The sequence below is a fragment of the Peromyscus eremicus genome, chromosome 5, assembly GCF_949786415.1.
Source record: "Peromyscus eremicus chromosome 5, PerEre_H2_v1, whole genome shotgun sequence".
Classification (NCBI taxonomy): Eukaryota; Metazoa; Chordata; class Mammalia; order Rodentia; family Cricetidae; genus Peromyscus; species Peromyscus eremicus.
The window spans coordinates 9,471,123-9,542,756 of NC_081420.1; the positions used below are offsets into that span (position 1 = coordinate 9,471,123).

A 71,634-nucleotide genomic window follows, 5' to 3' on the forward strand; every position below is an offset into this window, starting at 1 on the left:
GTCCTGCAACTCTCTGTAGACCAGGCTGGCCTTGAACTCAATAGATCCACCTGCCTCCCAAGTTCTGAATTAAAGGCCTGTGCCACTACCTCCTGGCTCAATTTAAAGAAAAGAAACCTGGGATTTCTGGAGTGTCATGGTGAGAGTTAGCAAAAGGGTTGTGGAGGCTCATCAAGCATGGTAGCTGAGCTCAGAGGGTGTGGAAGGGGTTCTAACAGGACCAGGGGCATGGCTCAGCAGGTAGAGAGGTGCTTGCTGCCAACCTTGACAATTCAATCCCTAGGATCCACATGGTGGAAGGAGAGAACTGACTCCATGTTAGCCCTTGAGTCTCAAAATAAATGAAAATCTATGTTTTTGTTGTTTTTAAGCACACAGTTCCAAATGTGCTGCAAATGTCAGAGCCAGGCACTACCTGCCAATAAGCAAAGCCCCACTTTACCCCAACCCCTTATTCATACTTGGGTGAGTTTTTGTTGTTTTTACAAGTCTAGGAAGAGACCTCAGACCTCCACGCACACTGGGCCAGTAGTCTGCTATTGAGCTGTACTCCAGCCCACCCAGGCAAACCTTCACTGAGCAAACTACACATTGCTGAAAACATGATCCGGGTATTTAGCAAACACCTGCTGTACAACACTTAGCAGTTCACTCAGTCATGCTAAAATGCTACAGCCAGGCCAGGCATGGTGGTGCATGCCTTTAATACCAGCACTTGTTCATCTGAGTTCAAGGCCAGGGCTACATAGCCAGTTCCAGGTCAGCCAGGGCTACACAGGGAGACCCTGTCTCAAGAAATAAAACGCTACAGCCAGTCCACTTTATAGCTGAAACCTTGGCCTAAAGAACAGAAGTCACATGACCAGAATCACTGCCAAAGCCAGGACTTTAAACCACTTGTGTCTGGCACTGGAGTTTAAATTGTTATATCTTCTGACCTTAGGTGAATAAACTCTTGCAGACTGTCTGGGCAGAGGTTAAGTTTATACTTACTTTGTACTTTAAAAAGATGGAGCTGGCTGGGCGGTGGTGGTGCACGCCTTTAATCCCAGCACTCGGGAGGCAGTGGTAGGTGGATCTCGGTAAGTTCGAGGCCAGCCTGGTCTACAGAGTAAGAGCTAGGACAGGCACCAAAGCTACACAGAGAAACCCTGTCTCGAAAAAAAATGGAAAAAAAAAAAAAGGTGCTGTTCTATACACATGTGATGCAGATAGATATAAATGCAGGCGAAACACCCATACACATAAAAATAAAGGTTAAAAAAAATGAAGCTCTTCTCCCCCATTGTTGGAGACCCAAAAGAGTGGGCTGAGAGTGACAAGGATCCATGGAATTCTTGTATGAGTTCTCTGTACCAGGAAAGGGCAGGGAAGAGAAAGGCTGGGGCTTGGATGGAAACAGGCACCAAAGTCATCCCTGGATGTGACTCCCCCAAGTTCTTTGCTAGATATTTCTGTGAGAACAGCTCTGCTTACAGGAACAGACAGCTACTCTTTCGTGACAATGCTCCTTCAAAATACATTCCTGTGGGACAGGGAGCAAACACTAAATTTTCATTTACTCTTTCAAACTTCTCCCAAGGCAAGCCGATCGTTAGCTTCGTTTACAGTTGGAGAAACTACAGCTTCCTGAAGTCACAAAGCTGATCAATGACAGCTGAACCTGATCCCATGTCAGTCCCCTCTTCCTACACAAAGCTAGTTAGCTGTTTCTCACAGGGATACAGTGTATCTGTGCGAGGTCTATTTTAACTCCAGGATTCTCCCTGGATTCTTCTCCACATTGCCTTTCCCTTTCCCTTCACATGGGAAAGTTTCTAGACAGAAAGACCCACAGCTGGTTGTATAATTTTTTTTGTTATAAAACGTTTAATGTTAACCTACAATACAATGTAAACCTTTATGAAAAAAATTTGAAGTACACTAGATTTCTTCAGGAAATTGTTAACTACTCAAGGGGAAGCACAGGATGGGGCACTGCATCCTTTGTGGATGGATATTCCGTTGCTGTGTTCTTCTCAAGTCAGAACCTCCCCCAGACAAACAGAAAACCCAACCAGCTGTAAGGTGGCGGTCCCTGTTCAGCACCCGGTGACACCCTGACTTTGTGTTCTGGGGGATACTGCTCTTTCTCAGTCCATTTCTGCAACTCTTTTGTTGGCCTTGGCACCATTAGCAATTTTCATAATAGCTGATCAGTTGGAGACTCTAGTTTTAAAGAGACAGGAACTCTCTTGCCGTCTCTTCTCTATTACCTCATGTGGAAGCAAGCAAGGAGAAAAAACAAAAACAAACCTATATGCTGCAGACAACTCAGCAGAGGAAGACCAGACAGGACCCACTGAGGCTGCAAAACTTCAACTCACTCAGGCACCACTGCCTGGTCATCCCCACGGCCATTCAGCTGAGACTACTTCCATGGGGAGCAAGGGACAGAACTTGAAATAAGTGCTTCTATCATCCATGACTTGCCCAGAAGCAATTTAGACACCAGCAAAGGCTCGCAGGTCTCAGGGAGTCACAGACTGTACTGGCATGAGGGACACTATGTCAAATTCCTATTTCACCTAGGAAGGGGGAACTGCCACCCAGACAGCAGAACTAGGGGCAGCAAGAAAATGGAACTGTTCTACAGCTACTATAGAGCCTGGTGTGGTGGTGCACACCCATGTCTGCGCCACATGAGAGCGGGAAGCAGGAGGGTACGAGCTCAAGGCCAGTCTGGGCCACCAAAGCTGAGGAAAAAGCTAAGGGGGGGGGGATGACAACAGTTGAGCAGGCACTTCACATAAAGCCTCCAGTCCACGAACAGGCTGTCCTCAGAGGTCCCCTGCTTTTATTCCGCCCTCTAGTATCTTTTCGTAGCTCTCAAAAGGTGAGAAGCATAAAATGCACACATTACAGAATGAGATTAAGGGGGAGAAATCAGAACTTCCTCAAGTAGGTGTGAGCAAGACTTCCACAGTACACCTGCCTGTGTGCCAGGCAGACAGACTACACTGGGAGAGGCTCCAGGTGAAAAAGTCCCGCTGCGTAGCTGTCATTGAGAAGACTCCACCTCAGGGCCATCTAGGCCCATCAGGTGTGGTTTGGCATCAGCTGTGGTTTCTCACCCGCCCTGGCAGCCAGTCAGTAGAGCTAACATTTCCTAAGGTAGAATTTCGAGCCCTGCACTAAGGCCACAGGACAGACGTTCTCAGGTTTTCCAAAGGACTCCATGAGGCATCCTCACCACGCTTATTTTAACAGTGGAAAGCTACAGAGAGCAGAGCACACTGTTACAGAGAACAGTGGCTTTAGTTAAGAGGGGCTTCTGGAGGTGACCAACACAAGCTATGCTTTCTCGACTGGAATGCCTTGCCTCATGGTATACTAATGACTACAGTCAATTCAAAGGGTGGCAGGGTGAAGCCTGTATCAGTCTAGCTAGTCCACACTTTGGAAAACTTGTCAGTGCACACCATTGTGTGTTAATGCATGGCCTAACCACGTACCCACTACCATGAACTCAACCACAGATGAGACATTTAGAGGAAAAAGCTCCCATTGCTTCACCACGGCAAAGGAGAAAGGCTAAGAGCTGCCTCTGCTAAGTGGCCTCATCAGAAAGTGAAATGTGCCTTCCAACAACTTACACAGGCTGGGAATCTCATTTCCCCTTGTTTCGAGACAGGGTCTCACTATGTAGCTCTGGCTGGCCTGAAAATCAGAGATCTGACTTCCTCTGTCTCCCAGTGCTGGGACTTGAAGTGTGTACCACCACGCCAGCTATGGTTCCATGTTTAAAACATCATTACCACACTTGCACTCAAACAGGACGGGTACCCGCAGGTGGAACGGTGGGCCCAAGGGTGGGTCCCACTAGTCCTTTGGGAAGGCACCAAGCTTGACAAGTTAGGAAAGCTGGGAAGAGTAGCATGTGCAGAGAAGAACCAGAGCCCTTCACCACCACCTGGTACAAATGCCAAGGAAAAGCTGCAGTTGTGTGTGAAGGTGAGCACACACCCCACACACAGGTGTAAACTGTACACACACAGCCTTTGTGGGTCACGAACCCGGAATTCCTCTCACTGCTCCAAATGGTATACACAAGTGGCAGAACTGTACCCAAACAAATGACCTCTCTGGGAATACGAGAGGGGCAATGGCAGACATAAGCGCAAATTAGCCCAGGGCACCTTTATTACACTACCTTGGGCTAAGGAACCCACGGCATTGGCTCTTTATCAAATAAATTTAAGGAAAAAAAAAATACACCTAAGTCAGCCTCATTCCTTTGGTCATTATCGTTACAAAACAAACAGAAACAAAGTTATTCGTAAACTGCAGGCAGTCTGCTCGTCTGTTCCATACTGGCTTCCCCTCTTCCTCAGGAGATGCTGCTGTAGCTGGTTGACGGAGGTTTCCATTTGTATTTTCTAGAAAAGCAAGAATGAATGAGAGAAAGTGGGAATGTCTCCTTCCCCACTTGGACAATGGATGGGTTGGAGGAGAAGTCTCTTCACTGGAAGGTGTGTGGTAGAGGCTGTGGGAAGGTAAGTCTGCCGAGCAGGTGTGTTCATTGCTGGCCTTGCACACGCACACAGGCTGTGACTCTTGCAGGCAGCATGGTTTCTGATCCTTCCTTAGGATGCAGCAGTTTTCTTCAAAAAAATATTGTATTATAATAATAATAATATGAATTTATCTCTTGTTCTCTCTTTTTGTTTTTCCATTTCTTTTAGGGATTGGGGTGGGAGGGAGGAGGCATAAAACTGTCATTCGTCTGTCAGGTCCTGAACAAAGAGAACCTCTGTGTGGCTGAGTCCCGCCTCCTGCAGTGTGGGGGGGTTGGGCCATTCCTCTGAAGGGACACAGGGCAAGACCCGTCTTGGGAAATTGGCTTCAATCTGGAACTTCTCAGGGCTTTCCTTCAAGGAGAATAAGAAGTCATGGATGACCTGTAGATGCCACACAGAAAACAATACAGTGAGGAGACACACTGTGAAGTCAGATGTCCCCAACCTTCCCCAGGATGACCCAGTAGTAGTCATATTACAATGGAATTGAATGTATGTTTAGTTCACTGGGAAAAAAACTGTGTTTGCTCTTTTTAAGAATTCACAAGGAGCCAGGCAGTAGTGACATACGACTTTAATCCCAGCACTTGGGAGGCAGAGCCAGGCAGATCTCTTGAGTTTGAAGCCAGCCTGGTCTACATAGTGATTTCCAGGACAGCCAGAGCTATGTAGAGACCCTGGCTCAAAAAAATTCACACAAGCCTATCACTAGCCCTCTGAATTATGTTTCATCTTTGAGAATCTGTCTTTAAGTAAAGATAAACCATTTTAAAGTTTATTCATTTGTTTGAGAATCTCACAATGTAGACCAGGTTGATCTTAAATTCAGAGATCGACTTGCCTCTTCTGCTACTTCTAGTGCTGAGACCACAGGCATGTACCAGCATGGGGCAATTACACCCAGCAAAGTAAACAATATGTACTCAGAAATAACCACAGTTACAGAAAAGCTACAAGTGTAGTATACAAAATATATTTCTCTTTGAGGTAGTCTTAAGAGGTCTGTCAACCTGGTGTCCGATTACCCCAGAAGACATTATTTTGTTACACTTTAAATGACTTCAAAATCAGAAAATTTAATTGACATATTACAAAAATTTATACACTCATCCTTCAATACCATGGAGGATAATAGTTTCAGGATCCTTTAAATTGTTTAAAGTACTTATACCTATTTAACTGATAATATTAAACAAGTTACTGTTTTGGGGATTTTGTTTGTTTGTTTGTTTGATTGAACTAAGGTTATCAGGTTTGGTGGCAAGCACCTTTAAGCACTAAGCTACCTCACTGGCCCTTATTTTTGAGTTTTAGGTAGCCCAGGCTGGTTGTGAACTTGGTATATAGACAAGGCTGGCCTTGAACTCCTGATCCTTCTGTTTCCACTTCCCAAAGTAGCAATTACAGCTATGTGCCACCACTCCAAGCATTCTTTTCTTTCTGTGATGAAAATGAGCTGAGTAGCAGCTGGATCTCCTTTACATTTGAAAGGAAGTCAACTGCTTAAAAATTATGTGTATATGGTTGTCAGGGGATGGGGGGTGGTACTGGGTGGGTATGTACACATGAGAGCAAGGCCCATGGAGGCCATGGAAGCTTGAGTTACAGGTGGTTGTGAACCACCTCAAGTGGGTGCTGAGAACCAAACTCAGGTTCTCCGGATGAGCAGGAAGTGCTTTTAATAACTTAGCAGCTCCAGCTGCTGCTTTCTGGACCACCCATAGGATCTAGGGATGGTTTCTCCCTGTGGTTTAGCCTTTTTTTTTTTTTTCCTTCAAGACAGGGTCTCATTGTGCTGTCTGTGACTGGCTGAAAATTCAGTAAGTAGACCAGGTTGAACTCAAAATCAGAGACTGGCCTGCCTCTGTGGAGGCACATTTATGTTACCTAATTAAAAATTCCAGGGCTTAGCGGAATTAAAAGAACTGGCTGCTCTTCTGAGATCTTTAGTTCAATTCCCAGCACCTACATGGTGGCTCACAACCATCTGACTGTAGTCTCATGTAATTCTCATGGAATCTCATACCCTCTTCTGGTGTACAGATAAAACATTAATCCCAGCACTAGGGAGGCAAAGGCAAGCAGATCTCTCTGAGTTCAAGGCCTGCCTGGTCTACAGAGTGAGTTCCAGGACAGCCAAAGCTACAAACGAAACCCTGTCTCGAAAAACAAACACACACACATACATATACATAAAATACATAAATCTTATTTAAAAAAAAAAATTCAGGGCTGGAGATGTAGCTCAATGTTGGAATGCTTGCCTAGCATCTGGGAGACCCTTAATTCCATCCCCAGCACTAAAAATAAAACCCAAAGAATCAGAGTGTGAATGCTCTACTCTCAATATAAGTAAACACATAAATGGAGCTATCTGCTTCTCTTCCAAGCCACCGCCTCGTTTTCATTCTGTTTAGTCCTCTGAGTCTTATTTTCTGTACTGACCACAAGTGTGTCTAGTTCAGAACACAACGTATTTTCAGTTTAAAGTTAGGGGTAGGGGGAGCCACATCAAAGGGCTCAGCAGGTAAGGGTCCTTTCTGCCAAACCACAAGACCCCATCCCAAGGACCCACACCCAGGACACTGGACTCCCATGACTTGTCCTCTGGACCTCCATATGCACACCATGGTACACATACACAAACACACATCTACAGCCTAAATCTACATATATCATCTGGCTCCTTATCGTCAGTGATCCTTACTGTTAGAGACTGTGAAAAATGGAATCGTCTCTCTACTCTGGAATCATTGGGTAACTTGAAAATGATCTTGACACTTTCAGGGTCATCTGGGGATGGCTCAGGAGGCAGGCATTCCAACTTTCTTTCTTTTTCCTCCTGTAAGTTCTAGAAAGACACAAAACAAAGGTAAGGATTTGGCTTAAACAGGGAAACAAGAAACCAGGATACAATGGTCATGTAGGTTGTGCACCAGGAAGAAAAATGAATGAACAATTACTATAAGGAAACTCTCCTGAGGGCTGGCAGGATAGCTCATCAGGTAAAAGTACTGGGGCCCTGAAGGTACAAGCCTAAAGAAGACCCGAGTTCCATCCTCAGAAACCGTGTTGAGGGTGGAAGGAGAGAGAGAGTCCCCAAATTGTCTTCTGACCTTCACAGAAGCCCTGTGGCATTGTGTGCCAGCACTCACACATCACATATACACATCGACAAAATCTCATTGACTGACTGACTGTTTGATTGAGGCAGGGTCTCATTATGTAACCCTGGCTGGCCTAGAACTTGATGTGTAGATCAGGTTGGCCTCAAATTGACAGAGATCCATCTGCCTCTGCTTTCCGAGCGATGAGACTGAAGGCGTGCACCACTACACCTGGCTGGATAAAATTATAAAACAACCACGCCCAAAAAACCTACTTGGCAAGAAATGAGGAACAACTTGACTGTACGACCTGTATTGCTGACTATGTTTAGGCATTTGATTATTTAGAGGAAAAAGGATCCTGGCTGTAAGCAAGTGGCAATACACAGTGAAACAACACCGTGAGCAAAATGCCAGTCTGCTGACACTGACACCGAGAACAAATGAGGTGACCCACAAGTCACCCACAATCCCAACACAACTCCGGCCTCACACACAGAGCCCTGAGTGACAAGGTCTCGGCATGCTGGGAAGGACAAGGACAGAGACAGGGCTCACCTGCCGCCTTCTCTCCTCCGCCAGCTTCTGCTGCTGCACCTCCTCCTCCTTCCGGCGCTTCCTCTCTCGTTCCTCTCTCTTCTTCCTTTCTTTCTCCTGGTCTGCCCTGAGGGAAGCCAGGTAGGCTTCATCCTGTTGTTGTCTCAGCACTTGGGTCTGGTTCCTTTCTTCCCTGAGGACAGATCAAAACCACACCAACAACCCCAACTTCACAAAGCTGTTCTCTAACCTGTCTTCCTCCTCCCTCTCCCTCTTCGCTCTGGGGATAGAACCCAGGGCCAGCGGTGTGCTAGGCAAGTACATTTCTTGACTGTGTTTTTCCCGCTTCCCTTGTCTTGAAGGTTGGCCCCTCGCTTGAGATCTTCCTGCTTCAGCCTCTCAAGTACTGAGATTAGAGACATGCCCACCACGCCCAGCTCCTGGTTTTTATTTTATTTAAAAAGATTTTTTTCTGAGACAGTGTCCTGGTTGCTGCTACTTATTTACTTGTCAATTTGACTCAAGCTGAGTTACCCGAGAAGAGTGAAACACACCTGGGAGAATGCCTGGCTTAAAGGCATTTCTTAATTAGTGATTGAGGGAGAGGGCCCAGTGCATTATGGGTGGGGCCACCTCTGGGCTAGTGGTTCTGGGTTCCATAAGAAAGCAGGCTGAGCAAGCGGTGGCAGCACTTGTCCACGGCCTCTGCATCAGTTCCTGCCTCCAGGTTCCTGACCTGTTTTGAGTTCCTACTCTGACTTCCTTGGATGATGAACTGTGATGTGGAACTATAAGCAAAATAAATCCTTTCCTCTCCATCTTGCCTTTAGTCATGATGTTTCATCACAATGATGGAAACCCGGGCTAAGACACAGGATCTTACACACCTCAGGGAGTTCTCAAAACTCACTATGTATTCAAGGATGACCTTAAACTTCTGACGCCTTTCCCAAGGGTTAGGATTCCAGGCAGGATCGAACTTGAGGTTGTGCATGCCAGGGAGACACTCTACTAGCTCAGCTACATTCCCAGTCTATCTTCTCTCTTTTTTTTTGGTTTTTCGAGACAGGGTTTCTCTGTGTAGCTTTGCGCCTTTCCTGGAACTCACTCTGTAGACCAGGCTGGCCTCGAACTCACAGAGATCCGCCTGGCTCTGCCTCTCGAGTGCTGGGATTAAAGGCGTGCGCCACCACCGCCCGGCTCTATCTTCTCTTACACTGAAGATTTGGTGACAAGGTAAACATACTGCTCCGCAAAGGCATTTCTGAAGCAGAGCAGAGTCTGAAAGAGCCACATCTTTCCTCAGTGGCCAGCCTCATGTGGGATTTGGTCAGGATCAGAATCTGAGTGTCAGACAGTAGCCAGTACCTTTACCTGCTGAGCTACTACTTCACTGGCTCTCCACTTACTGTTCGACAATTTCATGATTTACACCATGACCTTCATTCATCTTCCAACTTCCATTCCCCTCTCATCCCCTCCCTTTCCACTGACCTTCTCAACAAGTCCTCTCGACTGTCTTTCTGTATGTGGCCACTGAGTTCAGTTTCTTGCCAGAGGGTAGTTGGGAGGTTATTTATGGAAGCATGGGCGACTTATCAGTGCTACCCCCAACAACCACTGATGCACAGACCCTCAGGGAGGGCTGCGGCCTGAGGCCCACCCAGGATGACGTGCTGACGGGTGGTTACACAGCTGCAGTGAGTTGAGGAGTACAACGGCTGTGCTGTGTCCAGACGACATCTCCTCACGCCCTGGCTTTGACTTCCTTTCTGCTCCTACTTCCCGGGAATTCCCTGAGCCCTGAAGGGCATGGTTACAGCTCTTCCACTTGAGAGCCAAGCACGTCATCATCACTGTTCTCCACACTTTGGCCAGTTTCAGGCTTCTGCATGTTTTCTCCTACATGTATTTATTTGCACATGGTACAGGGATGGAGTGAGCACCCCACAGCACAATGTGGCGGTCAGAGGACACTGGGGTCAGCGCTTTCCTTCCACCATGCGGGTCCTGAGGACTCAGACTTAAAAACAAGTGCCACCTGGCTGGCCCTCAATCTTGAAAAAAAAAAATTTATTCTTATTTTTTAAATTGTGTGTGTTGGCCGGGTGGTTGTGGCGCACACCTTTAATTACAGCACTTGGGAAGCAGAGGCAGGCAGATCTCTGTGAGTTCAAGGCTAGTGTGGTCTACAGAGCTAGTTCCAGAACAGCCAGGCCTACACAAAGAAACCCTGTCTAGAAGAAAAACAAAACAAAATTGTGTGTGTGTGAACGTGTACAAAGGTGCCCTTTAAAGAGTAAAGCTGTAGTTATGAGCTGACTGTCTTAATTTCTGGGACTTGAAATAGGGTCCTCTATAAGAGAAGTGCATGGTCTTAACTGCTGAGCCATCTCTCCAGGCCCTCTTTGTGTGTGTGTGTGTGTTTAAAGACAGGGTTTCCTGTGTGTATCTTTGGGTGTCCCAGAACTCAATCTGTAGACCAGGCTAGCCCTGAACTCACAGAGATCCGCCTGCCTCTGCCTCCCGAGTGCTGGGATTAAAGACGTGCGCCACTGCCACCACCACCTGGCTTACCTTATTTCTTAAGACAAGGTCTCTCAATGAATCTGAAGCTTGCTCACTGGCTAGACCTCAAGGATCCTCCTATTTCCAGTCTGATCAGCATTGGGACTGCAGCTGTACCTAGCTTTTCACGTGAGTGCTGAGAATCTGAACTTAAGTTCCAGTACTTGCAAAGACAGCACTTTATGGATAGTCAACTCCTCAGTACCTTCTGATGGTTGTTTATGCCTTTATCATGCTCATGCAATGAAGTCTGCACTAGAGCCTGGAAGGACATAATTTAAACACTGCCTGAGAGCTGAAACAAGTGAAGCTAAGTGCTTCCAGAGTTTGCTGAACTGCTTGAGTAAATTAATCCAAGTGCAAGCTGTGGGAGCCTTGATATATGGTTCTAAAAGTACATGCCAAACAATGCAGGAGTTGCAACTGGCATGCGTCTACAGTGAGAGATGCTTGGGCTCGACAGGAGGGTGGGAAGTGAACTGATTAAGCAGACACCCAGCTGTAGTCCACCACTGCGGAACCACTTACACAGCTGGTACCAGAAGTGATGTTCTGAGTATGGCAAGGGAAGCAGACAGAGGTGTGCACAAGTGTCTACAAAATTAAAAGTACCCTAGAATTATGACTGATTTCCAGTTTCTTTGACTTTCCCATTTCAAATTTTCTATAATTATTGTACATAATTCACGTAATGGGGGAGGAGTTATAACCAGTCCACCTTTTTTACATTAAGTTCTTTCTATAATGTTCAGCATTCTAAGATATTCTTCAACATGAAGCAAAGGCTTTTTTTTTTTTTTTTTTTTTTTTTTTTTGGTTTTTCGAGACAGGGTTTCTCTGTGTAGCTTTGCGCCTTTCCTGGGACTCACTTGGTAGCCCAGGCTGGCCTCGAACTCACAGAGATCCGCCTGGCTCTGCCTCCCGAGTGCTGGGATTAAAGGCGTGCGACACCACCGCCCGGCGAAGCAAAGGCTTTTAAAGTGCCTAGGACAAGGGAAAGAAGTTTGTGGAGCCCGAGGTCAGCCCTTCAAACACATCTGTCTCTTTTTAGAAAGGAACTCCCTGGTACCTTTCCAGGCGTTCTGATACCAGGTAAGTCTGGTTTGCATCCATAATAAATGTCAGCTGGTTGATGAGGTCATCAGGTTGAATGAGGCCTTCTAGCCGTCCCACCACAGTCATTCGGCGATCTTTCAACATAATCATAGCCAGGAATGGATAGGTATTCTCTCGTAAAGCCTGTGAGACTGATAGACCCAAGAGATCAAGGGTAAGACTTGGGGAAGAAACAGATCAACCTTCTGACTTTACATACTGAGTGACAGAATGCTTTAATCTTGGCTGGGAAAAAAGAAAGGTGTCATTTCTTCTCTGCCTATTTTTTTTTTTTCTACTGGCTTCTTTCTTTTTCTTTTTTATAATAACTGCTAAAAATACACTTAAAGATTTATTTCTTTTTTATGTATATCAATGTTTTGTCTCCATATATTTATGTGCACCACATGCACAAATAAATGGTACTTGTGAAGGCTGGAAGAAGGTGTCAGATCCCCTGGAATTGGAGTTACAGGCAGTTGTGAGCTGCCATCTGGGTGCTGGAAATTGAACCAGGTCCTCTGGAAGAGCAGCCAGTGCTCTTAACCACTGAGCCATCTCTCCAGCTCCTCTACTGTTTTTGGTTTTTTTTCCCTACAGGCATGTGCAGAGATCAGAGGATAGCTTTCTGGAGTTGGTTCTCTCCTTCCTCCATGTAGGATGAACAAACTCAGCTTGTCAAGCTTGGTGGCAAGTGCCTTTTCCAACTGAGTCATCTAACTAGCCCTGCCTGGCTTCCTCACCTTTTCTGTCACATTTGTATTCCTAAACTGAGGTGAGTGATTAGAACAGGACAACCCTTTCTGATGAGTTGGTGTTATCACGCTGGGAAAGGTTGCAAGGTTCTAAGACCATGTCTATTGAATGGAAGAAGGCTCTACAAAGAACCAGCTACTGCTTAAGTTATAATTTCTCCAAATATCAACGAAGGGTCAAAGCCAAAAGGAGACAAGGCTGCAGTTCTCAGCTGCATGCTGTTGGTCATGATTTCTTTTTTTAAATTTTTTTGGTTTTTTGAGACAGAGTTTCTCTGTGTAACAGCCCTGGAACTCATTCTGTAGAACAGGCTGGCCTCGAGTCAGAGATCCACCTGCCTCTGTCTCCCAAGTGCTGGGATTAAAGGCATGCACCACTACCACAGGGCTATTGTCATGATTTCTACACACTACATATGCTCTGTCTTTTCCTCCTCATCTAATTGCTGCCGTACCTCATTTTCCTAATCTTTTTTTCTTCCCTTAACAGGGCCAGTTTTTCTGCTGCAAATAAAGTAAGAAAGTTGGTCTGTAAATAACCAAAATTTTACTATAATACAATTGCATCTATGTCCTTATGTTATGAAAGAAGAAATTTTATAACTTTCTACAAAAAGTATCCTTTGTGCCATTTATCTACTAGCTCTACAGAGCCATAATAGAATGGCAAAACACAGACTGCAGGACATGCCAAATGGTCACAAAACATTCAGGAGTAAAGATTAAGAGCTAAGATGCACCGGGTGGTGGTGGCGCACGCCTTTAATCCCAGCACTCAGGAGGCAGAGCCAGACGGATCTCTGTGAGTTTGAGGCCAGCCTTGTCTACAAAGCGAGTTCCAGGAAAGGTGCAAAGCTACACAGAGAAACCCTGTCTCGGAAAAAAAAAAAAAAAAAAAAAAAAGAACTAAGATGCAAGGCTGGGTGGCGGTGGCGGTGGCGGTGGCGGTGGCGGTGGTGCACGCCTTTCATCCCAGCACTTGGGAGGCAGAGCCAAGCGGATCTCTGTGAGTTCGAGGCCCACCTGAGCTACAGAGTCAGATCCAGGACAGGCACCAAAAACTACACAGAGAAACCCTGTCTCAAAAACAAAACAAAACAAAACAAAACAAAAAAAATGGGCCTTAAAGTCTGTCAATCCCGATCATGCTTCAAAACGTGCTGACTGTACACTCTTGGATCTGTCTTATGTTAGCCTCTGAAATTGTTTCATAAAATCAAAGAAACAATACAACCTTCATCTCTCAGGACTACTGACCAAATTAAGTGATATAAATAAAAACTACAACTAGTATTATGTTTACCACAAAACAATCACCCAAGAAACGGCATGGCATATTTTTCCAGACTTTCCCAAGGATATTCTGATACGCTCAATGAGGCAAGAGAAACACCACTTACCCCTGTACCCCTCAGGTTTGTTTGTGGAACAAGCCCAAAAGAGCATCCTGCTGTTTATTAGTGTGACAACTTCAGGTGCACAGAGAGTGTTGCTATGGAACAGGATGAAAACAACATAAGAACAGCTTGCCAACTATAAAGTGTCAGAAAAGAAAGAAAATGACTCATTTACTTACCGACAGAACTCATCGGAGTCCTGGTGGTCATCTCCATGAAGATAAACCAAAAGGAATCGAAGTTCCCGCTTGGCATCGTTAAGTGCCTGAGAGAGACAAGGTCACCGCTCACTATTAAGATCCTGAACTTCTATTTAGGCTAATGGTCCAAAGGATATAACTATGTATTATCAACAACAGCAACCAGGAAGAAGGGGGAGGGATGAGGGGGAAGGAAAGCAGGAAGTTAAGCACTTCTGAGGCTTCTACCTTTACACCCACCCTGGCACTTTTCTCCCTATAACAAGTTCAAGCCGACAAGCTTTGATGAAAAAGGTTTTAGTGTTGTTAGAATTTACACTGCATCAGGCACGTCAGAGTAGACAAGGTAACACAAACAAGTCAGAGAAAGTCAGCTGCCCATGGTTTAAAGACAAAAACAGGAGACTGTGACTGTGTGAAAGCTACTTTGCAACTCTGAAGTTCTTGTTAATAAAAAAAAATAGCTACAAAAATCAGTTGGATCCAGTAGGAACCAGGAATGAAGGATCAGGGCACCCAAAGGCATTCTAAAGAGCACAGGGTTCAGAAGATCTTCTAAGACAAAGCAAGTGTCCACGAATCGTGTATCACACACAGTATATTCCTGAGTAACTTCCACTCTAATGGTAGTCTACCCTCAAAATCATACAAAGAAGTGCTTCTCTCCCTCATCCCTGTTATCTGCAGCCCTGAGCAGGGTGTCTGAATTCTGTACAGCAGGCATGTAATGTTTACTGAGGGGGATAGCAGCAGCCACCAAGAAGACCAACTGTGAGAAAAAGCAGATGTGGGGGGAAAAGCAGAAGCAAGGTGAACCCCTGCCTTCTCCCAGCAAGAATCAGAAATCCTGGACACTCCTGAATAGAATCATCTTTTAACTATGTCCATGGTGTTGATTATTTTTCTCTGACAAGCTATATATGCCTGTCACCCAGTTTTCCCCCTGAAAGGTGACAACTGAAAGGTTTTTGTGGCTTAGTTTGAGTGAAATAAGCCACCTTGAACCTATGGTCTAAATTCTATTCAATTCTATAAAGGATAAAAACAAATTCAGGTTTTGCCTTCAAGGTACAGTCTGATAACAGAGCAAACACATGAACACAAATCACTATAAGGAGGAATGTAAAATTGCTATAAATTTAAAAATAGAGGAATAGGAAACAAAAGGGAAGGTCAGGACTTTAGAAAGCAAGGTAGGGCAAGACAGGGAACAAGTGGACTGGTTAGGGAGGATGGCATGAGCTGGTCTGAAGGATGGGCAAGATGCCCGTCAGTCACAGTGTTAGAAGGACATTCCAGGTGAAAGGAACAGCAATAAGCAAGGCACTGAGGTAGGGAAGTGTTCAGGGAAGGGTGTGATTGGAACCCAGGGCATGAGAAAACAAGTTATGCAAAAAAGACATCAGAGAAGATTGGGATTAGATCAAGGAGGGCCTAGATTAGATAAAAGGTTTGGTCCTGTCTTTAAAAAAAAAAAAATTCTCCTATAACCAATGAAGAGCTATTTAAGTCTTTTGAGTATAAGAGCAACATGATCAGAGCTAAACTACACTTCCCTTTGAGGACAGAATCATATTGTTAAGTTGGCATCTATTTGGTTTGTGGCACTGACCTGGCTGTACGTTCCCTGGTAGAAGACAGGGTGTGCCCTCCCATATTTCTCTTCAAAAGAGTGCATAAATGAAACAATGTCCCCAACAGGGTCAGTGACCCGGCTGCGAGGGTCAGGCCGTATAAAACGAAGAGCAAACCTGGGGAGGAAGGAATAAATATCACATGAATTGGCTTCCTGTAGTGCATATGGAGTGGGCCAGTTTGTACAGACTTTTACAACAGAGCCAGAGGCATGGTAGCAAAGGAAGTGAATGGTCAGTGAGTGGGCCATCAAATCGGAGTGTAGAGCCTGGCTCAAAAGCCACAGGGCTGTCAAGTGTTCCACTATCTGCTCAAGAAGAATGCACACCACTAGGACTACAACATTCCAATGCTGGCCTAACCCTTCTTGAGTGCTTTCTGCAGAAAAACAGGGCTAGAAGGACTGGGTAAGGAAGATCACAATCCTAGACACTGTCTACCATAGCAGCCACTAACTACTTATGGCTATAAATTTAAATACATTAAATTAAATACAGTTAAAATTCAGTGCCTCAGTCACACCTGTCATGTTTCAAGTGCTCAACAGACACACGTGGTTAGTGATTTCCACACTGAACAACGGAGACAAGGAATGTGTCTTAGTCAAAGAGTACACAGGACAAACACTGCTCTAGAGCAGACACCTCCTTCTGCATCCTCCGTCTTACAGCTTCCTCTCCTTTATGTCCTTCTGGGATTCTGATTGTTTTTAACTCATACTCTCAAGTTACTCAAGTTATCAATAGGAACTTCAAACCTGAACTTAGTCACAACTTACTTGTTCTTCAGAGGGGCAGGTAACTTTGCTTCATTGTGTTTGCACTGATGGCATCCATAAAACTGACCCAGGTGTGGGGTACTGTTAGCGACTTTAGAGTCAAGGATGCATTGCCTAATGAGCCCATACATCTATTCCCAAAGAGCCTATCCTATCACACTGCACCTTACCCCTTCTTTATGCTTTGGGTTTCCATAGAAGGCAGTGGGGTAGAGGATGAAGTAGGACATTTCACATTAAGTTGCCTGGGTGACACCACTGCATTAAAATTAGTAAAACATGCCATGCATATTTTCCAAAGGAAAGCAAACAATATTTACTTGAATTTTTTAGCATAGGAAAAGATAACTACACTCTGATACTTTCTTTACCAATTCTTGAGCCTATTAGTACTTCAACAAATTCTCCACATGTATGCAATGATATTTAGTTTTTCCTAAGTCATTAAACCAAATTCATCAATACAAACATTCCAAGAAAATTAAAGATATAAAATGTCATTACTTCTATATATAGGGAAGAAGTTACGAGTGTTTCAGAAGGCCAGTACTTTGACTATTTTTCTGAAAAGATTATTTAGGGTTATCTCTTTTTAAGTGTCCAAATTCTAGGAAGTGGTAAAGGCTTTAAGTCTACTGTTTCTCACTACACTGTATTTCCACAGCCAACTTAATTTAAGAACTATGTGTCGACTCAGTTTTCATTGTGATTTTGAAAGATTTTATGGTTCCACATGCCCATTCCTGAATAAAAGAGATGGGAAAACTACAAAGCAAGTAGCCACTAAGAAGTCTGCACTAGCCAGGTGGTGGTGGCGCACGCCTTTAATCACAGCACTCGGGAGGCAGAGGCAGGCGGACCTCTGAGCTTGAGGCCAGCCTGGTCTACACAGAGAGTTCTAGAACAGCTAGGGCTATGGGTGGGTGGGGTGTTCTTTGCTACAGTAAGGATGCCATTAAACAAGAGACCAAGGGGAAAGAATTATCCAATCCCTGAACTTCTGCAGTGGCTGGGTCCTTACTTCCAGCCTCTGCTATTCAGAGCAGAGCAAAAGCTACCCTGAATTTGGAAGGGGCACTGTGTACACACTGTACTTCCAGCTCCATCTGCTGGCCTGCACATCACACTCATTCATTCATACTCTCCCCATCCCTTTCCAAACTCAAAATCCTCTTGCCTCATTCTCAATAGGATTATAGGTGCGTGCTACCACACCTAGCCTCCAATGAACATTTCAGTCTCCGACAAAGCCTGGGTGTAACTCCAGACCATATTCTGTGCTAAGCCTGATCTGCCAGAAGTCAGGTCACACTCAACATTTCCTAGCTCTGGACACACACTATAGCTTCCCATGGTAAGTTCTTTGAATGGTACACAAAGAAAGCTTGATGGTGAAGGTATGAAACAAATGGGTACATATACAAAAGGGTTCCAGTGTTGGCAACCTAAGCATTGCCAGGGCAGAGTGAAATGTACAAAACACTGCCTAGAAAGATGCCAACAATCTATGGCAAAGTGGGTTGTTTCAGAACAAGAAAATCTTCTGGGACTGTAGTGAGGTAGAGAAGAAGTGGTTTAGGGTAAAAGTTCCTGGAGTATGAAGTTAGGAGATGGACAATGGTGGTTAGAAAGGAAAGAGCACGGTGATTAACTTGGGAATGTAGTGGTGACAAACGTGGTGGGGGAGGGAAAGATCAAAAAACACAGGCAGATTAATTTGACTCCTACAAACAACAGCCAGGACCAATTTAAAGCCATTTATAACACCTTCCACTATGTAACAATTTAAAACATTTTTTTTACTATACAAAAAGAGAGTGCAGGAAGAATATTTAATCTGGTAACAAACTGGCTAGTAACAAATGATTGAGCATCAAGCTTACTTTAGTCTAAGTTTCAGAGCCCACCCTGCTGCTGGTAGTACATAAACACAGAGGTACATACCTAAATATATCAAGTATCGTGTAATAGGTAAACCGGAATGGAAGCATTATCAAGTAATAACCCCATCCAAGCAGCCCCTGAAATTCCAAAAACAAAGTTAGAGACCTCATTCTCTTAATGTCCAACACTTCAGAAGATGGGTAGTTTGTATTTCCATGCCCCTGACCCCACTATGGTGACTCTTCTTTCTATAATATACAGTGTCCTCTTCCTGGCAATCTCAGCCTTAGATGCTACTGCTTTTGGTATTATTTCATCTAAGACTATTACTTTTTTCCACAGGATTTTTATCTTTAATCTCCATAACATTCTCCAGCAACTACTTATTATATTCATCGTCAACTTCAAGTTTCTCCCCACGTAATAAATATTCATTCTTTCCATTTTATATTTAAACATCAACATATGGCACACAGAAATATCAAGAGAGATGATTATTATTACTTTGGACACCTGTATAAGTCTATTATCATAAGGATAAATCCTTATAGCTACTAATCTTTGTAATAACATTAATTAACCTTATCTTATTGCTGTCATATACAAACAGGGCTTATTGTCACACCGTGTCAACATGTCCTGTGTATCATCAGGGGGAGCTCTAAAGCTGAATGGGGACCAGGGTCTCAATCACAAAGTGAGCCAGTTCAAGCTGAGGAAACGGGTATATAGAGAACTATTCCTTGAGTTATGTATTGCTGCAGGAATTTGGAGTTTCTTGTTTGTTTGTTTGTTTGAGACAGGCTGTCTCTATAGTCCTGGCTGTCCCAGAACTCAGTATGTAGCCCAGGCTGGCCTGCTTGAGGCAGCTGAATGCTAGTATTTCAAGCAGGTGCCTTTACTTGGCAAGCCTGTACTCATCTACTTAGTCTTTCTTCCCTTTATCTATGGCTTTTTTTTTCTACAGTTCAGTTATCCTCAGACAACTGAGGTCTGAAAATAATAAGTGGAAAATTCAAAAACTAAATAATTTGTAAGTGTTAAACTGCAAATTGAGTAGTGTGGTAAAATAGTGTGCCATGCTGTTCACTTCCCACTCAGGAAGAATCTCTTCATCCAGCATTCCATACATGACACCTGCCTATTAGAATCTTAGTAGCCATCCTGGTTAGCAGATGTGTCAAGGTGTTGCTTGTGTTCAAGTAATCCTTATTTTACTTAAAAAAAAAAAAAACCAAAAAAAAAAAAACAAAAAAAAAAAACGGCCCCTGTGCTGGGCGGTGGTGGTGCATGCCTTTAATCCCAGCAGAGGCAGAGGCAGGCAGATCTCTGTGAGTTTAAGACCAGCCTGAGCTACACAGTGAGTTCCAGGAAAGGTGTAACACTATACAGAGAAACCCTGTCTTGGAAAAAAACAAAAAACAAAAAAAGAAAAAAACAAGGCCCCTGCTAGACATGGTGGTGCATGGTTTTAATGCCTGTTCTGGAGAGGCAGAGGCAGGTGGATCTTTGTGAGTTTGAGGCAACCTGCTGTACACAGCAAGTTCAAGGGTAGGTAAGGCTACATAAGAGACCTGGTCTCAAGACAACAACAACAAAACTAAATAATTAGCTGGAACTGATATGGCAAAGGGAAATCACAAAATGACCCATTTAAGTGAACAGGTAAGACTTAAGCCAGGAAACCATATGGTGAGGTTGCTAATATCTACAATAACAACCAATCTTTTGTTCATAAAATTGTGAAGGAGGAGAAATCTGTGCTGGTTTTGCTGCTGCCCCTTCAACAGCAAAAGTGATAGTAAATGCTTGGTGAAGATGGAAAAAGCATTAAATAAAAAGGCTTAGCAGTACAGAGTCTCGGGTTTCTACCCTGGAAGTGTATCCTCTACAGAAAAGGGTAATTAAGCTCCACATTTATCTGGGGACATGGCTGCACTACGTTGCCCAGGCTATCCTCAAAACTTGTGATCCTCCTGCCTCAGCACTTTGTTTGCCTGCTTTTTTTAATTCTAATTTTAATTTTATGTGTATGGGTGTTTTGCCAACATGATGTCTGTGTATTATGTGTGTGCCTGGGAGTTGTGGAGGCTGGAAGAGGGCACTGGATCCCCTTGTGACTGGAGCTACAGATAAGTGTGAGCCACCATGTGGGTGCTGGGAACCCAACCTAGGTCCTCTGGAAGAGCAGCCAAGTACTCCTGACTGCTGAGTCATCTCTGTAGCCACGCCTCTTCTCCGTGGCAGTGTCTCATAAACAGAGCTGGGCTGTCCTTGAACTAGAGCTCCTCCCCCCTCAGCCTCCCCAGGGCTAGGATCACAGGCATGCACCACCGTCTAAAGCCATTTTGCAACATTAAAGTACTCCATACACATAAACAAAAAAAGGTATGATAATGGAGTACTTTTAATTGTTCTAGGATTTACTGAAGTGCTTAAAAAGTTTTTTTTTTTGTTTTTCTTTTTAAATTCTAAATGGATGTTCAAGGGATGAGTATCATCACTCAAGGATAAGATAAGCTCCAGAAAGTTCTTTGGAGTTCATGATCAGTTATCTATCTAATTTCCTTAAACAGATCATGAGAAATCAGACTGTAAATAGGAAAGCTAAGACAAAAGGATCCAGAGTTCGTTCGATGATAACCTGGACTACATACTGAGATCCTGCCTCGAAAAGAGAGGAAGTGGATCAACAGGCAGAGGGGTCTGCTCTCCCTGTGACCCACATGGTGGAAGGAGATAACTGACTATGCAGGCTGTCCTCTGACTACATGCACACATATACAAATTAACAAAATGTGATACAACAATGTTTATAAAGGAAAGAAAGGGGGAGGGGGGAGGCAGAGGCAGTGAAGGAAAGGAAGGAAGGGAATGAATGGGGAGGAGGAGAGGAGGAGGAAGGGAGCAGTAAATTAGTTCTTTCTGGACCTCTACACACCCTAGGAGCAGTCAAATGGTGCATTCTGAAGTGCACCACCTCTATGCCACCAGTCCTTCAAAACAGCGGCACAGAATTCCCAAAGACTCTAAGCATTTCCTTAAAAGTAGCTGAAGTCAAGTAAACTCAAGTCACAAAAAACTTATCAGATTGCAATTTAATGGTAGAAAGTTGCCAGGTACGGTAGGTTGTTCATGCAACCATTCCAGAACTCAAAGGCTGAGGTATGAAGAATGTCCAAGGTTTGAGGCAGCCTGTCCTACACAGTGAGTTCTAATTCAGCCAAGGCTGTGGTGAGTTGACAACTAGTCTGGGTTATTTAGTGAGCTCCTGTCCAGCCCAGGTTATATGATGATTTCCGGTCCAGCCTAGGCTAGACTGAGTTGACAGCCAATCTGGGCTACAGTGTAAAATCATGTCTCCAAACAAAACAACACACACACACACACACACACACACACACACACACACACACACACATACACACACACAGAAAGGGGGGCTGAAGAGATGGCTCGGTGGTAAGAGCACTTACTGCTCTTACAAAGGACCCAGGTTTGGTTCCCAGCACCCACATGGTGGCTCACAATGGCCCATTTCCAGTCCCCAGGGATGCAGTGCCTCTTCAGGCTTTCATGGGCTCCTGCAGGCATGTGGGCACAGACATATGCTCGAAGCAGCTCTATTCAGCCTACAGCAGACATTTCAAAAGCAAGTTGCTCAAGACAAGGTACAGAAAATATTTTCTCAGTAAAGAACAGAAAAATAGTTCCTATAGCAATTCATTAAAAGATCCAGGGAAACTGATAAACCCATTAAGTCTTCCAAGGGCCCATACCTAACAAGTTTATACTGCCAACACTTCTTTTGCTCTATCGCACGAAGATAACAAAACCAAATGGGTGAAATCGTTAAAAAGGGGGATATTCTAGCTACAAAACTTGCCCTTGGTTGTGGTCTTGAGACAACATAGCTGTAGATCCTGTGATCAGCTGTATTAACCTGTAGGGGTCGGGACGGAGGTGGATTGAAAACACTCGGTACACCCTCTTGCTCATTCAGTCTGTCCTGGACTGCAGCCTGAGAAGGAAAACAGAACGCAGAACTTCAGTGATGCTCAAATCCACCCAAGAGGAAATTACTGTTTGGTGTCTCAAAACTACACAAAGGTCACTTGATGAGTACATGTCAAGGGACCTTTATCCTGCTATGCTATGGGGCAATGAGAAATCTTACACGGTGGAATCGGCAACTTGTCCTGAAGCCACATTTATACAGTAAGCACATTATTACTAATATGTGTTATTCAGAATGGCTAAAGTACAACGTGCTTTACCACACAACCCCAGGAAAGGCAGTCCACAGAATACAGTAGGACAGCACCTCCAGGGTTGTGCAGTGGGCGGGACTGACCATCAGTATCTGACAGGCAGTTTTGGAAAGAGAATATAGTCTGAATACAGCCCCACAGCACGGAAAGAGACTAACTTACGAGTCGTAGATTCTTTCTCTTTGTTCTTTAAAATTCAACTATTTATTTCACATCCCGGCCACAGCCTGCCTCTCCCCATTCTCCCCTCCCAGTCTGTACCACCCCCCCCCACTCCCCCCACCCCCGCTTCAGTCTCTCTCCAGGAAAGGGTGGCTCTTCCATGAGTACCAACAAAACACAAGCCTTAGATTCTTTATGTGCAAAATTGAAGGAAACTTAATGCTTAGAATTAATCTGAAAAAATTTTAAATTTATTTAACTTTATTTTTTGTACATTGGTGTAACTCCACTGGAACTGGAGTTACAGACAGTTGTAAGCTTTCATGTGGGTGCTGGGAACTGAACCTGGGTCCTCTGGAAGAACAGCCAGTGTGCTATTAACAGCTGAGCCATCTCTCCAGCCCTGAAATTTATTTTTATTTTATTTTATTTTTTTAGTAAAGAAACAGATTTGTTTAAAAAAAAAAAGTGAGAAATTCTTCAAAGTAGGAGGAATTTGAAGGGAAGGTCAACTTAATCTGAATATTCAGGGCTTGGGATGTAGCTCAGTTGATGAGCGCTAGCATGTATGAGGCATAAACCATCGCTTTAGTCCCAGAACTCAGGAGGTGGAGAAGGGAGGATCAAAAGTTGGTGGTCATTTTGAGCTATATAGGGAGTCTGAGTCAAGCCTTGGCTAGAGATTCTATCTCAAAAACAAAACAAAACAAAACAAATTCACCAAGAAAAAAAATCTGAATATTCAGGTTTAAAAAAACAAAAACGCCGGGCGGTGGTGGCACACGCCTTTAATCCCAGCACTCGGGAGGCTGAGGCAGGCGGATCTCTGTGAGTTCGAGGCCAGCCTGGTCTCCAAAGTGAGTTCCAGGAAAGGCGCAAAGCTACACAGAGAAACCTTGTCTCGAGAAAAAAAAAAAAACAAAAAACAACCCTTCATTCTCTAAATTCTGTCTCTGAAAATAAGTTTTCTGTCTCAGTTTTGTGACAAAATTGGCCATACCCAAAGAGATGTCTGGCTTCTCCTCAATGACCTATTCTACCTGATGGGAGTACCTCTTTTGTTATTATTACTGGGATTGCTCCACCTAATAAATAATCTGAGGGGAAAATGTGGTAATGTCAGAAAGACCAGTCATATGATTTAGGGTGGGGACTTTGGATAACTGGGTATCTGTCAACTTGGAGATTGCATTCTACCATATGGGCAGCCAATCAAATCAATTATGCCTAGATAATGAAGACCAACAACAACAACCTGAAAAACCAAAACCCACTCTGGACACTTCACTAAGGTGTATGTCTCTGGGGGTTGGGGATTTAGCTCAGTGGTAGAGCGCTTGCTAGTCAAGCGCTAGGCCCTGGGTTCGGTCACTAGCTCCAGAAAAAAAAAAAAAAAAGTATATGTCTCTGGCTGTCAGTAGCTTATGCATACTGTCACCCATCTGTATAAGCAAGGTAATGCATCCTGACTCCACAGAAGATGGATATACAAATTTCCTATGTGGGAAGCCTTTGAAATCCTGTTCGAAGTCTCTTAGCTGGTTTTTAACCTACATTAGTATCCTATCAAAAACTATTATCAGGACTATGGAACAGTTTTCAGTGTGTTTCTATTGAACTAAGTGAATTCAGTGTGTTTCTAGTGAATTAAGCCTGAGGATCATTTTGGAATTCCATTGAACTCACAGTTGGTGTCCTCTTTGGGAGGGCTATGTCTTCTAAACTTGAGAAGAGAACTTAACCTTTATGGTTTGATTAATTCCAGGCAGTCAAATCATACTCAGTGGGCAAAGAATAATCTTTCAGGTCTGGCAAGCTGGCTCAGTGGGTATCTTAATTAGCTTTTTGTCAACTTGGCAGAAGCTAGGTTCATCTGGGAAGAGAGAACCTCTACAGAGAAGATGCCTCCATGAGACTGGCTTATAGGCAAGTTTGTGTTGCATTTTCTTGACTAATGATTGATATGAGTGGGCCCAACTCACTGTGGGTGATGCCACCCCGGGGCAGGTGGTCCTGGATAATACAGGACAGCAGGCTGAGCAAGTATGAGGAGCAAGCCAGTAAGCAGTACTCCTTCACAGACTCTATTTCAGCTTCTGCCTTTAGTTCTTGGTCTGATGTCCCTCAGTGATGGACTGTGATGTGGCATTGACTGTAAGCTGAAATAAACTTTGATCATGGTCTTTTTATCACAGCAGTAAAAACTAACTAAGCCAACAGGTAGAAGAGCTTGCTGCCAAGCTTTACCTTCTGAGGTTGGTCCCCAGGTTTCTCTACAAAGTGTAAGAATTTTGTGTTTAAACTTTCATAGGCATATTTTGTTTCTGTAACTGGAAAAAGACAAGACAATACCATTGGGAAATAAACCTTTCCAGTCACATTTAAGTTATGCAAAGTAATCTCATCAAATATGAAGGAATAAAAAACATGGATGTAGCCAGGCAGTGAGAGCACACACCTTTAATCCCAGCAACCGGGAGGCAGAGGCAGGTGAATCTCTGTGAGTTTGAGGCCAGCCTGATCTACAGAGTGAGTTCCAGGACAGGCTCCAAAGCTACATAGAGAAGCCCTATCTCGAAAAACCAAAACAAAAACAAAACAAAAAGATATAAATCTTTAGCTCACAAAATATTCAATCTTTGGTAAACACATACCTGTCAACAGCAATTTACCCCAAGAAAGAAGGAAATGGGGAGCAAGAGAGGACATGCAAGCAACTCACAGATAAGCTGTTTTTTCCACATCTGATGAGCAGAAATTTGAAACTGTATTACATAAAACACTTCAGGGTTAGGAGATGAAAGGGAGGCACAGGACTGCCCTACCTTCTTCTTCCTCCTTCTGAGACAGGCTTTGCTATGTACTTCAAACAGGGCTTCAACTCCCGATCTTCTTCCTTAGCTTCCCAAGTGTTGACATGTAGGTGTTACCATGCCTAGTTCACCCCTCCCCCAAGTATATTTGTTTTTGTTTGGAATATTTAATTTAAAATATACTCATAGATTTATGATGTCAAGAGAAAATTATTAGAGACCCAGACACCTAAATGAAGTAAAATGAAAGACTAATATGAAAAGGATAAACTGAATTACGCCATAGAAAAAAAATAAAACTTTTAATTTTGTGTACACACACACTCATGCCGGAGGTCAGGTGATGACCTCTGTGTATTTCCACAGGTGCCTTCCACTCTCTTTGAGAGAGGATCTCTTTCAGCCAGCATATATAAGCTGCTAATATGCTAGAAGTGGTCAGCAGATATCCATTAAGAATCTACCCTTTTCTTTGCCAAGGTTTCTCTGTGTAGCCCTGGCCATCCTGAAACATGTTCAGGTAGACCAGGCTGGCCTTGAATCCACAGAGATCTGTCTGCCTCTGCCTCCTCTGCCTCTGCACCATCACAGCCTAGTATCAAGAATTTAAACATAAAGGTGGGGGTGGGGTGGTGCATGCCTTTACTCCCAGCACTCAGGAAGCAGAGGCAGGCAGATCTCTGAATTCTAGGTCAGCCTGGTCTACAGGGCGAGTTCTAAGACAGCCAGGGCTACAAAAACAAAACAAAACGCTGTCTCAAAAAAAAAAAAAAAATCTATATAAGTTTTATGCTCAGAGCAATTAACGAACCCAAAATGAGAATTCTGTTGTCCTGGGGTTTCCATGCTAGTCACATTCTAGCAGAACTACTTCAAAGCAGCTAACACTGCAGTGTAATGACCACCACAGGCATGGTGGTGAGAACACCTGTTCCTAGGAAGGGATAAGGACAGAGGCACTACATGAATGGGATTCTTTATTTTCAGAGTTTCTATACCTCTACGCGTGGATTTTAAACACAAAGAAGCTATAATTCTGATATAACATAATGGGAGAAGGCGCTGTAGCAGTGGGACTTTGCTGTGAGTGTGGTAGGTGGGTGCCCGTACCTCCATATTCCAGTTATGCTGCTCCAAAGCAAGGCGACACTGCTCCATGGATTCTATGCCAGTCAGATCCTGAAAGGAAGGGGAAACACAAGGTCACTATGGGACTGGGGCTGAGTTGGCTGAGTGCTTGTCTAGTTTAGCATGCACAGAGCCCTAGGTTCCATCGCCTGCACTGCATAAACCAGGTATGGCAACACCTGCAGGGATTAGCAACTGGGGTGTAGGAAGAAGGGTCACTGTTGGCCATTTAGTCCTGTGCTTGCCTCGCACATACAAGGACCTGAGGTTAACTCCTAGAGCCTATGCAAACCTGGACTACGGAGCACACGCAACTGGCTTTCTAGGTTCCTTTCTCACTACCTCCTTCGGGTGTCCAATCCACATCAAACCTAACAGTTCATATGCATATCACATGCCTGAAAATCATTCAACACAGTACAAAAGCCACATCCCTCCCTCCACTCAGAGACCTTTCATTCAACAAATGCTTACTTCAGGGTACTATACGAAGATGAGTTAAGGCACTCTCTACTGTCAAGAAATTCCTAACCGCTGGCAACCACAGAGACAGTGATTTATCTCAACCAGACTGTTAAGTCAAAACAAAGTTTCTTGTCTTGATTGTGTACTCTGTATCCAAGGACAAGATTTTACTTCTAGAATTTAGTTTCCTTTATGTACAATGTTTACTCTGGATCAGATAATCTCTCCAGACTTTTTTCTAACAATTATTTTTGTATGAGTGTTTTGCCTGTATTTTGTGCAATCCATGTGCACCTGTGCCCTTGGAGGCCAGCAAAGGGTGAAGGATCCCCTAGAACTGGAACTATCATGTGAGTGCTGGGAATCTAACTTGGGTCCTCTGGGAAAGCAGACAGTGTTTTTAACCTCTGAGTCACCTCTCCAGTCCCCTTTCCAAAGGTAACAAACAAAACTCCAAATTTTCATTTCTTCCCTTTTTAACCTTCACTTTTTAAGACAAATCTCAATGGACCTGACACGCACTGACTTCGAGGCTCTAGTGCTGCGGTTACAGGAGTGTGCCATCACCCTCTGGCTTTTAACGTGGAGTCGAGTCTGAACTCAGACCCTCCTGCGTATGCAGCAGGCACTATAACCAACTGAGTCGTCTCTTCATCACAATCTGAAATACTACAAACCAGTGTTACTGGTCTAGGAAGCCTGAGCTATCGAACAAGAGCCTCCCCCCCCCACCCCCCCCCCACAATCTTAAAACACATATTTTTTCCTTGGGCAGAAGCAATGGTTCAATGGTTAAGAAGTATGTTTTCTGTTTTCTTTTTGCCAGGTGGTGGTGGCTCACACCTTTTTTTTTTTTTTTTTTTTTTTTTTTTGGTTTTTTGAGACAGGGTTTCTCTGTGAAGCTTTGCGCCTTTCCTGGAACTCACTTGGTAGTCCAGGCTGGCTTCGAACTCACAGAGATCCGCCTGGCTCTGCCTCCTGAGTGCTGGGATTAAAGGCGTGCGCCCGGCAATGTGGCTCACACCTTTAATCCCAGCACTCGGGAGGCAGAGTTAGGCAGATCCCTGTGAGTTTGAGGCCAGCCTGATCTACAGAGCAAGATCCAGGACAGGTACCAAAGCTACACAGAGAAACCTTGCCTTGGAAAAAAAACAAAAACAAAAGAAGAAAACAAAACAAAACAAAAGTATGTACTGCTCTTGCTGAGGATCTCAGTTCAGTCCCAGCACCCGCAAAAGTAGCAATCCTCTGTAACTACAGCTTTTAGGGAGATTCAATTCCTCTGTCCTCTGTGGACACCTACGCTCATGTGCATCTACACATAATTAAAAACAAAAATAATCTTTAAAAAGTATACATACAAGCCAGGCATAGTAGTGCACACCTTTAATCCCAGCACTCTGGAGGCAGAGGCAAGCAGATCTCTGTGAGTTTAAGGCCAGTTTGGTCTACAAAGTGAAATCTGCTTCAAATAATAATAATAATAATGATAATAATAACAATAAATTGTATTATATATATTGTGTGTACACACTAATGAAAAATTTTTTTTCTCTTTGAGACAGGGTTTCTCTGTGTAGTCCTGGCTGTCCTGGAACTCAGAGATCTGCCTGTCTCTGCCTTCCAAGTGCTGGGATTAAAGGCATATGCAACCATGCCAGGCTCAAATGAGATATTTCAAAAAATATGTCATTATAGTTAACTGTGATGAATATACTAATTAAGACTGTTAAACAGGAAACACTGAGCGTAGGGAACACGGGAATTTTATGTATTATCAGTGTAATTTCGTGTAAATTTAAATGTATTCTAAAATGAAAAATTATTTTAAAAGTAAAAGGCAGGCAATGTAGGTCAGTGGTAGAGTACTACCTTAGCATGCACAAGACCCTGGATCATCCTAGGATGAGCTTTCAAGCTGGCAAACAGAAGCAGGCAGCAGGGTCATCTAAGGACAGTGTTTCTCAGTATTACCCACCTCTAAGAATCCTTTTTGAGGGGCTGAAGAGATGGTTCAGAGGTTAAGAGCATTGGCTGTTTTTCCAGAAGACCCGGGTTCAATTCCCAGCACCCATATGTCTGTAACTCCAGTTCCAGGGGATCTGACACCCTCACACATACATGCATGCAGGCAAAACACCAACACACATAAATGCTGTGGGATGGTCTGTATGTCAAATGTGTTGCTGATTGGTCAATAAATAAATCACTGATTAGCCAGTGGCCAGGCAGGAAGTATAGGTGGGACTAACAGAGAGGAGAATTGAGAGAACAGGAAGCTGGGTGAGAGAGACACTGCCAGCCACCATCAGGACAAGGAAGATGTAAAGTACCGGTAAGCCACAAGCCACGTGGCAAGGTATAGATTTATAGAAATGGATTAATTTAAGCTGTAAGAACAGTTAGCAAGAAGCCTGCCACAGCCATACAGTTTGTAACCAATATAAGTCTCTGTGTTTACTTGGTCGGGTCTGAGCGGCTGTGGGTCTGGCAGGTGAGAGAGATTTGTCCTGAGGTGGGCCAGGCAGGAAAACTCCAGCTACACATAAAAAAAAAAAAAAAAAAAAAGGAAGCACTTTTCGTCTTATGCTGGGGAATGAACTCAAGAAACAAGGCCGCACCACTGAACCTCACTCCCAACACTTAAGAAGACTTAAAATCATCTACATATGCCTAGACCTCCCACTCTAAGCAGTTTAATCAGATTCTCTGAAGGTAGTACAGTGGTGCACACCTTTGATCTCAGCACTTGAGAGGCAAAGGCAGGTGGATTTCTGTGAATTCAATGCCAGGCTGGTCTACAGAGCAAGTTCCAGGACACAGACCTGCTTCAGGGAGGAAAAACAAACAAACAAACCAAACCAAACAACAACAAAACAGTATTCAGTATTCTCTCTGGACAAATCCAGGGCCAGTCTAGGCTACTGGGAGAATTCCAGGACAACTTTAGCTACACTGTGAGATCTGGTCACAAACATCCTCATCATCAGCTCTTAACCTGTGGGTTAAGAGGACCCCTTTGGGGGTCGAATGATCCTTTCACAAAGAGTTGCCTAAGACCATCAGAAAACACAATATTTACATTGTAATTCCTAACAGTAGCAAAATCACAGTTATGAAGTAGCAACAAAAACAACTTTATGGTTGGGGATTCCCACAACACGAAGAACCATATTAAAGGGCTGCAGGATTAGGAAGGTTGAGAACCAGACCTTGAGCATTTTCATTTTTTTCCCCTTAGGAATATGCACATTTTAAAACCTTGAAAGACACTGCCAAAGCCAGTATAAAGCTGTCATAAAAACGACCTCAGTTACACTGTCCAAGCTGGTTGCCAGTGTAAGTCAAAAGCTACCTTATTCCCATCTAGTGTCAACATGTATTTTCTAATGCCAGAGGGGAGGGGAGTTTCCCAGAACAGACTCCACTGGCTTTAATACCCCATGTGCTTTCTCAGCAGAAATATGTTTAGCTATCATGCAACTTAAGGAAGGAGGGATACATTGTGTCTCACGGCTTGACGGTGCAGTCCACCATGGCAGGGAAGTGCAGGGGGCAGGACTGTCAAGCAGCTGGTCACATGGCACTCACTACCAGGAAGCGGAGAGGGTGAGCACTTACGCTCACCTATCCTCCTCTTTATCCATCCCAGTACCCCAGCTCAGGAAATGGTGCTGCTCACTTTCAGGGCAGGCTTTCCCATCTCAATTAACCTAATCTAGATAAATCCTCACAGACAAGCCCAGAAATCTGTTTCCACGGTGATTCTAAATCTCATCAAGTTGACAGTCAAAAAGAAGTAAAACAGAAATAAGTAACGTTAGACTCAATAACCTCAGAGATTTTCAGTTCTTTTCACAGTAAATTTATTTGAAGTCAACAGATCATAATTTTGTCTTTAAAAAAAAGATTTTTGCTTCTGTGCATGTTTATCTGTATATATATGCTATTTGTGTGATGAACAGAAGAGGTGTCCGATTCCCTGGAAGGCGGTTACAAATGGCTGTGAGCTTCCTAACATGGGTGCTAGGAACCAAACTCAGGTTTTCTGGAAGAGAAGCAAGTGCCCTTAACCATTGAACCATTCCTCCAGCCCAGCCTATCCTTTTTTTTTTTTTTTAAATCAATTTCTTTTAGAGTGTTAGGGGGTTGAATCCAGGGTCTCACATAGGCTCAGCATATCTTTAGCCCTGCTTGCCAGTGTCACGCCTTATCATACACTAGGGAATGAGTGACTTCGCCTGGTGGCGGCGGCAGTGGGGGCAGGGGGCAGAGGCAGGCAGATCTCTGAGTTCCAGGCCAGCCAGGACTAGAGACAGAGAAACCCTGTCACAAACAAACAAACAAACAAACAAACGCCAGGCAATGGTGGTGCACACTTTTGATCCCAGCACTTAAGAGGCAGAATCTCTGAGTTTGAGGCCAGCCTGATCTACAGAGCGAGTTCCAGGGCAGCCAGGGTTACAAAGAGAAACCCTGTCTCAAAAAACAAAAAACAAAAAACAAACAAAAAACCCCAAAACCAAACAAAACCAAAAAATAACTAAGAAAAAAAAAAAAAGAAAATTAATGACTCTTATTCTACCCTGACAGCTTTTCCCCCCATTCTCATTCTCTCTCTGCTTACATGTAGGCAGGTGTGTGTGTGTGTGTGTGTGTGTGTGTGTGTGTGTGTGTATACACATGTGCGCGTGCATGCCTGTGGGGGCCATAGAATGATCCTAGGTATTTTCCTTAGAGGCCACTCAATTTGTTTGTTTGGTTTTGGTTTTTTGAAATGGAGTGCTAGGATTAAAGGCATGCACCACCACTGCCAGACTTCTTCCTCGTTTCTTACGCATCATCCTTATTAGTTTTGTTTCTACTGTGTCAGAAACTATTTTGGCTATCTTCAAAATGTTGAGTGATTCTATGAGAAAAATATTACCATCAGGTCACGCCCACCATGAGTTAAGATCTGCGTATGAAGTCAGTGAACTGGTTTGCTTACATGCAGACTTACTGACATCAGATGGGACTTGAGACAACACAGAAAGAACAGGAGCAATCGGAACAAAGGCTAAATTCACCTAAGGCTCCTTTTCCCTCTAATCTCTTGCCATAAGGCAAATGTTGAAAACTGTTGCCACACACCCTCAGGCAGGCCCATCTGAGTCTGTCTTATTCCTCCACTTCTCGGACAGAATTCCCTGCCATGAATTGACCTCCCGATGATTTAGGAGCTGCATTCAGATACAGTAATTTACACAAAAGTATAAGTGATGACAACATCAGAGAAAGATGGGCAATATTTATTGTTGGGAACCAAAATATCCTGGAGTTCCAATCCATCTCAAGTACTATGTAGAGGGATATTAGGAGAGTGTGTGAAGTACTTTCCTCCATCTAACCCTGTTCTAACTTCCATCTACTCAGAAGTTAAAGGGATGCTGATCACTTGAAAAATAAGTACTGAATTATTATGATTGCTGATCTAGCTCTTAGGAGAGTATAACTCAGGGAGGAAATCACAACAGGCTGGGTGTGTAACAATTTAACCAGGTGTCATAATGAACTATTTGGATATGGATTGGGAAACCAGGGTATACTCACCTGCCTTTCCTAAGTGTCTCACTTTCCACATCTCAAGTGTTTGTAATAACACACTCGGTAGACACCTAAGTGCTCTATGCTCCAATTGGCTTGCTGAGGTTTATATTTTAAGTTATTCCCAGAGTAAAACTTGGCAAACAAAACAAACAAACAACAACAACAATTAAAAAAAAAAAAACAACAACCCTGTAACCTTTGTTTTCTCCTTCCCACCAGACAGGGAGGGCAGGTTTGCTAACTCAGGAGAAAAATGGAATTTAAAGTCCATTCAGAAAGTGATGACTACCAGGCTTTGAGCTCCAACTCAAGCTCTTAGAGACCTTCACTGTTTACACTTAATTCTCATCAGTTCCCACCCTAAACACCTACACTGAGTAATAAGCAACTGTGTGTGTAAAACCCTCATTTTTAACAACAAGAAAGCCGCCAGGCGGTGGTGACGCACACCTTTAATCCCAGCACTCAAGAGGCAGAGACAGGCTGAACTCTGTGAGTTCGAGGCCAGGCTGGTCTACAGAGTGAGTTTCAGGAAAGCCAAGTCTGTTTTTCACAGAGAAACCCTGTCTCAAAAACAAAAACAAACAAACAAACAAACAAAAAAGGAAAGCTAAGTATCCAAAGGTTACACTGCCTGGCCAGTAACAACTTCCAAAGTCCAGGTTCTCTTAAGCAGCAATGCCTCCTATTATTTGATACTCATGTTTGAAAACAAGCTCCCAATTCTTAACTCAGAAAATTTGAATGTTTATTGAAAATACGATAATTTGGCTGGATGGTGGTGCATGCCTTTAATCTCAGCACAGGCAGAGGGAGGTGGATCTCTGAGTTCAAGGCCAGCTTGTTCTATAGAACAAGCCAGGGCTACAAAAGAAACCAACCTTGAAGAAAAAGAAAAAAAAAAAGAGATAAAGAAAGAGGAGAGAGAGAAAAAAAAACAAAAGAAAAAATTTTTTCTTCTTTATGCCCATATCAACAAATATGTTTATATAATTTTACTCAAACACCAAATGGTTTGCAATCAACTAAGACTAGAAAATGTGGGGCTGGACAGTTGGCTCAGCAATTAAGAACACCTGTTCTTAGCCGGGCAGTGGTGGCGCACGTCTTTAATCCTAGCACTTGGGAGGCAGAGGCAGGTGGATCTTCATGAGTTCAAGGACAGCCTGGGCTACAGAGTGAGTTCCAGGACAGGTGCAAAGCTACATGGTGGATGACAACAACCAGAACTTCCGTTCCAGAGGATTCAATGCCTTCTTCTGATCTATGTAGGCACAAGGCACACATATGGCTCACACAAACATTCAGTCAAAACATTCATACACATAAAACAGGTTTAAAACTATTAAGGAGAAAACGCTGCAAGCTTACAGCTTCTCTCTCCAGGTGACTTTGGCTGGCCTGGAGCTCCCTTTGTAAACCAGACTGGCCTCAAACTCACAGAGACTAGCCCATCTTGGCTTCAGAAATAAAGTATTTTAAAACGCTTTGAAATTTGAAAGGTCCTGTTTTTAAAAAGAAAGAAAATTTAACCTACAACTTTACATAGGGGAAAATCCACCACTGCCACCGCAACCACCGCACTTCTTTGGTTTTGTTTTAGTTTTTTTTTTTTTTCAGAGACAGGGTTTCTCTGTGTAGCTCTGGCTGTCCTGGAACTTGCTCTGTAGACCAGGCTGGCCTTGAACTCAGAGATCCACCTGCCTCTGTCTCCTCAGTGTTGGAACTAAAGGCTTTTGCCACTACAGTCCAGCTGAAAAATCTTTTTTAAGAACACTATTAGCTAGTCATGATGGCACACACCTTTAATCTCAGAGCTCAGGAGACAGGCAGGCAGATTTTTTTGAATTCTAGACCAGCTATGGTAATACAGTGAGACTGTATCTCAAAATAAAAAATAAAAAAAATAAAAAGCCAAAACAAAACAAAACAAAAAACCACCATTAACAGTCCTTGAAGTTTTTGTTTGTTTGTTTGTTTGTTTGTTTCTTTTTCTAAGAATCAGATTGGAAATCACTGGTTAGGCCTTTAGATGTTAAGTCAAATGCCAAATGTCAATCAAGAGACAACTATATGTATTCTAGTGGTTTCTTAAATATTTTGTATTTCATTGTATCCAAATGTTTCACAGACAAATATTTAAATCTACTTAAAAATGTTACATGAGGGGGTTGAAGAGATGGCTCAGCAGTTGAGAGCACAGTCTGCTCTTCCAGAGGACCCAGGTTCAATTCCCAGCACCTACATGGCAGCTCACACCTGTCTGTAACTCCAGTTCCAGGGCTTCTGACACCCTCACATAGACATACATGCAGGCAAAACATCAATAAGCATAAAATAAAAACAATACTAAATGAATACTAGGAGTATTGCTCATTAGAGTGTTTACTTAGCATGTATACCTTGCTTACACGCTCACACACATGCATGCACGCATGTTTCCAGAAATAAATCCACACCACTCTTAAAACTAGGTGGAATAAGTTGAACTCATTGAGAAAGCTGGGGACGCTGGAGTCCTCCACTCTTCCCGTCACTTCACCACTCACTAGACTGGTAATCGTAGGCATCCTTTTTAGGTTCAGAGTTTTAGATCATCTCAGCAGTTCAACAATGACGACAAGGTGTATCATAAAGGCATTTGTTAAGTGTTGGGAGATGAACCTGAACTTGCTTAAAATGTCAAGCACTACAGTAAACTTTGGGGAAAGTCAAATGAAATCATGTTTCCCTTAACTCCTACTCTGGTGTCCTTTCATTGGAGGTAGTTCACCAAAATGAAGAGCAAAAGCACTGTGACCTTGGCCACAGTCCTCTAAAGGTGAGTCTTTTTGTTTTTTGTTTTTTGAGACAGGGTTTCTCTGTGTACTTTTAGTGCCTGTCCTGGATCTCGCTTTGTAGACCAGGCTGGCCTCGAACTCACAGAGATCTGCCTGGCTCTGCCTCCCGAGTGCTGGGATTAAAGGTATGCACTGCCGCCACCCAGCCTTAAATATGAGTCTTCTGCTCAGAATCAAAAGTATTCCCAGAGCCAGCTTTCCCTACTTTCAACCTCCCCTTCTGCAAAAATATGCTTCTATACGGTTCAAAATAAGCTTTTAAATTTTAAGCGGGAGCAAAAACAAAAAACAAAAACAAACAAACAAACAAAAACAATTTGGGGAAAAATTTAATCTTTATTTTTTAAGTATACAGGCGTTTTGCCTGCACGCTTGCCTGTGCACCATGTCTATGCAGTGCCCACAAAGGCAGTAAGAGGGTTTCAAATCTCTAGGGACTACGGTTACAGATGGTTGTAAGGTACCTTATGGGAGCTGGAAATTAAACCCAGGTCCTCTGGAAGGCACCAGTGTTCTTAACCACTAAGCTATCTCTCCAGATCCAAAACATTAACATTTAATAATGAATACTTTCAATCCTAAAATTGGGTTTAATGCTATACATGTGAAAAAGATCAGGTACACATTTGTGTTATTTACCTTCTTGTTGCTGTGACCAAACACCAGACAAAAACTAGGGAGGAGTTTAATGTTGCTAACAGTTTGAGGGGACACAGTCCATCATGGCAAAGAAGTCACACTGCATTTGCAGTCAAGAGAGAGACCAACTGATGCGTAGCTGGCTTCCTCTCTCTTTTCATTCAGACTGGGACCCATTCTATGAGCCTTTCCTTCTCAGAAACAGCCTCATAGACACACCTTGGAGGTTTGTTTCCTAGGTGATCCCAAATCTAGTCAAACTCCTAATAAACAGTAAGACCTACAAGTTCATCCAAACACATCACTTTAAATAATAACATTCCACTTAAGTCCCTACAGTTTCACGTTCACCTCTAATGCAAAATACACTCAGGAGGCTGGAGAGATGGCTCAACAGTTAAAAGCACTTACTGCTCTTGCAGAGGACCTGAGCTCCATTACCAGCATACACATAGCAGCTCTCAATCATCTGTAACTCTAGTTTCCAGAGGAGCCAATGCCCTCTTTGGTCCTCCAAGGGCACCAGGTACACACATGGTATACAGACATACATGCAGGCAAAATACCCATATAACTAAAATATTTTTTTAAATTACATAATGAATTTAACTCAGCTGTAAAAGCCTTCCAACTCAGCTGGGAGTGGTGGCGCACACCTTTAATCCCAGCATTCAGGAGGCAGACACATGTGAATCTCTGTGAGTCTTGAGGTTACCCTGATCTACAAAGTGAATTGGAGGAAAGCCAGGGCTTTTACACAGAGAAACTCTGTCTTGAAAAACAAAAACAACCCAAAACAAACAAACAAAAAACAACAAACAAAAAATCCTTCAAATCTTAACAGTTTTAACACTGTTCAAAAAACAAGAATCCAAATTCTATTGTGAGACACCAGGCAATCTCTCTCTCTTTTTTAAAATTTATTTATTTTTATATTGTGTGCATTGGTGTTTTGCCTGCACATATGTCTGTGTGAGGGTGTCAGGTCCCCTAGAACTGGAGTTACAGATAGTTGTGAGCTGCCATGTGGGTGCTGGGAATTGAACCTGGGTCTTCTGGAAGAGCAGTCAGTGCTCTTACATCACTGAGCCATCTCTCCAGTCCCCAGACAATCTCTTAACTGTGAGTCACCACACACTAAAAAAAAGAAAAGTTGTATTTCCAATATACAATGGCACAAAAAAAAAAAAAAAAATTCATTCATTCAAAAAGGGAAAATGGAGTCACAAGAAAAAATTATTAGACCAAAGCAAGATCCAAACAAATCCTGCATCTCTGTGTCTAGGATCTGGGTCTCTTGGTCTGGGCTCCAATGGGTCTGGACATACCCACCTCTCTAGTTCTGCAGCTGCAACACACACGGCCCCTCATTTGGGCCTGGCCCCTCATTGAGAGGCCCCACTCTTCCTGCAGCTTTCCTTGGCAGATGTCCCACAGTACTGCCATCTCCAACATCCTGAGGCCTCACTGAAACTTAGGATCCATCTTCAAAACTGACTACGTCTTAAGGAGCCCAGCCCTTGAACTTGCTTAGCACAAGAGGCTGGCCTTGAACTCATCTTCTTACCTTCACCTCCCAAGTACTGAGATTACGGGGGTGTTTCTTTCATGTTCTCTTATCCTTCCACGGTATGCCATAGAGTAACGAAATGCACAGGCTCTTGACAGTACAGATCTTTCAAACTTGGACTTCTCAGCCCCTAGGACTGGAAGAAACAAATCTTTGTTCCTTATAAATTACCCATCTTGGGTGTTCTGTCATAGGAGAACAAAATGTACCAATACGAGGTGGATTCTCAGCCTCTAGAACGGCAACATCCTTCACTTCCCTGGTCTAACTGAAACTTTCCTTTTCCCTGAGGACACCCCCTCCTTGGAGCCTTCCTCCCACATTTTCTCTACCCTGTGGATGTGGAAATGAGACAACTGTCATCTTTGTTATCCTCTCCTTACGAGTCCACCTTCAGGAAGAGGTGATAAGGAACTTTACTAGTAGGAGCACTTGCCCGACACAGCGGGAAGCCCCTGGTTCGTTCCCTGGTAGGAGGAAAAAAACACCACCCAAAGCACCAAAACCCAAACCTGCCACATAGTTATTTCTAACAACCCTACTGTCAGCAGTTTAAAACAAATTAACAGGAGCCAAAAAGGTGATGCCAGTGACAGGAGAGTTCGGGAACAGAGCTAGACTTCCAGGTCAAACCTCAATTAACCAACAACAGAACTTATTTGTTTATTTGGAACCTTGGTCAAAGTAAATTCAATAATGTTCAAACAATATCAGATTACACTTTTGTTTTTTGAGACAAGGTTTCTCTATGTCGTTTTGGTGCCTGTCCTGGATCTCACTCTATAGACTAGGCTGGCCTCGAACTCACAGAGATCCGCCTGGCTCGGTCTCCTGAGTGCTGGGATTAAAGGCGTGCGCCACCACCACCCGGCCACTTTTAAATCTCAAGGTGTAATCAGATGTGAGGCACTGGGCTAACCCCTAACCCTGCGGCCCCCACAAAAAAGAAAAACTATACCAAACATGTACATGTAAACATTTTTGGCTCATTATTTCTTTAACAATACAACTATTTCGGTAACACTTATTATTATATTATAAAGCATACAGGAAGATGTATTTAGATTATATACAAATGCAAACATTTTATATAAGGAATCTGAGCATCTTTAGAATTTGGTACCAGTGGGAACTCTTGAAACCAATTCACATCAGATACTAATGGTCACCTGCCTATAACTCCTCCACTCACCTCTGGACAGATAAGCTATTCATTTCTGGGGTGAAATCACAGTTCTCATCACACAATAACTACAAAGCCCTTCACAATCTAGAAACTTTTACCCAAGAGAGAAATTCCCTTAAGTGAAAGCCCTTCCTCTAAACTCCCGAACTTCTCCAGCATGCTAAACACCCAATGACCGTCATGTTTCATTTGCTGACTTCAGCCTGTCTCTCCCTACTAGAATGGGAGTTTCATCAGTGTAAGACCTGTGCTGAGTATACTACTGTATCCAGTGCCTACAACCAGAGCTGAGTTTACTGAGAATGGGATAAGTCTCTATGTACAAGGATATACACTGCAGCATTATTTGTGGTAACCAAACCAAACCAAACAAAAAAAGAAAGAAAAAAGAAAGAAAACATATTTGTCCAAAAACGTCATGGTGGTACACACTGCACTGGGAGGTAGTGGCAGGTGGCTCCTCGTAAGTCCAGGCCAGCCTGGTATACATAGCAAGATCCAGGTCAGCCACTTACTCTGTAACATGGGGAGACATTGTCTCAAGTTGATTAATTAATTAAAAATAATGCTTAACATTTGGATATTTAATATTTGCCAATACTTCAGCTATATTAACATTTAAACAGCAAAGCAACCTTGTGAGATGGATAATATTATTAGTCCACAAAGAAACTATGCCACAGAGACAAATTAAATGATAACTTGCCCAGAGCTGAAAGTTAGTAACTGGAGAAGGCAGAATTCGAATCCAGGCAGCCTTATTCCAGAATCAGTCTTCACAAGCAAGCATTTACACACTGCTGCCTTTCACAGTACACACATGTCCCTGTAAGAGAAAGACATTCTTTTGCCCAATGAGAATGGGAACTATAACCAGTCAATTAACTGAAAGCCCACTGAAGGAATTAAGCATCCCATACATTGTTGTACTTCATCTTAACAAGCACACACATCCAGGCAGCAATCTTCTGATGAACAGGAACAAGCCCACTGGAATGCTTGGATTTTTCTAGCAAAAGCACATTGTATTTATTTTAAGGAGAATGCAACCTTAAACACCTGCCAATCAAGAAGTGTATAATCCCTTATCTCAGGCACTTTCTTCAAGTCATTTAGTTAGCTTATCTAAGACTAACTGAACACCAATTTTCCCCAATAACTTATCCCCTTAGAACCTTTCCAAAGCATTTAAGCTAATTTCATAGAAGCAAAACAGTTTTTGTAAGTATTTTACTCGTTCATATAATATTTAATTAAATTTCTATGACAAACATCAGTACACAGTGGTTCAGAGCAAATATAAATGTTGACTCTTGTCAACAGCACAATTCAAGGAATGGGCTACATGTATTTCAGTGGGCTAAGGTTCCTGCCACATAAGCCTGATGTTTAACCCTGAAACCCACGTAAGGGTAGGAGAAAAAGTTATCCTGTGATCTCCATTACATATCACGGCATAAATAACAATAATGAAGGCTACAAAGAGAAATAAGGGAGCACATTTGAAAAACCACACTTGAGCTTGGGAGACAGTGTCACAGTTGAAGCACTGCCGCCCAAGTGAGGTCTGGATCCTCAAAACCCATGTAAATGCCAGGTGGACACAGAGGCCACTTGTAATCCTAGCCCCGGAAAGCATAGATGAGGACTCCCAGAGCAAGCAAGCTAGCAAGACCAGCCTCATGGTTTTACTGAGAGACCTGCAACAATGGTAAGGTAGAAGAGCAACTGACCATGATTCCCAGTATCAGTCTCAGACCTCTACACGCACACCCACACACATGTACAAAAGTAAAAGTGCCCAGACACATACACGCACACAAATAGAAGAAAAAATAAATAAATAAACAAAGCCCACCAGGGGCTAGAGAGGTGGCTTAGCTGTTAGGAGCACTTGTTCTTGCAGAAAACCTGGACTTGATTCGAAGCATCCACAACTATCTATCACTCCAGTTCCAAGACACACGAATCAGACATGCATGTGAGCAAAACACTCAAACACATAAAGAGAAATTTAAAAAGATCTAAAAAACATTCTTAAAAAATAGATAAAAACTAGATCTTAGAAAATAGAGGCTATCTCTTATACTCAGTGACGTGAAGATTAAGGTAAGAGGTCTTCTAAATTAAGCATTTGTACATATAGAAGGAAAAAGTACATAAAGATACACAACAATCCCAATGTTTATTTGATGACATATTGTCTAGGATAGTCTATACATTGTTTGGTAGGGTTTTTTTTTGTTGTTTGTTTGTTTTTTAAAGTAACAATAAGTCAAGTTTGGAAGGCAGAGGCAGACAGATGGCTCCAAGTTCAAGGTCAGCTTGAGTACCAGACAGGGCTATATAATGAGACCCAGTCTCAAAAACAAAAAGTTTATGCCTTTAATCCCAGCACTCAGGGAGACAGAGGCAGGTGGATCTTTCTGAGTTTGAGGCCAGACTGGTCTATAGAGTGAGTTCCAGGACAGACAGGGCAACACAGAGAAACTCTGTCTTGAAAAACGAAAACCTAAATAAAACAAAACAAAAAACAAACCAACCGAACAAGTCAAATGTGGTGGTGGTGCATGCCTAGAATATCAGCTCTGCCTGCAGGACAATTTTGAGTTCAAAGATCATCTGGACTATATTGTGAGACCTGCCCCAAAAGGAAGAAAACAGAGAGGTAAGAGTGAGGTAAAGGTGGGTTAAACAAAACTAAGGATGCATGAAAAACCCTTATGGAAACTCACTAGTTTGTAAGCAAACTAAAAAAATAAAATTAAAGGGGGAGGGGAACAGAAGAGATGGTTCCTCTCTTGCAGAGACCCAAAATTCAGTTCCCAGCAACACCTCAGGCAGCTCACAACAGAGGCGCCAGATCCCTGGAACTGGAGCTGCAGGCAGTTTTTTGTTGCCCATCATAACTAGGTGGTAAGATCCTACTGTTGAATCCACAGCACACTTTGATTAAAGGACACAGAGAAATAAAACTGGAACTTGGTTAGAAAACACCCTCCTTACTGGCTAGCGTCCACAGTGCCAGAAGATGCTATGCAGGTCACTGGGGGGTGGTCTTAACTCAGTGCTGAACTTTATGTGCTAAAATACTAATTTGCCAGGCCAGGTATGACCACTGATGCAATAGAGGCTTGATTGTTTAAAGGTAACCAACTACTTCCTAACTAGATTTGAGACCTACTCCACAGGAGTAAAGTCATGCCTGGTACTATAAGACTGGTCAAAGCCCGGTTCCGATCATTGGCTCTAGCAGGGAATTTAGTATTGTTGTTCTGCTGAACGGCATGCTGTCCTAAATGTTTATGTTTATATCCATAGATTAGTGCAACTCTCAGCCTTGGCCGGGAAGCTTCTTTCTGAAATGGGCAGCAGTTAATACAGAGACCCATAACTGTCAAAGGGCTGAGAATAATTGACTATTGAGTGCTCAACTCTAAACAGGACATTCCTATCAACTCCTTTCCTCCCACCAAGCTCAGGGGACACTGCAGAAGGAACAGTAAGACTGTGAAGAGCTGAAGAGTGCTGTCCTCTAGATAGGACACGGCCCTTTCACTCATGAACTCACTTCAAGACCACCTGCACAAAATCAAGCTCAGACAGGCTAACAGTACAGCAGGCAGCAATAATAAACTTAGTCGATTACCAAAAAGACATCAAGGTGGGAAGGGAATGTGTTGGGAGATGTCTGGTTGAGGAGAGGAGAGAAGTGGGGATGAATATAATCAAGATACATTGTATAGACCAGGCAAGGTGGCCCACACCTTTAATGCCAGCACTCAGGAGGCAGAGGCACCAGGATCTGAGTTTGAGGCCAGCCTGGTCTACATAGTACCAGGACAGCCAGTGCTACATAGAGAACCTGTCTCAAAACAAACAAACAAACAAACAAACAAACAAAGAAAAATCTAACCCAGTCATATGTCACAAAAAGAAACATAAGAAATCTCAGATTTCCTGAAATGCTTTAACTTTTACTAATTCATTTATTTAAGCTCTTTGAGACCTCACCTTGAATGGTAACCTAAAATTCACTATGTAGTCCAGGCTGGCCCTGAACCTATAGTAATCCTCTTTTTTTTTCCTTTTGGCTTTTTGAGACAGGGTTTTTCTGTGTATCCCTGACTGTCCTGGAACCAGCTCTGTAGACCAGGCTGGCTTTAGAGATTCGCTTGCCTCTGCCTCCCCAGTGCTGGGACTGAAGGTGTGTGCCACCACTGCCCAGCCTGTAGAAATCCTCTTAGCCTCTCAAGTACTAGCACTGGGATTACAGGTGTGAACCACCATGCCTGCTCAATGGTGATCCGTGAGATGTGGACACACTGAGAACTAGCCGTCAGCAGTGCCACCCTGTTCTATTCTGATACCCGTGGAGATACTAAGCACACGACCCCTATTGCTAGAGAAGCAAACCCCAAACCCAGTGTTGTTACTCCCTGGTTAAAAACACTCTCATGACTGCCTCCACCACAGACTTGAGCACAGCACTGCTAGGTCTTCAAAGTTTGGCTCTCGGTCGGTCCCGACACAGCCACACTTGCCCATCTCCATGTGAGAAGCCCGTTTTCTCAGCTTGGAACATCCTCCTGCCCACCATCTGCTGAAATTCTATTCCTCCTTCAAAACTGAAAGGCATTGCACTAAGAGCTCGACCGTTCAGTCCAGAGCTAGAGCCTCTGGAATTCCACTACTTGAGCAAATAAATCAACAAACCTGTTTCTTTACCAGATAATGATAGAAGGCAGAACACCATTTGTATTTATGAGGTAACTGTGTGGATTAAGCATAACGGTTATACATCACCATAAGGCACAGTAGGTAACAAATATTAACTTCTAAGCCATTCTTCCTTCCCCCTTCAACATCAGTAAGTTTACTCTTCCCTAAACTCCAATAGCAAAGACAAAGACATACAGACACACACAGACACACGCCCCAGGGAGCTTTCTAGGCACTCCTATGATTCATGTTATGTACCCTGGCTTCAACATCAGGATATGAACATGATACTTATGAATGTGGATTTCTAGATATATGCAAGGCACTGTTTTGCATTATCTGACCTCTCATACCTGTTTTCTTCAGTAATAGAATGGCAGTTAACCCTTTACAGTCTTCTAAATTAGTTTAAGGTTATAATGCTTGACATTTGTAAATGTCAAGCAATATTTAGCAGCAGTCTGAGATGATAAATCTGATCCACACTTGCTTACAGAACACAAAAATACAAAATGCATTTTCTTAATAAATTCAATTTCATAAATCCTGACATGACCTTAATTCATCTTACTACACTACTATTAAGCTGCTAGCCACCTCTCTTCTGACGATGTCACTGAAGACCAGGAGTTCCTTAAGCACTTTGTCTCACAAACATTGCCATATATTCACACATGTATTTCTAAGTCACCACAATTTACAACTCATACCTCATTTCACAAGTGGCTTACCCTAAGAGTTGTAAAGTGTAGTCTGTGCAAGTTAAATAAAACCCTGAAAGTAGTGGTCTACAAAGAACTGAAGGCTGTCTCTTCTTTATTTCTAATCTGGTATCATTAATTTCTCTATTATAAACTCCACTCAAATAGCAACTAAGTCTATGATAGTATTTTACCATTTATACACGCCCAGCACACTGCTTAAACACACACACACACACACACACTAAACATCACAGCAGTTACTGCCCACTCTTAACTATACACTCTTAACACAGACCATATAGCAGAGACACCAAAAGCCCACCAAAGGCCCAGAGAAGACTGTGCTTATGTGACACCACCATTTATTAGCTGTGTGCCCTAAGCAATCTGTTTGTTCCTTTTGTTTGGAAAAGGCTGGCCTCAAACTCGGAATCCCCCTGCTTCCACCTCCTGTACCCGGAGATTACAGTCTCGGGCCACACCCACTGGTGCTACTTCTTAATAATCCTCATCCATGTATGAGACAGGGATTGTCACAGTACAAACGCCATAGGGCTGTGTGTTAAACAAGGTACCATGCTAAACGTTAGTGACGTTCTCACAACATCACAAATATTTAGTGGGCGGTAGTCTAACAAGCAGTGTCTGTCACTAAGATTTTTCATTTAAAAAAAAAAAAAACTACTCAAAATGAATAGTTAGCACATTTCCTCTAAGGAAACGAGTTCTATTAACTTTAGTTCTACCTGAAGTTAAATGTTCATTGATAGCAGCAACTGTTCAGGCACATTTTACTGTTTACAAAGTCTTTTTAATACCTTGTAACATCCATAAACTGTAGTTTACCTCCAAAACATCCTCAAGGGAACAGACATTTTGAAGTCATGCATTTAAGAACTAAGGCAATTGGCTAATAATGCCATGGTTACCACCACGGTGGCCTCCTCCACCTCGGTTAAGTGTTTAGAGCCCACCCCCACCCCCGCCCCTTTATTTTGTTTAACATCCACTAATAGGAGGCCGAGTCCTGCAAGTTGCCACCCTCCTCAAGCATAGTCAGCAGTTCAGGAGAAAGCCGAAGGTAACAAATCCAGTCAGACGCCATCGATGGTACTTAATGTTGCATTATTTTCCGCATGTGGCGTCCGCCCACATTTCTAGGGCAGGTGCCAGGTCTGTGTGTAGGTGCGTCCTTCCCTACTACAGCCCTCAACACAAGACTAGTGACAAGAGCCCCTCAGCAAACGTCTGTGAGCAGCACGGGATGGTGGTCGCGGTCAGGACCCGCGAGCCGACTCTGCGATGGGGACTTAGTCTCTCTAGCACATCAACAGTCGATGGGCGGAGAGGGTCTGGCGGGTTAACCAGGCTGGCAAGGATTGCGGACCCGCGCCGCTAAGGGAAACTAAGGCAGCTGACGCACAGTGGTCGAGCCCGGCTGGCAGCAGTGGCTGGAAGGCTGGGCACCGACAGAGGTTGGGGGCCGGGGAAATCCGGGCAGTTGGCGTCGGGGGGAGGGGGCCGCCTGCCGGTCTGAAAAGGGGCCCAACCCCAACCTGAGGAAGATTTTGCGCTCCTCTAGGGCCCCACTCCCCATCCCGCGGCGGCCTCTGCTGCACCGAGAACTCGCTGCTACCTGAAACTGCAGCAGCTTCTCGGTCTGCTCCTGAGTTAGATCCTGCTCCTCAGGCGCCGCCATTTTGCCGCCGCCTCTACGCTCCTGACCCGTCCGCACCGTCACCCGCCGGAAGTGACCTCAGGTGCAACCACATCCGGTCCGAACCGCCGCCGGTACTCAACTGCGTCTGCGCGCGCTAACTCACATACCCCGGTTCCGAATCTCGCCGCCAGAGAGCGACATTCTCGAGTCTATGCCGAACAATTCCGGAAACTGCCGAGGTAGTGAAGCTGTCAAAGATCGAAGATTGCTGAAAAGATGTCAGAGCTCAAAGGGTCCCAATAGAATTCCAGTAGCTGCGAAAAGTCCCGCAGTCTGGCTGCTGCTTAAACATTTTCCAACCATTTCCGATATTCTTGAAGATTTCTCAGGAAACTATTGTTTTGACGAAATAGCACCAGTTTGATGCTTAATCCTTTTTCTAAAGCAGGCTGCCTTGGAAGGGGAAACTGGGGAGGCTTTGCTTCCACTTGTTAGGAGTGCTTGTAATCGGGTTAATGGTGCTCCCGGACCCTCAGAGCTCTCTCTGCACCCGGGTGGCAGCCTCAAGCCCAGGATCTAGACCACTCGCCCTTCATGCCTTTGACAGACCAAAGGTAGATTCTTGGTCTGGGTCCAGGAGACTTGACTTTAAGTGTATTTGACACCTTGCAAATGACAGACATCCTGGAGCAACCACCTGGACTCTGTGTTACTTTTTGTTAAATGCGATTAATTTACAGCCTCCTTAGGCCTCCCCTTCCTTTCCCTGGGCCAAAGAGGCACGCTCTCATAACTCCAGCATTTGAGAGGCTAAGGCAGGAGGATCTTGAATTCAAGGCCAGCCTGGGCTACATAATGAGACCCTGTATCAAAACAACAAAGCCAACCAAACAACACCCCCCCCCATTCCCATTTTTTCTAATCTTTAGACTTCTAGAGTAACACCGTTCAATAAAAATATGTGGACCACCCGTGGAATTTAAAATAGTAGTCACACTAGGGAGAAGTGAAATTCTGCTGATGGGAATGTAAATTATTAACCCATTCACTATGGAAATCAGTATAGACAGAAATCAGTATAGCCGGGTGGTGGTGGCGAATGCCTTTAATCCCAGCACTTGGGAAGCAGAGCAAGGGGAATCTCTGTGAGTTCCAGGCCCACCTGGTCTACAGGGCGAGATCCAGGACAGGCATCAAAACTACATAGAGAAACCCTGTCTCCGGAAAAAAAAAAAAAAGAGGGGGGTAATCAGTATAAAGATTCCCCTCAAAATTAAAATTAGAACTACTACCTAGGGGGCTGGAGAGATGGCTCAACAGTTAAGAGCACTGGCTGTTCTTCCAGAGGTCCTGAGTTCAATTCCCAGCAACCACATGGTGGCTCACAACCATCTGTAATGAGATCTGGTGCCCTCTTCTGGCCTGCATGTATACATGCAGGCAGAACACTGTATACATAATAAATAAATAAACTTAAAAAAAAAAAACTACTACATAATCTAGCCACACCAGTTCTGATATAAACCTTCAGGAATCAAAGTTAGTTTACTATAGAAATACCCATATTCTGGCTGGGCAGTGGTGGCACACGCTTTTCCATCACCCGGGAGACAGAGGCAAATGGATCTCAGTAAGTTAGAGGGCTGCCTGGTCTACAGAGAGAGTTCCAGGACGGCTAAGACTGTAACACAGGGAAACCCTGTCTCAAAAAAACGAAAAAAAATTCCCATATTCACATATTTACTGATGCACAATAAATTATGGAATCATCCTAAGTGCGTGCTAATAGATGAATGGATAAAGAAAATTCTATATATAGCTGGGCATGGTGGCTAACACCTTTAATCCTAATATTCTATTGGCATTGGCAGGTGGAACCCTGAGTTCCAGGCCTACCTGGTCTACAGAGCAAGTTTCAGGACAGCCAGAGATGCACAGAGAAACCCTGTATGAAGAAAACAAAGCAAAATTTTGTATATGTACAGTGGAATTTTATTCAGCTATAAAGAAGAATGCGCTTACGTTGTTTGCAGGGAGATGGATGTGACTAGAGACCATCATGTTAAGTGAAGTAAGCCATGTTCACAAAGTATCCTGTGATTTCTGTCATATGTAGAATCTAAAACTGAAAGAAAAAGGAGGATTAGCAGGGATGATGGGCAAAATGGGGTGAGGAAAGGGTTAAGAAAGGATAATGAGATAATCAAAGTATACTTAACATACATATGTGGAAATACAGCTCAATTGGTTAACTGTCTGCCAGGCTAGCACCAGGGCCTGAGTTCAGATCCCTAACACTCACATAAAGTCAAGCCCTGCCATCCAGTGGTAGTGGCTTATGCCCTTATTCCCAGCACTTGGGAGACAGAGGCAACAATCTCTGTGAGTTCAAGGCCAGTATGGTCTACAGAGTGAGTTCTAGGACAGACAGAGCTACACAAAGAAACCCTGTCTCAAGAAGAAGCAGAAGGAGGAGGAGGAAGAAAAGAAAGAAAGAAAGAAGTCAGGCCCTGCAGTGTTGATCTCTAATACCAGTTCTGAAGGACAGAAGACAGGCAGATCCCTGGAACTCATTGTCCAAACAGCCTAGCCAAATTGTCCCAAATTTGGGACATAGCCCAGCCAGCCTGGCCCAAAAAAGTGAGGAAGGGCTGCAGAGATGGCTCAGTAGTTGAGGGCATGTGCTGCTCTTGCAGAGGACCTGCATTTGGTCCCCAGCGTCTACACCAGACAACTCATAAACTCCAAAAGTCCAGTTTCAGGGGATCTGATGCCCTCTGGCCTGCTGCTTGGGGATACATCTCCCTGCCACGATGAACTCTTATCCCTCGGAACCATAAGTCAGTTCACACTCTTTCTTCTGTAAGTTGCCTTGGGCATGGTATTTTACCACCGCAATGAGAAAGTAACCAATATACATTTGTTAATTATGTTCTTCTATAGATATTAGGAATTCATCCAAGAAATACTTACTCAATGTTTGCTTTGAGGACAGATGTCATCAAAGATAAATGGCACATAGCTATTGTCCTCAAAAAACACACAGATAAATAGAAAATTAAATGATTTCATCAACTCTCTGGAAGTATTTGTGCGTGTGTGTGTGTGTGTGTGTGTGTGTGTGTCTGTGTGTGTGTGAAGTGTTATTATGTCCTGGATCCCAGTCTTTTTTTTTTTATTTTTCAAGACAGGGTTTCTCTGTATAGCCCGGGCTGTCCTGGAGCTTACTCTGTAGACCAGGCTGGTCTCAAATTCACTGAGATCTGCCTGCCCTTGCCTCCCAGGTGCTCGAATTAAAGGCGTACACCACCACTGCCCGGCCTGGGTCCTAGTCTTATGCCTATACCATGCCAAGACTTGTGACTAACAATTATCTCAGAGAATTTAATTTGTATTTGTTTCTCTAGTAATAAGGTTTGCCAATGTCTTGTAATTTTTTAAAATTTATTTTGTTTTATGTGTATGGGTGCTGTGGGATGTTCTGTATGTCAAATGTGTTGCTCTGATTGCTTAATAAATAAAACACTAATTGGCCAGTAGCCAGGCAGGAGGAAGTATAGGCAGGACAAGGAGAAGAATTCTGGGAAGTGGAAGGCTGAGTCAGAGACAAGCAGCATGTGAAGATGCCGGTAAGCCACGAGCCACGTGGCAAGGTATAGATTTACAGAAATGGGTTAATTTACGATATAAGAACAGTTAACAAGAAGCCATTAGGCCAAACAGTTTAAATAATATAAGCATCTGTGTGTTTATTTTATAAGTGGGCTGTCAGACTGCCGGGGCTTGGCGGGACCCGGAGAGAAAACAATCCAGCTACATATGGGTGTTTTGCCTGCATGTATGTGGGTGCATCACTTTCATGTCTGGTGCCCTCAGAGGCCAGAAGAGTGTATCAGATACCCTGGAATTGAGGTACAAAAGGTTGCGTGCCCATACCTGCATGCTGGGAATCAAACCTAGGTCCTCTGGAAGACCAGACAGTACTCTTAACTGCTGAGCCATCTCTCCAGCCTTCCTTTTTTTAGTTTTATTTCTTAAATTTGTCCTATCAATTTTTTACTTATTTATTTTATCTGTATAGGTGTTTTGCCTGTATAAATGTTTGTGCACTATATTCATACCTGGTGTTCTTAGAAGTCAGAAGAGGGCATTGGATTCTCTGGAACTGGAGTAATAGATGGTTGTAAATCATCATATTGGTGCTGAGAATTAAAGCTAGATGCTCTACAATACAGGTTTTCTTTCTTTTTTCTTTCTTTCTTTCTCTCCCCCTCTGTCTCTGTCTCTGCCTCTGTCTGTCTCTCTCACTGTCTGTCTCTCTGTCTGTCTCTCTCTCGTTCCTTTTTTTTGCCAAGGTTTCTCTGTGAGACAGTCCTGGAACTTGCTTTTCAGGCTGGCCTCAAACTTACTGAGAACTGCCTGCCTCTGCCTCCCAAGTGCTGGGATTAAAGGCGTACACCACTGCCTGGTGCAATACACATTCTTAACTGCTGAGCCACCTCTTCAACCTCTTTTATTTGGTTCCTGATGAAGAACAAATTCTGTCCCACAAAGACATGGAAATCCAAGATAAATCCCCATTTTTTGAGTAGCTAGAACATGTGATATTTTCTATCAGTTGAGAACACAGCAATTTGATTACTGCATACAGTACATGGTGAAATGTGTGGTGGTTTGAATAACAATGGTCCCCATAGGCTCATAGAGAATGGCACTATTAGGAGGTGTGGCATTGTTGGAGTAGGTGTGGCTGGAGGAAGTGTGTCACTGTGGGAACAGGCTTTGAGATCTCAGAAGCTCAAGTCAGTCTTTTCCCTGCTACCTGTAGATCAAGATGTAGAACTCTCAGCTCCTTCTCCAGTACCTGTCTGCCTGCATGATGTCATGTTTCTCGCCATGATGATAATGGGCTAAACCTCTGAACTGTAAGACAGCCCTAATTAAATGTTTTCCTTTATAAGAGTTGCTGTGGTCATGGTGTGTCTTCAGAGCAATAAAAACCCTAACTAAGACACCATGTTGGCAATAGTTTTTAATCAGCTATATGTTGAAGATCCTTAGGCTTCTGAGAAGGCTATCAGGACAGATAGAATAAGCTAGGCTTGGAGGCTGAGTTCTACTTTGTGTAAGTCACAAAATATATCTCCTGCTTTTCAAGAAGATTTGAGTACAAATACTGATGTCAGTAGGTGTGGCGGTGAATGCCTTTAATCCCAGGACTCCAGAGGCAGAGGCAGGAGGATCTTTGTGAGTTTGAAGCCAGCCTGATCTATACAGTGAGTTCCAGAAGAGCCAGTGCTATGTAGAGATACTCTGTCTCAAAAAACCATACACACAGCACTTGGGGAAGGAGCTGTCTCGACCAGCACGACCCGAACATTCTGCATGAGGCCAACCCAGGGCCCAGCTGCCAATCCTACGAAACCAAACAACTTGGAGGTGTTGGTGAGATTGCCCTACTGAACAACCCGCTCAGCTGAGATCCATTCGGGATTGGTTTCAGAAGCCTACAGTCTTCAGTCTGAGGAAACAAGATCAGCTGAGGAGTTGGCGAGCAAGCAAAACGCGACCTGAGAACACAAAAGAAGGCTGTCCAGCCACCCAACCAGATCACCAGAATCATAAGCGCAACCTAAACTGACAGGGCACAGGTAAGCCCCCATCTCCGGGCCGCAGACCAGGTCTCTAGTCCCTAGGCCGTAGCCATCGGAGTCCTAGGGACCAGACAGCTACCTTTCCCTGCTTCCCCACCAAAAAACAAAAAATAAACAAACAAACAAAAAAACCCAACCCCTACGAACCCAACAACCACTGGAGCCATAAGCCCACCCTGCACCAATTGGGAACAACTGCTCCCTGAGACAGAACCCACAAACACTGATTGGATGAAGCTGCTCCCGGAGAAGCAGAGCCTAACAGCACCAATTTGACAAGAACTACTAGTGGACTAAGACTATCAATTAGAACAAGAGAGGCACCTTCAGACACAGACACAGCCTACACCGAGTGGAGGAAGTGACGAGTAGATGCCAGTGCAAAAATACAGGCAACAACATAAAGACCTATATGACAACATCAGAACCTAGTGATTCTACACCTGCAAGACCTGAACATACCAAGGCAGAAGAAGCAGAAGAAATCAATCATAAAAATGACTTTAAGAAGATGATAGAGGCCCTTAAAGAGGAAATGAAAAACTCCCTTAAAGAGGAAATAAAAAATCCCATAAAGAAATGGAAGAAAAAACAAAAAAAAAAAAAACTGGAAGAAATCAAAGAAAGCCAAGAAAAAGTAATTAAACAGATGAAGGAAACAGTTCAAGATTTGAAAATTAAAATCCAGACAATAAAGACACAGACTGAGGGAATGCTGGAAATAGAAATTCTGACTAAACGGACAGGAACTACAGATGCAAGCATAACCAACTGAATGCAAGAGATGGAACAGAGAATCTCTGACGTTGAAGACACAATAGAGAAAATAGATTCGTCAGTCAAAGAAAACACTAAAGCCAAAAAAGTGGTGACACAAAACGTCCAAGAAACTTGGGACACCATGAAAAGACCAATCCTAAGAATAATAGGGATAGAAGGAGAAGAATACCAACACAAAGGCACAAAAAATATATTCAACAAAATCATAGAAGAAAACTTTCCTAACCTAAAGAAAGAAATACCTATGAAGAAACAAGAAGCTTACAGAACACCAAATAGGTTGGATCCAAAAAAAAAGTCCCCTCACCACATAATAATCAAAACACTAAACACACAGAACAAAGAAAAAATATTAAGAGCCACAAAGGAAATAGACCAAGTAACACATAAAGGCAGACCCACCAGAATAACACCAGAATTCTCAATAAAGATTATGAAAGCCAGAAGGTCCTGGACAAATGTTATGCAGACACTAAGAGACCACGGATGCCAACCCAGACTATTATACCCAGCAAAACTCTCAATTACCATAGACGGAGTAAACAAAATATTCCATGATAAAACCAGATTTAAATAATACCTATCAACAGAAAGCACTAAAAGGAAAAATCCAACCTAAGGAGGTTAAACACACCCATGAAAACTCAGGCAATAGATAATCCCACACCAACAAATACCAAAAAAGGACAACACAACACTACCACAAAAAAAATAATAACGGGAATTAAAAATCACTGGTCATTAATATCCATCAAAATCAATGGTCTCAACTCATCTATAAAAAGACACAGGTTAACAGAATGGATACAAAAACAGGATCCATCCTCTGCTGCATACAAGAAACACACCTGAACTTCAAAGACAAACACTACCTCAGAGTAAAGGGCTGGGAAAAGGCTTTCCAATCAAATGGAGTTAAGAAGCAAGCTTGTGTAGCTATCTTAATATCTAATAAAATAGACTTCAAACTAAAATAAACTGAAAGAGATTGGGATGGACATTACATATTTATCACAGGAAAAATCCACCAAGATGAAGTCTCAATTCTAAACATTTATGCCCCAAATACAAAGGCACCCACATTTATAAAAGAAACATTACTAAAGCTTAAATCACACATCAAACCCCACACACTAGTAGTGGGAGGTTTCAACACACCACTCTCACCAAAAGACAGATCTACCAGACTGAAACTTAACAAAGAAATAAAGGACCTAACAGATATTATGACTCAAGTGGACTTAATAGATATCTACAGAACATTCCACCCTAACACTCCATGGAACCTTCTCGAAAATTAACCACATGCTCGGTCACAAAGCAAATCTCAACAGATACAAAAACTTTGGAATAACCTCCTGTATCTTATCAGACCACCATGCCTTAAAGTTAGAATTCAACAACAACAAAAACTATAGAAAGCCTACAATCTCATGGAAACTGCACAAAAAAAATAGTCAACAAAATCATAGAAGAAAACTTTCCTAACCTAAAGAAATGCCCACCTGAAACACCAATGGGTCAAGGAAGAAAAAAAGAAAGAAATTAAAGATTTCCTAGAATTCAATGAATATAAAAGCACAACATACCCAAACTTATGGGACCCTATGAAAGCAGTGCTAAGAGGAAAATTCATAGCACTAAATGCACACATAAAGAAGATGGAGAAATCTCATACCAATGACTTAACAGCACAACTGAAAGCTCTAGAACAAAAAGAAACAAACTCACCCAGGAGGAATAGATGCCAGGAAATAATCAAATTGAGGGCTGAAATCAATGAAATAGAAACAAATAAAACAATACAAAGAATCAATGAAACAAAGAGTTGGTTCTTTGAGAAAATCAACAAGATAGACAAACCCCTAGCCAAATTAACCAAAAGGCAAAGAGAGAGCACCCAAATTAACAAAATCAGAAATGAAAAGGGAGACATAACAACAGACAACAAGGAAATCCAGAGAATCATCAGGTCATACTTCAAAAACCTGTACTCCACAAAATTGGAAAATCTGGAAGAAATGGACAATTTTCTGGATAGATACCACATACCAAAGTTAAATCAAGACCAGATAAACTATTTAAATAGACCAATAACCCCTAAAGAAATAGAAACAGTCATTAAAAAGTCTCCCAACCAAAAAAAGCCCAGGACCAGATGGTTTCAGTGCAGAATTCTACCAGATTTTCAAAGAACCAATTCCAATACTCTTCAAATTGTTCCACACAATAGAAACAGAAGGAACATTACCACACTCTTTGTATGAGGCTACAGTTACCCTGATACCCAAACCACACAAACATGCAACAAAGAAAGAGGATTACAGACCAATCTCCCTCATGAATATTGATGCAGAAATACTCAACAAAATATTGGCAAACCGAATCCAAGAATACATCAAAAAAATTATCCACTATGACAAAATAGGTTTCATCCCAGGGATGCAAGTATGGTTCAACATATGAAAATCTGTCAATGTAATACACCATATAAACAAACTGAAAGAAAAAAACCACATGATCATCTCATTAGATGCTGAAAAAGCCTTTGACAAAATCCAACACCCCTTCATGATAAAGGTCTTAGAGAGATCAGGAATACAAGGAACATTCCTGAACATAATAAAGGCAATTTACAGCAAACCAACAGCCACCATCAAATTAAATGCAGAGAAACTCAAAGCGATTGCACTAAAATCAAGAACAAGACAAGGCTGTCCACTTTCTCCATATTTATTCAATATAGTACTAGAAGTTCTAGCTAGAGCAATAAGACAACAAAAGGAGATCAAGGGGATACAAATTGGAAAGGAAGAAGTCAAACTTTCACTATTTGCAGATGATATGATAGTATACATAAGTGACCCCAAAAATTCTACCAGGGAACTCCTACAGCTGATAAACTCCTTCAGTAAAGTGGCAGGATACAAGATCAACTCAAAAAAATCAGTAGTCCTCCTATACACAAATGATAAAAGGGCTGAGAAAGAAATCAGATAAACATCACCCTTCACAATAGCCACAAATAATATAAAATACCTTGGGATAACACTAACTAAACAAGTGATGGACCTTTTTGATAAGAACTTTAAATCTCTAAAGAAAGAAATTGAAGAAGATATCAGAAAAATGGAAGGATCTCCCATGCTCATGGATAGGTAGGATTAATATAGTAAAAATGGCAATCTTACTAAAAGCAATCTACAGATTCAATGCAATCCCTATCAAAATCCCAACACAATTCTTCACAGACTTGGAAAGAAAAATACTCAACTTCATATGGAAAAACAAAATCCCAGGATAGCTAAAAGAATCCTGTATAATAAAGCAACCTCTGGAGGCATCACCATCCCTGAGCTCAAGCTCTACTATAGAGCTATAGTAATAAAAACAGGTTGGCACTGGCATAAAAACAGACATTCAGACCAATGGAATCAAATTGAAGACCCTGACATTAATCCACAGACATGTGAACACCTGATTTTGACAAAGAAGCCAAAACTATACAATGGAAAAGAAGAAAGTATCTTCAACAAATGGTGCTGGCATAACTGGATGTCAACATGTAAAAGATTACAGATAGATCCATATCTGTCACCGTGCACAAAACTCAAGTCCAAGTGGATCAAAGACCTCAACATAAATCCAGTTACACTGAACTTGATAGAAGAGAAAGTAGGAAGTACTCTTGAATGCATTGGCACAGGAGATCACTTCCTAAATATAACACCAGTAGCGCAGACACTGAGAACAACAATTAATAAATGGGATCTCTTGAAACTGAGCTTTTGTAGGGCAAAAAAACATGGTCAATAAGACAAAAAAGACAACCTACAGAATGGGAAAAGATCTTCACCAACCCCACATCTGGCAGAGGACTGATCTCCAAAGTATATAAAGAACCCAAGAAACTAGACATCAAAATACTGAACAATCCAATTAAAAAAATGGGCTAAAGAGCTAAACAGAGAATTCTCAAAAGAAGAATTTCAAATGTCTGAAAGACATTTAAGGAAATGCTCAACATCCTCAGTCATCAGAGAAATGCAAATCCAAACAACTCTGAGATACCACCTTACACATATCAGAATGGCTATGATCAAAAACACTAATGATAGTCTATGTTGGAGAGGACGCGGAACAAGGAACATTCCTCCACTGTTGGTGGGAATGCAAACTTGTACAACCACTGTAGAAATCAGTATGGTGGTTTCTCAGAAAATTGGGAATCGATCTACCTCAAGACCCAGCCATACCACTCTTGGGCATATACCCAAGGAATGCTCTATCATACCACAAAGAAACATGCTCAGCTATGTTCATGGCAGCACTATTTGTAATAGCCAGAACCTGGAAACAACCTAGATGCCCATCAACTGAAGAATGGGTTGATAAAATGTGGTACATATATACAATGGAATACTACTCAGCAGAGAAATACAATGACAGCATGAAATTTGCAGGCAAATGGATGGAACTAGAAAATATCATCCTGAGTGAGGTAACCAAATCCATAAGGACAAACGTGGTATGTACTCAATCATAAGGTATATCATACTAGATATAAAGTAAAGGACAATCAGACTGCAACCCACAGGGGGAATCCTAGGATGACTGTGGCTTATAATAAGTTTTGGTTTTACTCGATCACTGGGCAAGCTTCACTGAAACATTTCACTATTAGGAGAAGAATTTGTACTGTATCAAGCTGATAATAAATTTTTTTTAAAAAAACATATACAGAGAGAGAGAGAGAGAGAGAGAGAGAGAGAGAGAGAGCACTGTTGATATAATCATCAGTTGACTGTGACTACAGCCAGTTAGTTATTTCCTCTGAACCTCAGTTTGTTCACCTTTACCTGTAAGTATTGTTAGGATCCTGTACATGCGCAGCTCGGGGTCTTGTGTCTTATGTTATCAGGGGGCACTGTGACTACATGGTCATGCAATCTGCACCTTAAAAAAGCCGAACGCAGACCCCACCCCCTCTCTCTGCTCTGCTCTGTTCCCTCCTCCCAGGCCTGGCTCCCCTCTCTCTCCCCCGCCCCCGACCCCTTTTCCCTCCTAATAAAGCTCTCAAAACTACCACTGGGTTCTGTCGTAACCATGACCTTTCCACGTGGTAACCAGCGCCACAGCCAGCGCCATTTATCCTTTATTGGTGCCATGGACTCGGATAGGAAATTCCAGGGCTGAACGTTGTCAGAAACCTAACCAAGGACCTGCGACTACCCTGCCCGCTAAGTTTTTTTCACACCACTGCCACCACGTCTCCCACCACCACACTTGAGTCCCCTGCAGTTTCCTGCGGCTGAAGCCTGAGCTATATTACTTGCGCCGGACCCCTGAGGAGGTCCTCAGCTGTGTACCATGACACATTCTATCTTGATGAAGTATGGGTTGCTGCCCGGCTCCTAGGGGGGGTCTTCCAGTACATATGCCCCAGTCCTTACCCTTATTGTGAGGATGGATCAGGTAACCTGTGCTGTTAATGCCGATTCGAAGACTGCCTATTCTCAAGGACACTTGAGATAGGAGCCTGGGATCTCTTTCGGTGCTGCAGCCATGGGACATAGGGGCAGATACCAGTAAATCTGGCCACATAACGGCTTCACGGGAATTATCTAACTTCTGACAGTGAACAGGCAAATGAAAAGAGTTACCTTATCCCTAAGCGTTCTACCGAAGCTCTGAACCTCACCCCCATCCCCCTCTCCATTTCTGGTTCTTTCTCTGCCATGTGTAACCACTTCTGCCTATCTGACTTCTGCTTTCTGCTCTCTGGCATTGGGCGGGCTTTAATTCCCCTTAACTCCTCCCACTGATTCTTAAGCTGCAGTGAGAGGCACAGACAGGTCTGGAAGCAGTCTAGGATACATGCAAATAAATTTACGATCAGTTCACACCCTGCCTCCTGGCGGGTCTTCCTAAAACTGTCCTCAAGCCAGCAGATATTAAAAAAAAAATCAAGACACGGAGTAAAATCTGTCTCTTGTCCCCAAGACCTCCTTGACATAGGGCTAAAACTTAAGCATCTGGAGAGTAAGACTCCTGACCCCACAGGCAATGAGAAGGCAGAACAGAAAGTCAATAAAAAGACAGACACACACAGGAAGTAGGTCTCTTTCTGAGGGGAAGGATGACAGCTGCAGTGAAGGGTAAGAAAGGTTTTTTAGCATCAGCTCTTAGCTACTGCTCTGACTTCTTGGGCTTTTAACTCTGCATTTGGTTCTGTGTTTCTTATTTAATAAGACTATTACATCTACAGGCTCATTCGCAGGAAACCCAGAATGCAGCATGGAAGTCATTCATTTCTTTCCTTCTGGACACCGGAACCACTAACCCAGTCCTGGGATTTTTGGGGTCTCACCTCTCCTCGTTTCCCTATTGTTGGGGTAGGGAGGACAGCTTTACCCACTTCACCAGATTTAATTTTACTTTCAGAGTTACTTAATGGGAAAAGATTTTCCAGCTAAGATAGGAGCTTTCATTTCATTGCTCCCTCCATGTGCCTCACTCCAGACCTGTCAGGACTGCTTCTCTTCCTCATGCACACAGACAGAGCCCTGATCTCCGCCTTGTCCCTAATTCCAAAGAAATAAGTCCTCATGTACTACAAGCTTTTCTCTTCCCAGTTCCCTCTTCTAATTAACTGCTCAGCTAATGGCTGCTTCAGACCACCACAGAACTGGAGTCCAGGGATCATCAAGTAAGGAACTGTAACAGCTAAAAGGTATTTATACCCCCAGACCCAAAAGTGTCTGGGTTCTACAAAAACAGACTTTAATATAACCATCCATTACTGTTAAATGCTTTCAACAATTGATCACCTGTGTCACCTGGATGCTAAACTCATAAAGGAAACAGGTGCCTTAAATGATCTGTCTCTGATAAAGCTTAAAACCATGTTGCAATCTCTCTGTCTCTCTCATTAACACTAACCAATATAAGCAGAGTACTAAACGCTACAATGGTCACCAATTTTCTTATGGCTGCTTCTTAACACATTTAAAATTTTTCCCAAGCTCCAGATACCAGCTTAAATCCATCTGGACAGGTTGGAGCTACTTCAGGCGTTTTCTGTCTCACCAGCATCCTGTCAGACACAAAAGCAGCCAGAGTGCCAAGCCAAGAGGGATGGATGGCTCCAGGGCAGCAGGACAGCCCACCCTCCCAGGATACCTGTCTACCTCGGAAGGCCCCCCCATTCTCCCTAAGAGCCAACCAACGCCCACCAAGTCAGCTGGAAGCAGTTTTTCCAGGAGAAACGATGCCCCTATTCCTAGTCATTAGCTTTTTGTAATAAGCAAAAAGATTGGAATGTTAGGCTCATGTTACAGGTACAGCTCGGGGTCTTGCATCTTATGTCATCAAGGGGCACTGATGACTATGTGGTCATGCAATCTGTGCCTTAAAAAAGCCGGATGTGCCGGCTGGTGGTGGCACATGCCTTTAATTCCAGCACTCAAGAGGCAGAGGCAGGTGAATCTCTGTGAGTTCGAGGCCAAAAAAAAAAAAAAAAAAACCAGACGTCAACCCCACCCCCTCTCTCTGCTTGCTGCTCTCTCTCTGTTCCTTCTCTGCTCCCTGCTCTCTGCTCTGTTCCTGCCATCTTTCCCTCCCCCCAGGCCTGGCTCTCCTCTCTCCTATTCCCTCCTTCCTTCTAATAAAGCTCTCTGTAACTCTAGTAATCGTGGCCATGGCTCGTAACTTTTCTGCCAGTGACCAGTGCCACCAACAGCACCATTTATCTTTCAAGTATACTGATATTATACCTGTCACACAGGACTGTGACAAGGCTTAAATTGGAAGGCATCTGAAATGGCATTGGTGAGTAGGGTGACAGACACCATACCATGTTGCTGTAAGTACACACGCCACTTTGTATGGGCTGATCCTGTGCCACACCATAAAGAGACTTTGTCAAAAGCCTTCATTCCAACCCTCTATCGCATAAGCTGTTGTTATGGTTACTGAAGTGGAGCAGATGATGGAGTCCATCTTAGGAATTATAGACAAAAGAATCTCTTCACCTGCCTGTTCCTGAATAACTAGTCAGAGGCTTAATATTAATTACAAACTGTTTGGCCTATAGCTCAGCCTTATTATTAGCTAGTTCTTATATCTTAAATTAACTCATTTTTTGTTAATCTTTGCATTGCCACATGGCCAGTGGCTTACTGGTACTTTCATATCTTGCTTCTTGGGTGGCTCACTGGCATCTCCCCTGACTCTACTTTTTTACCTCTCCATCTTCAGTTTGAATGTATTGCCTAAACTTTTTCTGCTTCACCATTGGCCAAAAGAGCTTTTTTTTTTTAATCAACCAATGAGAACAACACATATTCACAGCATACAGAAAGACTTTCTATAGCATTTCCTGTTTTCTGTCTAATCAGAAAGGAAGGTTTTAAACTTATTTATTTATTTATTTATTTATTTATTTATTTATTTATTTATTTATCTTGGTTTTTGGAGACAGGGTTTCTCTGTGTGTAGTTTTGGTGCCTATCCTGGATCTTGCTCTTTAGCCCAGGCTGGCCTTGAACTCACAGAGATCCACCTGCCTCTGCCTCACGAGTGCTGGGATTAAAGGCATACACCACTGCCTGGCCAAGGTTTTAACTTTAATACAGTAAAATTACATATAACAAAACAGTTATCAAGCAAGAATTACAGTTACAATGTCTATTTGGCAAAATTTAAGAAAATATCCTATCATTTATCCTATCTTTGTGAGTCTAAAGTTTCATATCTAATTTACCTTTTATCATGACTAAGGAAAACTATAACTATCTAGTCTTCAACTCCATCAAAGTCCCTAGAAAGATATATTACCTGAGCAAACAGGAAGTGCATTGCAAGCAACTTCCAAAATTCCAGAAATGACAGAGACACCTGGCTGCCTGGACAGTCACTCAAAGTTCCCCTGCAACACTGGGACATCCATCTTCAGTCTATAGGCCTAGAGTATATGGCAGACTTTTTAGTGTAGCAGGAAATTTCAAGGACTGTCCTGACTATTTTGACAAAGTTCATCAGTCACTTTCCTCTGTGTCATACAAAACGTCTGGCAGTTTCTTCTGTGAAGCTGGGATCCTGAAGGATCGTCGCACCATGTTTTGACAAAGTTCAACAGTCATTTTCCTGTGGATCCTGCATGTTCAGTTTATATAGCATACAGTCAAGCAGTCAAGGCAAAAGCCGTTTCTTGCCCAAATGGCTGATCTTGCCATAATGAAAGCAATCTCCTATGGAGTTTCTTTGATGCCTATCATCCTCTTTGAAGTAATTGGTGCTGTCAGGAGCAGACATGTCTCACTGTTGAGAAAAGTCTAAGTTCTTAAAAAATTTTAAATTCCATATTCTGTCAGTCTTTGAAGTGTTTGAAGATTGCCTATCTAATTGAAATATATCTATGTATACCTAGAAAACACAACTAACACAACTATAAGTTTGATTATCACAGATGACTAATTATTAATCTATGTTTCTTAATTATACATTACAATTTCAAATGAGCTGCAGAAACATAAAACCCCAAACAAGAGCAGAAATATACATATAGTATAAAAATTGACCCTAAACTTGTATTAATAAACCAAAATCCACACTGATGTAAAGTATTTTGAGACCAACAATTGATTTTTTAGATTAAAGTAAACCCAATAATCTACATTTTCTGTCATTTCTATATCATACCTCCCTTTTCTTTTTAGAAAGAGATTGACTATGACTATTAATTATTTATAATCAACCCCCTTTAAATGAAAACAAACATTCATAAACAATATTTTGGGAATTTGGGCATTGTTTTCCATACTACTTCCTGCTGATTGGGGGCACTGGTAATCTATGGTGATCCAGAGGAAATTTGAAATAATGGTCAAGTCCTGAGAAGACCAGCTATAACCTTGTTGATAGATACCATCTGTCAAGGTTCAAGAGGTCTCCCTTGATCAAATCTGATCCATGTTAACCTGGAATGAATCCATAGCCTCTTTGCTTCCTGTTTTGCAACAAAAGCAGAGCCTCTTTTCCAAAGCAACATATCCTTAGACCCACATTTTTAAGTCAAGATACCTTTAAAATATATATGTTGGTTTAACTTAGTAGCCCTCATAATCAAATGTCTCTCTATAGTTAGCATATTAACAGTCAAAAAACTCAAAGAAAACATAATACTATACATAATCCAGACTGCGTATTTTTCATCTTTATGTGGCTTATTTCTTTTATATATTATTTTATTTTTTCTTTTAAGACTTTATTTTATTTTTATGACTATTTAGACTATCTATATCCTTTCTCTTCTCTCTTCCAAGTCTATGTATATTTTTTAAATATATTGTGAACCATTTAGAGATTTTTTTTTGTCTTTATTATGTCTGAATTTGTCTTTATTGAGTACCTGTAGTCCTTTTTTTGACCATTGTTTTAAACTGCTAAGTGGCAAAAAATAAAAAATAAAAAATAAATTGCTAAGGCTAGGATCAAAGTGGCAGCTTTGGCTGCTGGCTCCGCCCCGTTTGGCTTTTCAAGGAGCCATGCTGATCTTCCCAACTCTGGGAAGCAGTGGTCCATGCTGCCATCAAGTAGCCTGCAGCATGCTGCCCACAACCCCCCTTTAAGTGCTCCATAGCAGGACCTCTCAAAAGAGCCATCAGTGCCACCACTAAGAACCAGGAAGTCATCTTTTAAAGGACCTTCACATCTGTGTGCTGTCAGCAAATAGAGCCTAGCTGAAAAAAATGCAGCTACCAAAAAGCTGCGCTTGAATCCAGTTTTTGTGGTTGTAGAAGCCCTCTTTTTTTTTTAAAGCTTTTTTAGGCTTTGTGTGGATGTACGTGCCCCTTGTTGGGTGCCAAATGTAGGTAGGCGAATCTCTCCTGCCTTCCTGTTCCCGGATAACTAGTCATTAATTAATTAATTAATTAATTAATTCCAAGCTGTTTGGCCTATGGTTCAGACTTATTATTAACTAGTTCTTATATCTTAAATTAACCCATTTTTATTAATCTATGTATTGCCATGTAGCTGGTAGCTTTCATATCTTGCTTCTTAGGTGGCTCACTGGCATCTCCCCTGACTCCACCCTTCTTCGCCTCCATCTTCAGTTTGAATGTATCGCCTAAACTTATTCTGCCTCGCCATTGGCCAAAACAGCTTTATTTATCAACCAATGAGAGCAATACTACTCACAGTATACAGAAAGACATCCCACAGCAAGTAATGCTTCACTTACAGGCAGAAATTGCTGCTCTGGTGTTTGCCCGATTCATACCTGAGACCAAAATTCTACTGGAATCACTTGCTCAGGTTATTTCTGCCATAGCTGCCTCCTGTAGCCTTCAGAGCCTCGGGTGACTCTTTTTTTTCTTAAAGGTTTATTATGTGTGCAGTGTTCTGCCTGCACGCCAGAAGAGGGCACCAGACACCATTACAAATGGTTGTGAGCCACCATGTGGTTGCTGGGAATTGAACTCAGGACCTCTGGAAGGGCAGCTAGTGCCCTTAACCACTGAGCCATTTCTCCAGTCTGCTTCAGGTGACTTCTAACATAAAGGCAACACTGGGGTGATAGGACACTAGCCATTTAGCCTGCTCTACAAGGAAGAAAAACACTCGAGCCTTTTTTCTCAGTTCACACAATAGTCTTTATCAAATTATATGGAGAAAGGGAGACTTGGATTAGGCGGGGTATAAAAATCCTCTATCCAAGGGATCCCCAAGGATACCAGTAGCTCCTTTAGATTTACAGGCAAAGACTTTTGTACACTGTTTTCAACTGTGATACCAAAATTGTTGGGTGTCATACACTTCTTGCCAGACCATAACATTCTCAAGAATTTTACAGCTGTGCTTGCCCTTTTCCCACATTCCTTTAGGTGCACCAGTGTCTTTTAGAAGCTTTTCTAAACCTGTGAAACAGAAGTTAACGTTGTCATCTCTGTAATGAAATCTCTTTATAGAAGTGAACAGGATAAGAAAACATGGTCCTGAGCCACCATCCCTGACAAACAGAGGCACTGTGGAGGTAATTTTAGAGGAGCACTTAGGTCCGCTGGTGACTGTTCCCAGTGAATGCAAACTGGTCCTGGGATCCAGGAGCTCAGCAGATGTTAAGAGGCTCAATGGTTAAAGCACTTTATTGCTCTTAAGGAGAACCTGAATCTTGTTCCTGGCACCTGCATGGTGGCTCACAGTCATCTGGAATTCTACTTCCAGGGTACCTAGTACCCTCTTCTGGCCTCTGTGGGCACCAAACACATACATACTTCCAGGCAAATACTCATATATCTGAAAAAAATCTATTAAAATAAAAAAAATAGCCCAGGCAGTGGTGGCACACATCTTTAATCTCAGCACTCAGGAGGCAGAGGCAGGCAGATCTCTGTGAGTTCGAGGCCAGCCTGGTCCACAGAGCTAGTTCCAGGACAGCCAGAGCAACACAGAGAAACCCTGTCTCGAAAAAAAAAATACAATATAAAGGAATACTAAAAAAAAATGCACCAGGAATGTTTAATCCAGCTTAGAAATATCTCATCACCGTGAGTTGTCTGTGTCAAATGAGCAACGTTGGGCACGGTGACACAGGGAAGTGGGGGCAACACACAGGACACTGCCTTATTTAGATCTCTGTAATCCACAGTCATTCTCTAGGTTTGGGCTGTGAGAATAATCTCCAACTTTTCTGACCCCTTGAGGGTGTCTGTTGCTCTGTCATAGCCCCCAGGCGGTCTGTACTGTTTGATGTGCTCTGTGGAGACAAGGCAAGAAGATGGCCTCAAGTTCCAGGCCATTTTGCCCATTTTATCCTCTACTCTTCCATGACATTTAGCAAACTGATGTCCAACTCTCTCTACTGACCTACTTATTCAATTGTCAGTTTGACACAGCCTAGAGTCACTTGAAAAGCGAGTCTCAACTCAGGGACAGCCCAGATCAGATTGGCCTATGGGTATTGAAGGGGTTAAACCTTCCCACTTTTACAACTGAATTTAGGTGTTGGTTCTCTGAGAGGGATAAATAGGTGTTTCTCCCAACAAAGGGCCATTTATCAACAAATCACATTCAGGGCCAAGGGAGAGAACACAAACAAGGCCACAGTCAGCCCCACAGTGTCTCAAGGACAAGTCCTACAGCCCCCCCTTCCAGGTCATGTCAGGATTTGCCCAAGCTTGTACAAACATGCCCAAAGATTAAAACCTCAGCCAATTAGAAATATACTAATGTAACTGATGCTTGCTTCACCAACTATGTTTAAGATGACCTCACTGTCCCTGAAACTCCCCTTAGCTGTGCTTAAAAGGAGCCTGCACGCTCCTCTCGGGTCATCGCCATTCTGTACAGATGAACGACCCCACATATGCTGGTATAGTAAATGAATGCTCTCGCTGATTGCAAGGTCTAGTGGCCTTTTATGTGACTTCTTGAGGATCCTAACATGTATGTCCAGGGAAAACTGTCTCTGTAGTTAATTGATGTAGGATGGCACAGTGCACTGAGGGTAGTCCTGAGCTGTATAAGAAAGCCAACTAGCAACAGTGCTCCTCATCCCTCTTGAGTTCTTGCCTCGACTTCCCTCAATTATGGATTGTAATCTGTGAGCTGAAACAAACCCTTTCCTCCTCTAGTTTGCTTTTGGACATGGTGTTTGTCAGAGCAACAGCGAGCAAATTGGAATCCTACTGTCCGGTCATCCTGGATGTAAACCTTTTATCCATCATTTCCTGCTTCCTTAGCCACTAGGAAACAGTAACCTACACTTTGTCTCTATGAATTTGCCTATCCTGGATATTTGATGTAAGTGGAATAATGCAATGTGCTGGCTTTGTGCAGCTTCTTTGACTTACCATAATGCTTTCAAAGTTCAACTATGTCGAATCATATGTCATAGTTTTTATGACTGAATAGTATTGTACTATATGATGGGATCAGTTTTCACCCGTTAAAAAGTTAATAACATTTGGATTATTTTCATATTTGGATTACTTTGTTGTGTTTTGTTTTTTTCTTCTCTGAGACAACAGGGTCTTTATTTTTATTAACCAGCCTAGCTTTAAACTCCTGATCTTGTTGCCTCAGACCTCCAAGTGCTGGCTGTGTAGGTGCGTGCCACTGTGCCTTGCTCATGTTGACTATCATTAACGGCCCTGCTGTGGATATTTGTATTTTATAGTTGTTTTGATACACCCAGGATTGAAATTGCTGGGTCATCTGGTAATTCTATTTTTAACATTTTGAAGAAACACCAGCTGCATTTTTACATTCTACAGTCTGTAGTGGATCCAAGTTTACTGTGTCCTTGTTAACACTTTTCCCTTAAAAAAAAAAAAGTGTGTGCTATTGAAAGTGTGTGAAGTGGTATCTAATTGAGGTTTTGATTTGCATTTCTGTAATGACTAATGATGCTGGGTTTATCTTCATGTGACTGCTGGCCATTTGTACATTTTCTTTGTTTTGTTTTTAAGACAAGGTCACACCATGTAGTCCAGGCTGGTCTTCAATTTGTTCACATACTGCCTTTGTTCCTACTGCTGGGATTATAGCTATATACTTCTATGCCCACTTCATTTGTATTTATCTTTTGGGAGAAAAAGTGGCCATTAAGATTTTATTTTTGAGGGGAGGTGTTAGAATTCTGCCCTCACTCCAGCTGCATGACTGCACATGCGCAGTTCAGGAGTTAAGCAAAGGGTCTCATGTCATCAGTGTGCGCTGGTGGCGTGGTTGCACAATCTGTGCATGTGTGGCGTGGCTCTGTGGCTTACATCTGCCCCTTAAAGAGCCGTGACTCAGACCCCACCCTCTCTCTGTGTTCTGCTCTCTCTCCCCCACCATCTTCCCTCTCTCTGCACATGCTTCCATCCCCAGGCGTGGTTCTCTTGTCTCCCCCTCCTCCTAAAAAAGCTCTAAAACTAATACTGGGTTCTGTCGTGACTGGGACCTTTCCACGTGGTAACCAGGGGGGAGCTAGGCAGCGGTGGCACATGCCTTTAATCCCAGCACTCAGGGGGCAGAAGCAGGCAGATCTCTGTGAATTTGAGGCCAGCCAGAGCTACCTAGTAAGGCCTTTTTTTCAAACAACTAATCAATTCAACAGGAAATAAAGTAATTTTAAAAGAGAAAATAAAACTCTAAACCAATATCCCTTATTAAAATCGATGTGAGCTGGGTATAGTGGCATATGCCTCTAATCCTGGCACTCAGGAAGTGGAGGTAAGGAGATCTTTATAAGTTCAAGGCCAGTTTGGTCTATATAGCAAGTTTCAGGCCAACCATGGCTACATAGTGAGATCTGGGCCTCAAAACACAAAAAATAAATAAATAAAATCAACATGAAAAAATCTTCCATAAAAAACGCCAACTAACCAAATTTAGCAGTACAACAAAAGGATTATATACCAGAAACAGGTGGGTTTATTCCTGGAATTCAAGGATGGTCCAACACATAAAAATCAACCAAGAAGTCAGGCAGAGTGGTGCACACTGGTAACCCTAGCACTCAGAATCCCGGAACAGGGGACTGCCATGAGTTCAAGTCAAACAAGATCTCATGGTGAGCAGCAGACTGGTCTGGATAGAAAAGATAGGTAACGGGGACTGTTCCTCTCTGTCCCTCTGCCTCCTGCCCACCATGAAGTGACCTTCACCACACCCTCTCTGCCATGATGCTGACCTCACTGGGCAGAGGCCCCAAAGCAATGGAGTCATGGACCAAAAGCAATCTTCAGTCTTTGTAAGTTGTTTTCTGAGTATTTTATCACAGTGGCAAAAAGTGGTCAAGAGAGAGGTGAAGACTTGTGCATATCTCAGGTTCAGTGAGTAAGCATGTTTCAAAGGAATAGATAGAGGGTGATAGAAAACACTGGCCTCTTCTGGTCTCTTCATACACATGTGAAAACACACACACACACACACACACACACACACACACACACAAATGTACACACATAAATAAATAATACTTTTTTTCCCCCCTGGTTTTTCAAGACAGGGTTTCTCTGTGTAGCTTTGGAGCCTGTCCTGGAACTCTATGTGTAGACCAGGCTGGCCTCGAACTCAGAGATCCACCTGTCTCTGCCTCCCGAGTGCTGGGATTAAAGGCATGCACCACCACTGCCCAGCTAAATAATGCTTTTATAAAATTTTTATTTAGGGACTGGAGAGATGGTTCAGAGGTTAAGAGCACTGGCTGCTTTTCCAGAAGTCCTGAGTTCAATTCCCAGCTCACAACCATCTGTAATGAAGATCTGATGCCCTCTTCTGGCATGCAGGCATATATGCAGGCAGAACACTGTATACATAATAAATAAATAAATCTTAAAAAAATTATTTAGGGGCTGGAGAGATGGCTCAGCAGTTAAGAGCACTGACTGCTCTTCCAGAGGACCAGGGTTCAATTCCCAGCAACCACACAGAGTTCACAACTTTCTGTTACTCCAGTTCTGGCACCCTCACACATACATACACATAGGCAAAATACCAATCCACATAAATTAAAAAAAAAATCTTTAAAATCATTTTTTTTTTCAGCTGGGTGGTGGTGGCACAAGCCTTTAATCCCAGCACTCGGGAGGCAGAGCAAGGCGGATCTCTGTGAGTTTGAGGCCAGCCTGGTCTACAGAGCAAGATCCAGGACAGGCACCAAAGCTACACAGAGAAACTCTTTCTTGAAAAACCTAAATAAATAAATAAGTAAAATAAAAATAGCACAGATGAGTTGTGTAGGTAGAGTTTTTCTGTGTCCCAGCAGCTGCTCCCAAATAACCACTCAGAGACTATTTATTAATAAGAAATGCTAGGCCAATAGCTCAGGGTTGTTACTAGCTAACTCTTACATTTTAAATTAACCCATATTTCTTTTTTATCCTCTGCCACATGGCAGTACCTTTCAACACGCCATGTCCATTTTGCTTCCCTCTGTATCTGCCTGGCAACACTGAGACTCCTCTCCCTTCTTCTTCTTCTTCTTCCCAGCATTCTCTTAGTCTGGCTCTCCCACCTAACCTCTACCTGTCCAGCTATTGGCCAGTCAGCGACTTTATTAAACCAATCCCAGTGACATATACTCACACAGTGTAAAGGAATTTTTCACAGAGTTGATAAGGAAAGCATCTCTAGTAACAGAAAGGAGATCACTAGTGTCCTGGGAATGGGCTGAGGTAGACTGAAGCTGACTGAGAAAGGACATAAGAAACCTTTTGGGTGAAGGCATGCTTCATTTATTCATTGAGCTAGTAGTTACATTCACAGCATAGAGCTTTCATGTGCTAGTAGGTGCTATTCAGGCTTCTGGGGAGGAAAAGACATCAACAGTAACAGTTGATTCCTATAGTCATTTTTCCCACTGGGGCTGTAGAGATGGTAATTAAGAGCACATGCTACTCTTTCAGGACCTGAGTTCATTTGTCAGCACCCACATCTGACAGTTCACATCCTCCTGTAACTCCAGTTCCTATGCATCTGGATCTTACACCTCTGGTCTCTGCAGGCACCTTCACACGCATACACAAAACTTTAAAAAAATAGTTTAAAGAAACCATTCAGGAGGCAGAAGCAGGTAGATCTCTGTGAGTCTGAGGCAGCCTGGTCTACAGAGCAGGCTCAAGGCAAGCCAGGGCTGCATAGTGAGAACTTGACGAGAGAGAGAGAGAGAGAGAGAGAGAGAGAGAGAGAGAGAGAGAGAGAGAGAGAGAGAAGCCAGCCATGGTCTCAGTGGTGTATTAGCGGCAAGAAGGCTATGGGGAGAACCATTGCTTTGGGGTTGGATTTGAGGCCCGCGCCACACGACGGAATTCATACCTGGCAGTGTAAACTAGTCAAAAGCCCCATGGTTCAAGAGGTCACCGGCTCTAAAGGGAACCTACTGCTGTTGTCCAACTGCCTTCTAAGTACTTCTGGTTAAACCCATAAATTAGTGTTGCTCTCAGCTTTGGCCAGATAATCTTCTCTCTGCAGTGATCAGCAGTTGATGCAGACTTCTAACTAGTCAAAGTGCTGAGAATAAGTGACTGCTGAATGCCCAGCCTACATGGGACATCTCTGTCAACACCACCCACCAGGGGCCAGGAAACACTGCAGAAGAGGAGGAAGAAAGAATGCAAGAACCAGAGGATGAGGATGCATGCTGTGAAATGCTGTTCCGGGGCTGACACAGACCATGAACTCACTGCAGCGATGATTACCTGCCCAAGATCAATACGATCGATTAGCATCCCATCGGGCAGCATTAATTGAACTCAGTGGGTTATTAACACGAAAAAGGAGAGGATATAAAGGAGAGGGAGATGTGTTGTACCTGGGAGGAGTGAGACATAGGAGAGGGGGTGAAATGATCAAGATGCACTACTTGCATGTATGAGATAGTCAAAGAATAAAAAAGGACACTCTATTTAAAAAAAAGTCAGGCATGATGCACGCATGCCTGCGAGCCCAGCATCTGGGAGGACTAGGCAGGAAGGTCACTAGTTTGATACCAGCCTTGGCTATATAAGCGTTCGAGGTCAGCCTATGGCTACATCTCAAAAAAAAAAGAAGAAGATTGAGGTGGGAGTTTGAGGCATGACAGAATCTGCACAGTCTCAATGCATATATTAATTACTTAGGAAAATAGCAATTTTACTGTGGAGAAAGCAGGCTCCACCTTAACAGAGTAATCAACGTGAACCTAATAAAGGAACAAATTGACATTCTGCGCTAAGAACTCAGGGTCACTTTAAATCTGAATAACTATAAAGAAATGTAAGAGCTCAAGTCCAGAGACAAAACAATGGGCCAGTTGTCTTCATGAGCACCAAGACACAGAGAGAGAGGAACCATCCTGATTTCAGGGGATCATCACACAGATAGGGCGGCGGGATGCTACACGCAGTCCTGGGCCAAGTGAACAAGGCTCTGCTGCACGGACCGGGTACGCAAGCCTTTCCCAGC

General features: G+C 43.0%; 1 protein-coding gene across 3 annotated transcripts; it reads right to left on the minus strand.

Moving 5' to 3' along the window:
* Nucleotides 1-4,154: 4,154 nt before the first annotated feature.
* On the minus strand, nt 4,155-46,364 carry Faf2 (Fas associated factor family member 2). Of its 3 annotated transcripts, XM_059262914.1 has the most exons (12): nt 46,241-46,338; nt 37,990-38,128; nt 26,872-26,940; nt 22,402-22,536; nt 18,576-18,652; nt 15,831-15,969; nt 14,198-14,283; nt 14,022-14,113; nt 11,841-12,018; nt 8,225-8,396; nt 7,267-7,410; nt 4,155-4,940 (listed from the first exon to the last, which is right to left on the minus strand). In XM_059262914.1, exons 3-12 carry the CDS (start codon nt 26,917-26,919, stop codon nt 4,758-4,760), a joined length of 1,254 nt encoding a protein of 417 aa, XP_059118897.1. In that variant the 5' UTR covers nt 26,920-26,940; nt 37,990-38,128; nt 46,241-46,338; the 3' UTR covers nt 4,155-4,757. The 3 variants fall into 3 exon arrangements, with proteins under 3 accessions (XP_059118897.1, XP_059118896.1, XP_059118895.1); XM_059262913.1 differs by lacking the exon at nt 37,990-38,128 and having other exon boundaries at nt 22,459-22,536; nt 46,241-46,364; XM_059262912.1 differs by lacking the exon at nt 37,990-38,128 and having other exon boundaries at nt 46,241-46,364.
* Between the last annotated feature and the right edge of the window lie 25,270 nt (nt 46,365-71,634).

Bases quoted from the DNA above. Each gene is read 5' to 3' on its own strand.
- Faf2 (XM_059262912.1), bottom strand. From the start codon at position 46,303: ATGGCGGCGCCTGAGGAGCAGGATCTAACTCAGGAGCAGACCGAGAAG. The intron at 8,397-11,840 runs GTACCAGGGAGT...ATCTGTCCTCAG, and splicing joins GTATCAGAACGCCTGGAAAG to GGAAGAAAGGAACCAGACCC. The intron at 7,411-8,224 runs GTGAGCCCTGTC...GTGTCTTTCTAG, and splicing joins CGGAGGAGAGAAGGCGGCAG to AACTTACAGGAGGAAAAAGA.